Here is a 71,324-nt window from a genome sequence, read left to right on the forward strand (position 1 = left end):
AGATCAATTTAGATTGACCCTAATCGCGGCAGCTTTGCTCCTCGCCTCTTCTCCACCAGTTCGTGTTTACCATAGATGAATGAGTGAGAGCTCCATCTTCTTCTTCCTTTCACTTTGAGTATTAGATCTCTCTCAGTTTCACTTATGATGTTCATCTTCTTCACGCATCTTTTATCCTCTGTTGAATAAGATGACCATCGTTCATCCTTCATTGAAGACGATCACATTGGTTGCATGCATCTTTCATCCTCAAAATTTCTAGATAATTCTGGAACAGAACTTGAATTGACCTTGTCCGCCTTAGCCAACACCCACCCAACCCACAAAGTGAGAAAACCAAGGCACCAAGCAGACAATGGCGGTCTTGGTGGTGTGTTGTTTATCAGTTGACAAAACCAACTCCCTAGGACCGAATCTAACTAAACTATCATGTGGACACCCCTAACCAAAATATAGGTGATTAATATCTAGCACAACATATACATTGGGCTACATTGAACCCAACCTATTAAGAGGTTTATTTGAGAGACGTTAATGACAAGATGATATCATTTGGTGATATATGATAGCATGTATATTTGTTAGAATTAAGTTAGAGCCACATACCACCACAAAACCTCAGGCTTAAGGCAATGGGTGTGTGTGTGCGTGTTCTTTATTATATATACACTTGTACACTAGTTAATCTACACAATGTGAGACTTCTTTGAGTCTCCACTTAGTATTCTCTAATACTTCCCCTTCAAGTGGGACTTCATTTCTCTTATTCTTCTTGCCTCGGCTTGTACTCGTTCGTCCGAGTCTTAGAGGCCTTACGAGTTACGACTTGCTTTCCTTGGGATTGTACTCTAGCGGGAACATCAGTCGTCGTCAAACTTGTGTTCCTTCGTTTGAGCCTCAGAGGCCTTACAAATTTCTTTGTTTGGACTTGTACTCCAGCGTGGAACACCGATGGTCGTTAGACTTGTGTTCCTTCGTCTCAGTTTCAAAGGCTTTACGACTTGCTTGTCTTAGGCTTGAGCTTAGCGGAACATCATTAGCTGTTAGACTTTTGTTCTTGAGTCTTAGAGGTCTTGTATTGTATATACATCTTTCTTTAGTTTTTTGAAATTGCAATTTTTTTTTCAATTTTTTTTCTTTTTTTAGCTAGTGTACAAAGTTTTTATATAATAAAGAACACATCCATTGCCTTAAGCCTAAGGTTTTGTGGTGTGTGTGGTTCTAACTTAATTCTAAAAGCTTATGGCTTCTTCCTTTCTCGGGCTAGCATATTTTTTTTTGCTGCTGACACCTCTTTTTTGGTGCAAAAACGTGAATATGGGCCCTTTTTGCATTGACCCATTATGTTGGCTCCTTTTGTTTGTTGATGGTTATTTTGTTCACACACATATTTTTTTTGTTAACTTAGAATCAATTTGGGTTCAGGGCCACGCGGATCAAAGGACCATGTAGGATAACATGTTGGATTATATGATGAGGTGTTAAAAGTTTATTGGATCTTTGTTTGCTGACTCGGTGTTTTTTTTAGCTTATTTCAACAAATGTTTTTTCATTCACACCACCCGAAGGTTGAACCCCCAACTAAATACTTAATGAATTCAACTATCTATCAGTCATGATACGTGTTGCAGGTGTTTTAGTCCACTCTTTTTTCTTCATATCTTCATCTTCCATTTTTTTTTTCTTAAAAAGATGTCACAATTAATGACAAACTATTAAATTGGCATAAGATGTTAAGAAGTATGAAATTCTGAAATGTGATTGGCCAAGATGCGTGGTGACACATCAAAGTGCCACGTCAACAACCTGGAAACCTCTGGACTCTCTCTCCCGCGAACTTTATTTACCCCACAAAACCGCCGTTTCATTCCGTCACTGTTTCCTTCGCAAAACGAACACTCCGATTCTCCGATTTCGAACTCCCTCTTCCCAAAAGATTCTCACTTTCGGATCCGGGTATGAGAACCCGTTCAACCACCACATGGGTCATCCTCGTGGCCACACTGTATTTCCTCGCCAGCTTCTTTGAATCGGAAGCCAAAACCATAGACCCCTACAAGGTTAGTTAAGCCAAAATCTTGGTGAAAATTTTGAGAAATATTAGGTCAAAATGGTGGAATTGCATTGATTTTGTTAGGGGTTAGGGGTATTGTTGTATGATTTCAAATGGGTAATTGGTGGTTTACTTGTTTGCATACTTGCATTGCATTCTTGGGGAAAGGGGAATTTTTGTGTAATTATTGTAATGTTGAGAGCATAGATTGATTTTCCACTGGTCAATTCTATCAGGTTCTTGGGGTTGATAAAAATGCAGGTCAGCGAGAAATTCAGAAGGCTTTCCACAAGTATGTCTACCTTGTGTTCTTGTTGCTATGTAACATGTCATGATATGATTCAGTCATCATTGAAAGCTGATTTTCTCTGTTAATTTGGCTTGTATTTCGCTTTTCAGGCTCTCTCTTCAGTATCACCCTGACAAGAACAAAAGCAAAGGTGCACAAGAGAAGTTTTCGCAGATCAATAATGGTATAGAGAATTGCTCTCTCTCTCTCTCACACACACACACACACACACCAGCTCATATTAGCTGGAACACAATTTTGATACTATCATAAAGTGTAATGCTGTTTTTTTGATAGCTTACTTTCTACTTATTTATTGTTTGAGGATGTTCATTTTTGTGTCCTTTGTTTCCTCTTTTGATAGCGTATGAGATTTTATCCGATGAAGAGAAGAGGAAGAATTATGACTTGTATGGAGATGAAAAAGGAAATCCTGGATTTGATGCTGGCCATCCTGGAGGTTTCACAGGGGGTGGTCCTGGACAAAACAATTTTAACTTCAGACCAGGGGACTGGCAGGGTGGGCAAGGAGGATCTAACTCATTCTCCTTTTCCTTCGGCGGCTCAGGCAATTCAAATCCTTTTGGGTTCGGGTTAGATGATCTTTTTGGCAGTTTTTTTGGTGGTGGTGGTGGTGGTGGTGCTGGGAGACAGTTCGGCGGCTTTGGCAGTTCATCTAATTCTCAATCTGGCTCCAAGAGTTCCCCCAAAAGTTTTAAAGCCATAAATTCACATATCTACAAGAAAGAAATAGCTGATGAAGGGATGACCTGGCTTTTGTTGTCTTATACACCTTCATTGAAAGGGATCCAATACTTTGAATCCACAGTACAGGAAGTTGCAAGTTCATTGCAAGGAGCTTTGAAGGTTATTATATATTTTAGAACCTTTTCATTTTTTCAGATTGTTTTGGAATTGTCATATGCTTATTTTTCTCCTTTGCTGTGGCAGGTTGGAAGCATCAATTGTGAAAAGGAAGTCTCATTCTGTAAGGAGCTTGGTGTGTATCCGCGCAAAGCTCCTAGGCTTTTTGTTTATTCTTACAAGGAGAAAGAAAAGGGTTCTCTGGTGGAATATGGTGGTGACCTGGCTACTAAGGATCTGAAGGCTTTCTGTCAAGAGAACTTGCCTAGGTTTTCAAAACGGATTGACTTGAATCATCTTGATCAGTTTAGCACTGCAGGGAAGTTGCCTAGGGTAATGCTTCTCTCCACCAAGAAGGACACTCCTGTAATTTGGCGTGTTCTCAGTGGCTTGTATCGCAAACGCATTGCTTTCAGTGATGTAGAGGTATGTATGTGTTGTTCTGGTTGTGAACATAAGTTTTTTCCTCTCTATATATTTGTTTCTTTAGACTTATAGGGAAAGAAAGTATTGTGCTTTGTGTGAAGGTTTAGAGAAGATGGTTAATTCATGTCACATATGTTAATAATCTTTTTATGTACTTGTGAAGTTCTTTTTAGGTTGTTTCTTGGGGGAAATAGCACTTGGTATTTATATTCTGGTATGGACAAAAGATTTAATGTGTATCTTGAATCATTTCTAGGTTCGTGATGTTTCTGATCCAAGAGTGAAAAGGCTAGGAGTTGATGCTCTTCCAGCTATTGTAGGTTGGCTACCTAATGGAGAGAACCGGGTCCTGAAAACAGGAATTTCTGTAAAAGATATAAAATCTGCAGTTCATGATCTTAGTAACATACTTGAAAGTTTTGAAAAAACATGTAAAAAGGAAGCATCAAGTCAGTCCACGAAGGCTCAGACTGATTCAGAAGAGGGGCTCATACAGTTGCTTTCTCGGTCGAACTTTGAGGCTCTATGTGGTGGGAGAACTCCTGTCTGCATAATTGGTGCTTTCAGATCTTCTAAAGCTAGAGAAAAGCTAGAATCAATTCTCTCTGTGGTAAGTGGACATTTCATTTACTTAGTGCATGTTTGGTAACCATTTTACAATTGATTCTGAATTGAGAATTAATTCTGGGAATAAGCTTCTGTGTGAATAGCTTCGTGTGCATGCTCTTATAGAATTTTTCATGTGTAATTTCAGGTCTCTCAGAAGTCATTGTCAAGAAGGCCAAATTTAGGAGCCAGCTCTAGAGACTCCATTTCTTATGCTCTCTTAGATGCTGCAAAGCAACAGGCATTTCTAAATGCATTTGACAAAAAAGGTTATAAATCGTCAGATAAGTTGCTGATTGCATACAAACCTAAGAGAGGGAAGTACACTGTATTTATGGGTGAGATGACAATAGAGGAGGTAGAGAATTTTATCAGCTCTGTTCTCAGTGGAGATATACCGTTCAGGGAAACACGTCAGAAACCTGAACTCAAGTAGAGCATTGGCTATTACAATGAGTTTGCAGTATTTTTGCTATAATCATGTACATAACAAATAGAATCATAGTTTTGGCACTAGCAAGAACACAGATGATTGACCACCGCAGCAAATCTGATTTTGATCCATGGTTGTTCCCTTAGGCTTTGTTTGGATTGGGGGAGGGGATGGAGTGGAGTGGAGTGGTGGGGAAGGAGGGAGTGATCCATTGTTTGTTTTATTTAAAATATGATGGAAAGGAGTGGTAAGTAGTGGTTCAAGATCCATCATGCTCCATTACTTTCCTTCATATTTGCTCCACCCCAAATTGGATGGAAAGGAATGGAAAGAAAAACTAATCACTTAATTAAATTATAAAAATACTATTCTACCCATGATAACCTCCATACATAACTTCCCCTAGTTGGTGGCCCTAATTTTCTACCATCCATTACGTAACAATCTGACTTTCTCCTTTGCTTTGCTTTTGCCATTGATGATTGAATCTTTTGATTCTTCCTGTATCAAATATTTTGTAGGCAATCTTTCTATACACGATTTTTTTTTTGTAAAATCTAAAATTAATAACATTCATTTTCTCCAAAAATTGTAAAATAAGTACAAAATCCTTAGGCCATAGCTTAGAAAGCAGTCAATTTCGACAATATCATGCTAATGCAAGTACAAGCTAACCAGTTTTCATTTAAATAAAAGCACATATGCTGCAGATCTTCTTGGGCACATGAACAACTCTTTTTTCATTTCAAGTTTTTCCTCTGGCTTTAACCAAGGCAGACACCAGATTGTCATAGTTTGTAAAGATGTTGAGTTCTGCATAATGTATTCTGCAAATCGTTTCTCATTTTTTTCTCCACTATAATTTGTAAGTGTGCACTTCCTGAACTATGAACAAAGGCATTAACCAGATCATAAGATATTGAATATTGGCTACCAATTTTCAATTACTTTTTCAGCTTGTCTTTAATTTTAAAATAAGGATAATATAGGAATAAAAAAAATTATAACGCATTCCGCTCCGTCCATTATCCAAACAATGTAGTGGTAACTTTATTCCGCTCCGTCGTAAAATATCCAAACAATGGAATGAAATTTTTATTCCATTCCGCTCCGCTCCATTCCGTTCCATTATATTTCATTCCGCTCCGCTCCATTATGTTCCATCAATCCAAACATAGCCTTAGGAATGCTTATCTAGCTTTCACTGTCAATAGCAATTCAGCAATGAGAAAATTAAATAAATAAGATGACACAGTAGATATATATGCTCATATCTCATTTTAAAATTTATAATTAATTTAAAATCTAATGACTATATAGTTATGTGATTTCTCATAATTATTCATGGAGAGAAAGACAACATCCTAAGACCATCCACAATGGATGGTTGAATTGTTTGTTGAAGTGTGTTGAATTTTGTTGAAAGGGTTTAATGGTTGTTGAATTTGGTTGAAAGGGGAGAGAGAGAGGGAAATTGTTGAAGATATTCAACAAAATTAAAGAGCCTGCGGTGTGCCACGTGGCGCGAGACCAGTGGCCACCGCAGGCGCGTGGACCACACGCGCAGACAAGGCGCGTGACACGTGTCTTGTCCGCAGGAAAGAGAAATTTTTTTTGGCTTCTGCCACGTGGCTCGTTCTGATTGGTTGCTCCAGATTTCGTTTTTCCTTATCTTTTGAACTCAATTATTTCATAAAAAAAAAATTCAGAAAAAAAAATTATACCAAAATTCATGATTTTTTTTTCTCTATAAATAGAGACTTGGTTCGTTTGATTTGGACACAGAAAAAAAACCAAGTTTTTTCACTCTCTTATTATATGTTGTCTTGCATTTTATTTTAAGAAAATAAAATAAATTCTTGTATGCTTAGTTTGTTGTCTTGTATTTTAAGTTAAGAAAAAAAAATTATAGTCTATATTTAAAAAAAAAATTTGTTAAGTGTTTATTGTTTTAATTTAATTTAAATCGATAATTGTAATTTTATGTAATTATAAAAACAAAAATATAAAATTAAATAAAAATGTGAAATAAAAAAGTGGTGGGGTATGGTGAGTGGTGAGTGGTGAGTGGTGGGGTAGAGTGTTGAGAGTTAAGTAAAACCATTGGAGTGGGTAATTGTTGAGAGTTTGTTGAATTGGAGAGAAAAGATGATGTGGAGTGTTGGGAAGAGAAAATGTGGGGTAGAAAAGGGTTAAACAACTATATGATCTAATATAGTTATGTGATTTCTTAAAATAAAAGATTGCAATGAGAACTCAAAAGATAAAATAAAACTAAAATAACAAAGCTTGCGTGAAGCTCCACGTCCCCAGCGAACCATGACCACAGTTCTGTCAGTTCATGTTGGCTATTCCCTTTTTTGCTCTCAATTACTTAGTTGATTTCAATGCTGATCTTTGACATTTTTATCCTTAAAGTCTTCCATCTTGACTTCTTCACCATTTTTCAATACCAAATGACAAGATGTAGAAAATTCATCAAAACTAAAAATAAAATAGAATACAACCTACTTAAATGATGCTAGATTTTCATACATAATCTATGCAAAAATTCATACAAATCACTCTTATGAGTAAACTCAAAAAAATTTCAAACAAAAGATGAAAACTAGATGGGCCCCTATCAAATGGACAAAAATGCATTTAGCTCTTTTCATTTTTATACAATTATATGATATTTTTTTATTAATATTTACAGTAGTTTTCTTTGACAGGTAATATTTACAGTAGTTATAGAATAGAATTGTGGCAGTAAAATTAACGTATCAAAAGAATATATTATCTTGACACATCTCCACCCATACTAATAGAGGAAGAAAGAAAATACATCAAGAGATATAAAAACTAATGCGATAAAAAGAGAGAAAAAAGAAAAACAAAAAGAAAATATGAAATGAAAAAGAAAATAGAATATAAAGATATCATGACTCATAAGCTTTCCTATTAAAAAAGAAAAACATGTCATGACTCATCACAAAACTGTTAGTTTTAATATTATTTTGCTAACTAGAGTACCAAGTGGTCTTTCATCTTTGTTGTTGTTTTAATAGAAAATAAAAAGGAAAACAACAAAACAACGACGTGGCTAAAATATTTTAAGCAATTAAAGGCTTAACTCTATTTCGAGATCTATCAAGTGATGCGACAAGTTGTCACACGTTGTCCATTGAGAATAAAATTAGTCACAAAATTAATATTAATTTATGAAGCTTAAGTTATGTGTCAAACTCATCACACATAATAATAGAATAAATGAAAATTTTAAAATATGTTTTTTTTTTAATTTAATGGGTATACATTGTTAGTGTAAACTTTGTTTACACAGTCGCTCAATTGAATTCCGCCACATCAGTAAATATATTTTTGTTTTAATTAAAATTTAAGATGAAAGATATTATTTTACTTATATGGCATGTTGTGATTGGTGGTTGTTAGTTTTACACTGACAGTGCATTTTTTTTTTATGAGAACATATTAAAATATGTTTAATTAGTACATACAACTTTTGTATGATAATTATTAAAATGAAAATAACTAATCTACTATCATTAGTTGTTCAAGCTTATGTAATTTTTCTTAATACTTTTACATGTTAAATATCGTTACATTTCAGGTTTTAATTTCGTGAATAAAAAAATCTTTATTGAAAGAGTTAGCCCACTATAATATTGTTATTATTTCTAATTCAATCAAAATTATCATTAGTGAAAAATACCTCAAAAAAATAACAATTGAATTGCACTAAACTACTAAATTTGATGCAAAAAGAACTAAAGTGATAAAAATTATCATCAAAAAATTTAACAGAAGCAAATAGTACATGAATACTCCGTCTATGTTAAAAAAATGTAGTTAAAATATTTGACAGTAAAAAATTTATTCTAATTTTATATGAACTTTTCAAAATTATACCAAGCCTTACTTTCCTTAATTTTTATTCATTATTAGTAAGTTAAATATGGAAAGAGAGAATTTTTAAATGAAAGTTTTATTTTTTATTGGTTCTTATAAAAAAATATACACATCTAATATAATTTTTAATTTCTTATAATAAAACAAGAGGAAGTATAAAATACTGCTCCTCCACGCCTTTGACCTTTGACCGTAACACTGGCGAATCGGCGAGGATTTCCTTTCTGGTTATTGTCGTCTTTTTAGTTATTATTATTAGGAGTGGGATCAATCAAACCATTCCAGGCCACAGTAATTAGATACCATGTACTATGCATTGCTATGCAAATTGTAATGAGTAATGATATATATACACCTCATTTTTTAAATACTTCATTTCCACCTTTTTTTTTTGTTTCTATTTCTCTCATCTTTATCACCTATTACATCTCATACTTTCTCTCTCTTACTTTTTCTTTTCTTCTTATCTCTCTTCATTCTACCTCTTTCACCTCAAATGAGAGGTGTGTAAGTAACATTATTGAATTGTAATTTTCATTTTCTCTATATTTGCTTCCTCATAAACGGTAATCAATCAAGAACCTTCTTCTTTAATCCTTCTAGAGGAATAAAAAAAAAGAAGAAAAAGAAAACATAATCAACTTCACCCATAAATTAAGTTACCAAATTCATTTTCTCAAACACCACCTCTAAAAAAACATTTTTATGGAAATCAGTTACAATTGATAGATAATTGAGAATAACACAATTATTAAATAATCGAGATTCTTAAACATCTAGTTTGAAGTATCATTAGGTAGGACATAGGAAAGATTTATTATAAGTGATATCTGAGTCTCGAAAGAATTTGCCTCAGCCGATCGGTTTTGAATACCTTAAAAAAAAAAAAGTGGGAAACACTGAAACAGCAAACCGCCCCTGGTATCTATCTTTCTTTCCCATTTCCAAACACCTCCACTGGGTTTCCATTACCGCTTACCCCTCTTCCAAGGCACAGTTCACACACAGAACTTTCCAGTATATAATAACTCTCCTCATTTCTACACACTTCCCATTCATCAAAATTTTCCTCTCTTCATATTCCCTCTGTTTCACTCTACTATCTCATTTTTTCTTTCCTTCCATTTTCCACTAAACCATGGACGTAAAGTTAGGTTCTCTCGACACAACCAAGCCAGCAAGCAACGACGTCGTTTCATGCGCCACCGCCAACCACACCACGGCGATCCAGTCCTCGATCCCATCAACGGCGGTGTCCACCTGCGACGCCACGCTCGGCCGCCACCTCGCGCGCCGCCTAGCTCAGATCGGCGTCACCGACGTGTTCTCCGTCCCCGGCGACTTCAACCTCACGCTGCTCGACCACCTCATCGCTGAACCGCAGCTCAACCTCGTCGGCTGCTGCAACGAGCTCAACGCTGGGTACGCCGCTGACGGCTACGCTCGAGCACGCGGCGTCGGCGCCTGCGTCGTGACGTTCACCGTCGGTGGACTCAGCGTGCTCAACGCTATTGCTGGAGCTTACAGTGAGAACTTGCCCCTCATTTGCATCGTTGGTGGGCCGAACTCCAACGACTATGGAACCAGCAGGATCCTTCATCATACCATTGGGTTGCCGGATTTCACACAGGAGTTGAGGTGTTTTCAGACTGTTACTTGCTTTCAGGTACCAAATCTCAAACTGGGTCTCTTTCTTTTTTCTGTATTTGGAATGTTGGGTTTGGTTATGAATTTCCTTTTTTGCTAGTTCTTGATGTGAGAATTGATGGTTAATTTGAGGTTTATTCAATGATATAGTTTATATCATGAGGGTTTAACTTTTAAGCATAAGATTATTTATATAAACTCACTTGAGGAACTTATTGAACTAAATAAGCTTATAAGCTTAATCAAATAAGGCCCAATTTGGAACAACTTATTTGAGCTTATCTGATATAGCATAAGCGCTTGTGTAAGTGTTTGAGAGAGCTTATGCAAACCGCTTATGAGCTTATGCAAACAGCTCAGGATAGCTTATGAATAAGCGAAGAACTTAATTAAGTTGTTTTTCCAACGCTTAATTGTAAGATAAAGCACAAATAAGCTCTTGAAAAGCTCTTCTAATAACCCATTTGATGTCACTTTAAGTTTGTTGTAGTGGTGGGTTTGTATTTCTGTGTTGTGAATTTGATGAGATGTTTGTTTAATGGGTTTTGGTAATTTGTTGGTTGGTTTGGTTGTAGGCTGTGGTGAATAATTTGGAGGATGCTCATGAGCAGATTGATACAGCAATCTCAACTGCACTGAAAGAGAGCAAGCCTGTGTATATAAGCATTAGCTGTAACTTGCCTGGGATTCCTCATCCTACTTTCAGCCGCGATCCTGTTCCTTTTTCATTGTCTGCCAAGTATGTCATTTTTTTTTGTCCATTATTAACTGGTTTGTGGAGAATCCAGTTATGGGAAATATTGATTTTTAACTATTTTGGTTTGGGTGGTTTGCAGATTGAGTAACCAGATGGGGTTGGAGGCAGCAGTAGAGGCAACTGCGGAGTTCCTTAACAAGGCTGTGAAACCAGTACTTGTGGGTGGTCCTAAACTGAGGGTTGCAAAAGCATCTGATGCCTTTGTTGAACTAGCTGATGCAAGTGGTTATGCTCTTGCTGTGATGCCATCAGCTAAAGGGCAAGTTCCAGAGCACCATCCCCATTTCATTGGAACTTATTGGGGTGCTGTGAGCACTGCATTCTGTGCTGAGATTGTGGAGTCTGCTGATGCGTATTTGTTTGCTGGTCCCATTTTCAATGACTACAGCTCTGTGGGGTACTCACTTCTTCTCAAGAAAGAGAAGGCAATCATTGTGCAGCCTGATCGCGTTGTGATTGCCAATGGGCCTGCATTTGGGTGTGTGCTGATGAAGGACTTCCTCAAGGCACTTGCGAAGCGTCTCAAACACAACAATGCTGCATATGAAAACTACCACAGGATATTCGTCCCTGAAGGGAAGCCTTTGAAGTCTGCACCGAAAGAACCTTTGAGGGTTAATGTTATGTTCCAGCATATACAAAAGATGCTGTCTGGTGAAACAGCTGTGATTGCTGAGACAGGGGACTCATGGTTTAACTGCCAAAAGCTGAAATTGCCAAGAGGGTGTGGGTAAGTATCTGAGAGAATGTGATTTGTTGTGTTTCTCATGTTTTTCATGATGTTTATAGTATTGATAAAAATAATATTGATAGGTATGAGTTTCAAATGCAATATGGCTCAATTGGATGGTCTGTTGGTGCAACCCTTGGCTATGCACAGGCAGTCCCTGAGAAGCGAGTGATTGCTTGCATTGGTGATGGAAGCTTTCAGGTTTGTCATGCATAACTACTTATAGCATATGTTTGGATCAACTTATTTTTCTCTGAATCAATTCTGATACCCTGAAGCTACTCATAGAAGCTTCTTCTCAGAATTCATTTTGGCTTCAAATCATACACTTAAAGCATGATTTCAATCAAAATGCAATTTATTTTTGTTTCGGTGTTTTAAAGTTTCTCTTAATCTTCACTTCTAGACAATGCTTGAACTGAACATTGTGTTTTTATCTTTCTTTAAACTGCTTTGCAGGTGACTGCTCAGGATGTATCGACAATGCTGCGATGCGGTCAAAACACCATCATCTTCCTGATAAACAATGGTGGATACACCATCGAGGTTGAAATTCATGATGGGCCATACAATGTGATTAAGAACTGGAACTACACTGGGCTGATTGAAGCAATCCACAATGGTGAAGGGAAATGCTGGACTTCCAAGGTGAGTTTCTTGACATGGTTTAATCCTCTCAAACTACGCTTCTGTAACATGGAGAAGAAGTGCTGATCTTGTATCTATTCATGGATTATTCATTTCAGGTCTTCTGTGAAGAGGAGCTAGTTGAAGCAATTGCAACTGCAACAGGACCAAAGAAAGATTGCTTATGCTTCATTGAGGTGATTGTTCACAAGGATGATACCAGCAAAGAGTTGCTTGAATGGGGCTCCAGGGTCTCTGCTGCCAATGGTCGTCCTCCCAATCCTCAGTAAACTTCAGACCCTGCCTGTTACTTACATTGCTGAAATTGCCCTTTTACTCTGAAGAATTGAGAACCCTTCTTCGTTAGAATTGAGAACCCTCAAGATTTGTACTTCCACGGAATTTGCTTTTCTTATTGTCTTGCTCGTTTATGTAACTTTGTCCACCGTTTTGTATAAATGCATTCAATTGAGATCAAAAGCATCCATCACCTTGTTTATCTCGTAATAATGCTTATAGTTACTTCAAGATTCTTATGTTGAGCATCACTTTTTTTTCTTTCTAGGTGCATTATGTTAAAGAATCATTTTACAGACGTTAATTAATGGATTTCACTCAAAATGTTCCCAGCATAAATATGAAAAAACACCTGAATACAAGTAGAAATATTTCCAATCCAAAATTCATCAAGACTTTATGGCCATTGCTTCTGCAAAACCTGCACCCATATACGCATTCTAAGACTAAGTTCCAGCGGCAAGAGCTTCACCATTCTGATCTCTAATGACCGCCGTCGTCCCAAATCAACCTGCTGCATCAGTATTGAGCTTTGCACAAATTGCAGAGTCCATCCCCTTATTGAACCAGCAGAGCCATTTGCAGCAGAAAAATCAACATGTTAAAGAATCATTACTTGGGTTGTGAGGTGTCAATGGAAGACATGCGGCTGAATTTGAACCAAACAACATAGTTGTTTTAAAAAACAAACAATCCCCCTCTAATCAATACTATGTAAAAACTAGGTGTAGACCCGACTTGAAATTTTATGTATAAAATTGGAATTACTTATGATAAATATTATGTATCATTAGTTATATGAAAAATCACTTGAAAAATACAAGTCTTTACATTTTCATACAGGAAAAGTAAAATGGTCATAAAGATGCTAACGAAATTAAACTATCTATCTATTATAATATAGTAATTCTCCGGCTCATCTCTATGCTACCATCTATATTGGCCACGTCAGATTTTAATCCAACGTGTCAAACTTCTCATTCTCACCTTTCTTCTCCTCGCTTGAAACTTGAAAGCCTCTCCTTAGTCGTTCTTTTTCTCCTCATTGCAAGCCACTCCCTACTACTCTTCTCTCTAGCCGTTCTGCACTTGCTTCTTCCTCTTTAGGTAACGTAACGCTCACAATGGAAGCGATGCAGCCCCTTTTTCCTCTGCCCGCGACAAGTTCCCTGCGTTGTTTCATCTCTGCCGGAACCCGCTGCCTTCAATTTCGATGGCCACCATGACAATTCGAATCCGATACCATACCATACCATGTAAACGACACAGATTCCCCCACGGTCTTTGCCTTGGTTGTGTCACTCCCCAATTCATCAAGGGCCTCGATTGTAATGGAGACAAAGGTAAATCTCCCCCCTTCAGTAGTCAACAGCATCATCGCCACGAGGTTAGTATGGAACAAATTATCAAAAAAGACCTTAGATATTCAAAGAAAAGAGTGACAAATCATTTTTAAAAATTATAGTTGCTCTGCATTTTGGAAATAACATTCTGTTTTTACCTTTTTTAACAAGTGATTTGAGAAACCTAAGTTCTTGGATTTATCTTCATTGCGTTTCTACAATTAACTAGACACATGGTGAGTGCTCTCCGACAGTTATAGCCAGTACTCTCAATTCAGTTTCGCTTTTGCACATATTTCTTTTATTGAGAACCATGATGCCAATGTGTTACTTAAACTCGTGGACCCGATTTTGAAGCCATATTCCACAAGGAGGTCTATGAAATTGCCTAGGAAGATTCCTCATACAAGGATTCCAGAGTTTTAATTTTAATCTGGTTATAGGGCGCCCTTGAGGATTACTATATTATAATAGATTCCTCAAGACTTTAACTAATTGATTGTATTATGTTAAATCACATTACTTCTGTGACCGACACTGAAATTCTCGCACCAGACAAATGATTTTGCGGATAAAATTGTCATTAGGTATGAAAGTTTTGTTACTGCCAACAAATCCACACACCTACAGGAATATATGCACACACAAGAAACAAGAAGTAAAATGGGAACATGCATGGGAAACAAATAGAGAGGAACAGAGAGAAGAAAGTGACATGAAACACCCTAGATGTTAGTTAGGATCTGGCCATAAATTCTCTTATGTCATGGTTAATTTTGTTTTCCCCCAAAGGTAAGCAATGTGCTATTTTTTTCCTATGATTATGCTTACAAGGAAGCAAAAAAAATCCAACAGGGCTGCAGGTATATAAGCTCCAGATTAGCATCCATAAAGGTTTTGAACAAATATATGAGAAAGTTATGGAAACTGGTAGAATCAGAACATGAGTGGCTGAGTATCTAATAAAGCTGGCTTCTATATAGCTTCCACAAGCTTAGATATATGTGAGGAAACTACAAGCTGATCTTGATGTCATTATTTTAGTGAAGAATTTTCAATGACTCATTGAAAAAATAACAGCCTTAACGTCAGAAGCTTTAGATGAGAGCAAGCTCTCAGCTAATATGATGTCATTTATTTTTTTGGTCGAAATGATGCCATTGTTAAGGGAAAATAAATACCTTTGATCACAGATACACAAGATAAATGAAGTTATTGAAGCCCTCATTGAATTTTTTCCAACTGTCTATAATCATTTTGTCAATAAGACCCATTTTTTGTGTTCAAAAATCTATAAGGAAACTCACATAATTTTTTGATGAGTATTCATGTTTGCTCTTGGATTTTGATCATTTTGTATGCTTTTGGATTTATTTCATTGTTCTTTCCACAATGGTTAAATTTATGCACGTGAGCACCAAATATTCAGCTCAAAGCCGTAGATGAGTATTGGAATGCCAGCTTACATAATATTGAGCTTGCCATGCAAGCAAATTCTGACCAAAATTTAGAAGCACATATGCTATGTTGAAGTAAATTTTAAAACTTTTGCTTGGAAGATAGAATCAATGGGAATTACGAGACATATTGAAATCAAGAGAAAGATGTAACATGCCAATCATGTGCCCATCCTCAACTTGATGGGATGTCTAGAATCACTAATTTTCTTATTCACCAATGCATAAATAAGTTTTGATATGTTGACCTTACTTTCTCTTTTATCATATTTTCACCAACTTTCTCATCATATCTATTTATTTTCTTTCAATATTATACATTAAAGGGCTAAAGATTTTGATATATTCAAATCACACTTTCTTTTACATCATATTTCCACCGACTTTCTCTTCTTATACATTAATGTGAGCTATGATTCACTGACACCACCACCTCATTTTCACTCTACTTTTTATCCATCTTTTTCTTCTTTCTTAATTATATTATCAGTCACAACTCTTAATTACTTTCTTTCTCTTTTCTTTCTATTTCTCTCTTTTCAACACCTCACCTCCACTTATTGGAGGTGCAAATGAAAGTTAGTTCATTAATGAGCTAAGTCTTCTACATCGTTTCAACATAATACATTAATTTGATTTTAAATAATTACATTCAGTATTCAGTATTCATTAAATATTAAATTATCTATTTTAATTTTAGCATTTGTAATAAAATTAAATTATGAAATATTTTCTTGCACCGCGCATCGCGCGGGTTTGAGTCTAGTTAATTCTTAATTCAGTAGAATCTATTTGTTAAGTTGTAAATAATTTGAACCTATAAATTCAACGAGTAGGGATATACTCACTCCAAGAGTAAGTCATCTCAGACACTCCAAATCTTTAACCGTTAATTATATTAAAGGCTCATATTCATCACTAATTCCCTCACGTGATTTCACAAAACCTGGCACAGGGAAAAACGTCGATAAAATTTTCTCATCCTTGCAGCGCTAAACCAAGCTGTCGAGAGGGTTGATCGATGGCGGAGGTGAATCCTATTTCTCTGCTGCCGCAACCTCCTTCGCCAAGGACTACTATCTCAATCACTCATTCTATGGCTTCAGGTTCCGTTGATGAAACAAAGGTATTCTTATGTAATTTTGGGAAATTGGTATCATTACGTTGATAAATCATCTCTCAAGAATTGTCCTATCATCTTGTTTGATTCTCCTTGGCTGGGCACCATTGTGCAGCGTTACATATCAATATCGTTTTGGGTGTCATGCATTAGGATTTCTCCTTGGCTGGTTTTCGTGTTTTATATCTGTACTGGGAGGGAGATGGTGTTTTGTTGCTAAACATATACTATTTCTAGCCACCACTACTATTTCCAAACTCAAACTAATATTTGTTTTTCTTTTAAATTGGTATTGGTTCATCTAGTAAGGATTTTACAACTAGTATACTGGATACTTCAGATATAGGTGGGGAATTGAATAGCAAACCTGAAATTGGGATGGAATTTGAGTCCATTGAAAAGGTTAGAGAATTTTATAATTCTTTTGCTAAGAAGAATGGTTTTGGAGTACGTGTTCGTTCAAGTAAACCAAAGAGAGCAGTTTTGGTATGTTGCAATGAAGGTCAACATAAAGTGAAGATCTCAAGAACTGAAGAAATTCAAGATAGCACTAATCAAACTAAAAGAAAGTGCTCAACTATCCGAAGTGGTTGTGAGGCTTCACTTATTGTTTCAAGAGGCACAACCAAAAGTAAGTGGATGATAAAGTCTTTTAACAATGATCATAATCATGTCATGGTTAGTCCCAAAAGTGTGTCCTATATGAGGTGCCATAAAAAGATGAGTGTAGCAGCAAAGAGTCTTGTTGAAAAATTTGAAGAAGAAGGCATACCGACTGGAAAGGTTGCTGCAATTTTTAATGATGGTGACTCAACTTTCACTAATAGGGATTGTTGGAATTACATTAGAAATGTTCGGAGAAAGAATTTAGATGTTGGAGATGCTCAAGCTGTTTTCGATTATTGTAAACAGAAACAAGTAGAAAATTCTAACTTTTTCTATGCAATCCAATGTGATGAAGATTCTCGGATGGTGAACTTGTTTTGGGTGGATGCTAGATCACGATTATCTTACCAACTCTTTGGGGATGTCATCACTTTTGATACCACTTATAAAACTAATAAGTATAGTATGCCGTTTGCTCCATTTGTTGGGTTGAATAATCACTCTCAGTCTATTTTATATGGTTGTGCTTTACTACAAGATGAATTAGAGGCTTCTTTTGTGTGGTTGTTTAAAACATGGCTTCAAGCAATGGGTGGAAAAAAACCTATATCTATCATAACTGATCAAGATTTAGCTATGAAAGCTGCTATGGCAAAAGTCTTTCCAGAAAGCCGTCACCGCCTGTGTTTGTGGCATATTATAAAGAAGTTTCCTGAGAAGTTAGCTCACATATATCACAAACAATCTATTTTCAAGCGAGATATGAAAAGATGCATTCGAGGTTCACATAGCATTCAAAGTTTTGAAGAAGAATGGATGCGCATAATGGTCGAGTATAACTTGAAGGAAAATGAATGGCTTCAAGGGTTATATAAGATTAGAGAATCTTGGATACCAATTTATAACAGGAGTACATTCTTTGCTGGAATGAATACTACTCAAAGAAGTGAAAGTATTAATGCTTTCTTTGATTCTTTTGTTGATGCATCAACAACATTACAAGAATTTGTGTTGAAGTTTGAGAAAGCTGTTGAAAGTCGCTTAGAGGCAGAACGAAAGGAAAATTATGAATCAAGGCATAAGTCTCGTATTTTGAGTACCGGGTCAAAACTTGAGGAACATGCGGCATCTATATACACCAGAAATATTTTTGCTAAATTTAAAGGTGAGCTAGAGAAAATCAACCGATTCACTAGACATAAGTTTAGAAGAGATGGGCCTAAATATGTGTATCAGGTGTCCAATTGCTATGATGCTCGAGATACTTTCACTGTTGATATAGACTTAGACTCACAGATTGCTAAATGTGGCTGTGAACTATATGAATTTATGGGGATATTGTGCCGACACATACTAGTAATTTTCCAAGCAAAGGGAGTTGTTCAGATTCCTAGTCATTTTATTATGGAACGATGGACTAAGGATGCTAACAGAGGTCTTGAAGACACTTATAATGATAATGATTTGGGTGAAAAATCTGATACATTAAAGATTTTAAGAAGGGTGCATGTGCAACGAGAAGCAAGTTTTTTAGCTGATCTAGCAGAAGAGTCTGAGGAAGCATACAATTTCATTATTTCAGAAATGAAGCAAACTCATAAGTCAGCTGCTGCAATGAAAACAAGTGAAGGAGTAGCACTTTTGGAGTCAAGCGAGAAGAATGTAAATCAAGTTTGCTCATCTGAGCAAGTGAGTGAACCACCACAACTGACTATTGGAAACCCGCATGTATCACAAACAAAGGGGAGAAAGAAGGATGGAGGAAAAATGACTCAAAATGGCAGATTTAAGAGTGGACTTGAAGTGTCACTTAATAAATCAGTTGTCAAAAGGAAAGCATGTCATGAATGCGGGGAGCACGGTCACAATAGCAGAACTTGCACGAAAAGAAATCAAAATGATTAATGGATACATGTAAGTATTCTCACTTTTAAATATTTTCCCTGAACTTATAGTTAAACTTACAGTTATCATAACAAACTAATATTGCATTTGTGACTATGCAGAACTGTTGGAGGATTTTGGCTATCTGTTTTGTCTTTGACAGACAAGTAAAAACCAACAAGTTTCTTTTTTGGCAAAACCTTGCAACGAGAAGTGCTGCGTGGATCTGTTTAGTTGGCTCTTAGTGAGCATTTGAAGTGTAGTGTGCTGTTTTTTGTGCTCTCTTTCAGAGGGATGGAGGGTTGGATTAGAATTATGTATTAGGCTTCACTCTGTAGCAGTTAATTATGTTACTATGTTAGAATTATGGCAAATTGCAATGAATAATTAGCAGGCTGTGTTCCTTATCTTGTAAACTCTTACTATATCGTGTTTGTCAGTTTGGTACTTTTCTTTTGGCAAGTGGTAATGAACATGCTGTTTTGGCTCTTTTAGTACTAGTAACTTGTACAATTGTTCAATCAAATGACAATTAAAGAAATAGTTGTCGTATAATATTAATAATGTAAAAATCTCTTACAATGCAAAAAATAAAACAGATTCAATTTTTTTATGAACTAATTCTCTAGCTAAATACAAAAATAGTAGCAAAATACAAAAGTGTTGCTGTCATTAGCTTTCACAATGCAGCACTGTTTCACACATCTAAGTACATAAGCATTGAATTTCTTATGGTCTCTTAATGTCAGTTTGTTGTCTTAATGGAAGTTCTACTCTTTCCTTGCTGGTTCTTCAAGTGGGATTTACTTATTTTGTAATTAATAGCAGCAAATCCAGCAACTTTGCTTCTGTGTTTTAAGCTAAGTCGGTCTCAGCTTCTGTGTTTTATCCTGCACATTCAAAACACAAGAATGAGAGTGTGAATAACTTGTGTATAACTTGATTTATCAATATCATGCAGACTGGAATTTGGGTAAAATTTCAGCTTCAACAGTAACTAATATGTGGAGATACAAAGTACAAACCATCCAATTCCTAAAATGCATGATGGAATTAGAGCTGCTTCCAGACTAATCAGTTTTAATTAGTTTTGAAACAGCATCCCTGCAATGATTTTTTTGGTACTAATAACTACAATTTCTCATTATTCCCCTTTAAAGTGAACTCCTCATCCGAGAGGAATCAAGTCCAAAAAGTGCTGCACAGTTAATCTAGAGTAATGCATTCAAGTACTTGATAAGAAAAATGTTGTATTAAACTCTAATGAAGTGTTTTGATACATGTTATCCTGCAAGTAAGATAATGGTCTCAACCAGAGAAATAAACATAGAAAGAAAGATACCCTCCCAACAGATGCCCAAATGACAGCCACTCTCCCAATTTGATTCCAAATATATAAGCTCTTAATGGTACCCTTAAGGAATGTGTCCCACCCAATTCAATGTTGCAGAATCTGTACCAGCACCTGATAAAACCGTGAGGGAAAAAGCCAGACACACAATTCAGCATATTGCCTTGAGTGGGTGAAGAATTGAAACCCTTAAAATGGATCCGGCAGCGAGAAAGCCTGCATAGTCCTTTCTATTTCCAATTCACCAAACAGAAGCAATTAGATCTGGCTCTGATGACACCCATGAGAGAAATTGACCCCAAAGGGATAATCGGAATCGTTGAAGACACAGAAGCAACGAGAGACAGGGAAGCCCTTATGTGGGGGAAAGGAGTAGCTGCAACCGTCGGTGTCGGTGTCGGTGGGGAACCCTTTCACCTCTTCCTCTGTCAGTCTCTCATGCCGGCAAAGGAGAGCACCGCTGCAACGATGAGAAAATTTTATCGTTTCTCCCTTTGCTAGTTTTTTTGAAATCACGTGAGGGAATTAGGGATGAATATGAGCCTTTAGATTGTAATATAATTAACGGTTAAAGATTTGGAGTGACTTGGGTGACTTACTCCTGGAGTGAGTATATCCCTCCTCAAATTCAACATATAATTATGTTTATAGAAAATTTCTGAATTTAATTGTGATGCAAGTAAGTATAAAACAGTTTTACACTGACATATTTTGCACATAGGATGTAGAAGTATGTGTAAACAAAATTTTTAACGATGGTGCATATAACTTTCTTTTACGAAAATTTAAATGATTAATTTATATACATTGACAATATTAAGAGCCTTACAAAAGTATTCAATCACATTTCTTTATTAATTTATTTTCCATTTTTAAATTAAAATTAAAATTTAATTGTGACATGATAAATTAATGAATTCTATGACCGTGTTGGGCGAATTAAACTCAATTTTGAAATAGTTTTCAAAATTATTAACAAAAATTAATTTAAAAGATTTAAAAAAAATCAATTCTCTTTATGTAAAATTACTTGATGCTACCTCTTTATCCAAACCAACACTCACGAGTCTCATTTTAGAAATTAAACTAAGTAAAGAAACGCAACCTCATTCATTCACACTCTAAATTTTTTCCACTCCACCTCCACTTAATTTTTCTCTCTATCTATCTCCTTCCTCCGCCTCTTTTCCACTCATAACAATACAAGGTATGAACAAAACATTATGCAAGCAAAAGTCTTGATTGAGAAAGGGACTGACATGGTCAAATTGTAGAATGCAATAATGATTATCCATGTTTTTTCTTCTGAACTGTTATGGACATTAATGCATAGTGTCGCTTTTCAAAGAAGAGAAGAAAAACAAAAAACTAGCAACTTATGGCATTGTTTTCTTTGACTAATCTTAAGTCTTAACCTGTGAATCTGACTCTGTGACCCTGCCGTGTTCTTTCATTCGGCTAACTAAACGAACCTTCTCCCATTCTACTTTTCCTCTCATACATTTCTACACTTTTGAGCCACCATTTCTTGGCTGCGCCTACCGTGTGTCAGTTTCAAACTAACACACGGTGCTTCAGTTTTCCTATATGAGTGATAAGACAAAATTAACCTTCATTGCTCAAATTTTTCCATCTTTCTCCTTCCACCATCATCAACACTCACTCTTCTAACCTTCAAGTTTTCCAGATCTGCAGATTAATTGGAACTGAATAATGGGTATGAAATTTTTTTTTTGGAAGGAGAAATTTATTAATAAAGAAGGGAACCAAGAGCAGTAGAACCGACTCAAGGACCAGGAACAACAGAAACTAGCCAAGGATCCCCACATAGACAGCATCACGAGGCCAAAAAGAAAAGGAACAAAAACCAGAAGATGAGAAAATGTAGCAGAAAGCAAGAGACAGAAAATTAGAGAATAATGGGTATGACATTTACCAACTCTCACTCTTCTAATCTTCAACTTCAACCTTTCTCTTCCAACCCTATCTTCTTCTTCATCTTCTGTCACAAAGCTCTTCACTTTCTCCATCCCCATTTCCAATTAACCAGATTCATCAAAACTGGGTTTGTGTCTATTCTTCTGGGTTTTGCTGGGTCTCTAACTGCAGTTCATCCAGCCACTGCGTTGTACAGCCACAACCCCAACGCACCGCGCATCCGCCAGCGGTTGTACAGCAACACCAGCGGCGTTCTCAGCACAATCGGTACTCCGACCAATGTAGAACCATGGAGATGGCTTACTTGATGGCTTTGAAGCATTTCTGGGCAGCAAAACACCAAAGATCTCCACCACGGTTCCTAGATCTGGGCAAACTTCCACATACCTGCAGCTGGAGTTTCCAGCCAACTCCGGCGTCGTTTTAAAGCGAGACCACCACCATTAGACTTCTCGTCTTGAGAGCTTTCAGATCCTGTAGTTAGCTCGTTGAAGTGAAGCTTGGGTGCGCGGCGGACAAAGAAGCGACACGGCGGAGATGGTGCGGTGGTGGATGAATCCGACCAATGGGGGTGGGTTGGGGAAGAAGAAGGGTGTTTTTGTAAATTAAGATATAATTAACAAATGAATTGTTTTAATGCTAATTTATCTGAACCGTTAAAATTTAAAAATATCAGATCTAATGGTGCATATGAAACTGAAGCACCGTGTGTCAGTTTAGGTGAAACCCCATTTCTTGCCAAATTCAGGTGATTTCTCAGAACATAAACACTGGAAACCATAGTGTCTATAACCCCTTTATATAATTGTTACCTCTTTCACTTTTTCATCCTTGCTTTCATTGTGTGTCTGTAGACTCCAATGAAAATTCTATATGTTCCATCACCATGGCTTTGCATCATATTCTTATACTGCTTCTGGATATACCTCAGTGTAGACATCACTGTGGCCTCTGGCCAAATGGTTGATGATCAAGATCGACAGTTATTACTCAAACTGAAGAACAGCCTCAAATTCAAGTTTGAAAACTCTACAAAACTTGTGTCTTGGAATCCAAGCACTAGTTGCAGTGAGTGGGGTGGTGTAACCTACGACGAGGAGGGACATGTTACTGGTCTTGATCTGAGTGGAGAATCAATCTATGGAGGACTTGACAATTCAAGTAGTCTTTTCAATCTCAAAAATCTTCAGCGTTTGAATTTGGCTTCAAATAGCTTCAATTCTGCTTTTCCATCCGGATTCAACAATTTGAAGAAATTAACTTATCTGAATCTGTCACAAGCTGGCTTTATGGGGCAGATACCACTAGGGATTTCTCACTTGACAAGGTTGGTTACCCTTGATATCTCTTTATCTTCTCTGTATGATCAACTTCTGAAACTTGAAATCCTAGATATACAAAAGTTTGTCCAAAACTTCACTAGGATTAGGCAACTGTATCTGGATGGTATAAGTATAAGAGCTCAGGGTCATGAATGGTGCAATGCTTTGTTGCTATTGCCTAGCCTGCAAGAACTGAGTATGTCAAACTGCAATCTTTCTGGACCACTTGACCCTTCCCTGGCAAGACTTGAGAATCTCTCTTTCATTCGTCTTGATCAGAACAATTTATCATCTGAAGTGCCAGAAACCCTTGCAAATTTGCCTAATCTGACGACCCTGCAGCTTAGTTCTTGTGGATTGACTGGAGTATTTCCAGAGAAGATTTTTCAGGTAGCAAAATTGTCAGTTATAAACTTATCATTTAATAAGAATCTTTATGGTTCTTTCCCAGATTTCCCATCAGGTGCATCTCTTCATACTTTGATTGTAAGTAATACAGGTTTCTCAGGAGAACTACCAGTTTCAATGAGTAATCTGAGGCAGCTATCCATCTTAGATCTTTCTAGTTGCCAGTTTAACAGCACACTTCCCCGTTCGATTTCAAAACTCGGGGAAATAACTCATCTGCATTTGTCATTTAACAACTTCACTGGTCCAATTCCATCCTTGAATATGTCCAAGAATCTCATCCATTTGGACCTGTCTCACAATGCTTTCACAGGTTCAATTGCATCAGTTCACCTGGAAGGCCTCAGAAAACTGGTCCTAATTGATTTGCAGGACAACTTCCTTACCGGAAGTGTTCCTCCTTCTCTTTTTACGCCCCCGTTGCTACAAAGTGTTCAACTTTCCAACAACAATTTCCAGGGTCGGTTGAGTGAATTTTCAAATAGCTCTTCCTCCATGTTAGAGGTTCTTGATTTAAGCAGTAACAAAATAGGAGGGTCCATTCCTACATCTATTTTTCATCTCAGATCACTTAATGTCCTCCAACTCTATTCAAACAAGTTAAATGGCACACTAAAGCTAGATGTGATTCAGAGACTTGTAAATCTCACCACACTGGATCTTTCACACAACAATTTGTCAATAGAAGCAAATGTTAAGGATGTGAACGTATCCGCCCTCCCCAAGATGAGTAGTGTAAAGTTGGCTTCCTGTAAATTTGAAAGAATTTCCAAGTTTCTTGAGAAACCAATCCAGATTAAACTCTTTAGACCTCTCAGGAAACCATATTGGGGGATCTATACCCACATGGATTTGGCAACTTGGCTCCCTTACTCAATTAAATCTTTCTCACAATTTGCTCCAAGAGTTAGAAGAACCTGTGCAGAATCCTAGTCCAAGTTTGAGTGTCCTTGACCTTCACTCTAACCAGCTACAAGGGGAACTTCAAGTATTTCATGCTCATCTCACTTATTTGGACCTTTCAAGCAATAACTTAAGTTCCACTTTTCCATCAAATATCGGTACTCACTTGTCTTCTATAATTTTCCTGTCTCTTTCCAAAAATAATTTATCTGGGAGTATTCCTCCATCCTTATGCAATAATTCAAATCTGCTAGTTATTGATGTTTCTTCCAATCAGTTTGAAGGGAAAATTCCACAGTGCTTAACACAGAGTGAGACCCTTGTAGTGTTAAATATGCAAAATAACAAGCTGGATGGAGAAATTCCTGATACTTTTCCAGCATCTTGTGCTCTGAAGACTCTAGATCTCAATGGGAATCTGTTGGGGGGCTCAATTCCTAAATCTCTTGCTCAATGCAGTTCATTAGAAGTGTTAGACATCGGAACCAATCAGCTAAGTGATGGATTTCCATGCTTCTTGAAGCCAATATCCACACTCCGTGTCATGGTTTTGCGGGGAAACAAATTCGACGGTCCCATTGGATGTCCTCAGACCAATGACACTTGGCATATGCTTCAAATTGTTGATGTGGCTTTCAACAATTTCAGTGGTCCACTTCCAGTTAAATGCTTAAAAACATGGGAGGCAATGATGCTTGAAGAAAACTACAATGCATCAAAGTTCAATCACATTGGATCACAGATCCTTACATATGGCCATATATATTATCAGGATTCAGTGACACTTACCAGCAAAGGCTTACAGATGGAGTTTGTGAAAATCCTAACAGTCTTCACTTCTGTTGACTTCTCATCCAACAATTTGCAAGGGCCAATACCAGAAGAGCTCATAAATTTCACAGCACTTCGTGTTCTCAACTTGTCACATAATGCTTTGAATGGCACAATCCCATCATCAATAGGGAATTTGAAACTGCTTGAGTCTTTGGACCTGTCAAACAACTATTTTGATGGAGGAATTCCCACACAGCTTGCAAGCTTAACTTTCCTCTCATACTTGAACCTTTCCTTTAATCATCTGGTGGGAAAAATCCCTGCAGGAACACAACTTCAAACATTTGATGCAGCTTCCTTTGCTGATAATGAAAGACTATGTGGAAGTCCTTTGCCTGAAAAGTGTAGCAGTTCAAGCAATCCAACAGAAGAATTACATCAAGATTCAAGAGTTAAATTTAAATGTTCTTCTATATCTATAGGGGTGGGTTTTGGGGTTGGAGCAGGGTTGGTTGTTGCCCCATGTATGTTTTGGCACAGAGGGAGAAAATGGAGCAACAATAACATTGATAAAATTCTTCTTTTCATTCTTCCACTGGTTGGCTTGAGTTATACACCCATTGATGATGATGAGGCAGAGGATGATACAGAAGAAAATAACTCTGATATGGAGGAGGAGGAGGAGGAGGAATGTGATTCCAATGAAGAAGATACTCTGGGTGATCACAGGTTTCAAGGGAAGTTTTGTGTTTTTTGTTCCAAGCTTAATATCAGTAAAAAGAGGGTTATTCATGACCAAGGGTGTACTTGTTACCACTCATCAACTCTTTCAACATCTACATATCCAGAGTCATATTCTTAGTCACATATGTGATAAAGCATGCTACATTTTCTGTTTTGTTCCCCCCTTATTTGTTCAGAATACATAATGTATATTTGCATACAATTACACTCATAAAATCAACCCAAGGGTGGCAAAAAATAATGAAAAGAGGCAACAAAGTCTCTCTTAATTTTGGGATGCTTTTGTTGGCATTCCTTGATTAGAAAATTCATTGAATAATGGAACGCCAGGGTCCAATGCTCTGGTTCAGGACTTTTGTCAAACACTTGATACCCAATGGTTGAGTGACGATATATACACACCTATTTTTTTATACACTTTATTTTCATACATTTTTATTTATATCTCTCTTCTCTTATTATCTATCACATCTTATACTTTCTCACTCTTATTTTTTCTTTTTTTTCCATCTCTCTCTTCCTCCACCTCATTTTGATGTGTGAATAAATAATTATTGGTTGAGTGACTGAATTACTGCAACATTGGATGATGCAAAAGTGGGTCTTCCATGTGCATCAACAATTGCAAGCACTTGTACCAGGTTTGTTTTGGTAAGACTAAGTGCAATGAATGTTGAAATTTTTTGTTGAGAGTTGTTTAGATGGTGCAATGGTTGTTGAAAGATGTTGAGAGTGCTGTGGAGGAGAGAGTGAGGGGAGAAATGTTGAGAATTGTCAACAATGTTGAGGGAGCTGCGGTGTGCCACGTGGCGCGAGGCCAGTGACGTGCCTTGTCTCAGGAGAGAGAAACTGTTTTTTCTCCTCCCTTGCCACGTGTCTGACTCTGGTTGGTGGCTCCGGATTTCGTTTTCCCTTATCTTTTGAACTCAATTATTTCATCAAAAAAATATTTTTTGGAAAAAAATTTTATACCAAAATTCATGATTTTTTTTTCTCTATAAATAGAGACTTGGTTCGTTTGATTTGGACACAGAAAAAAAAACCAAGTTTTTTCACTCTCTTATTATCTCTCTCATCATCTTACTATCTTTCTATTAGCTTTTGTTTTGAAATGGATCACAACAATCACCATTTCAACACCCAGAATTGATCTAACTACCCATATAACAACCAAAATCTCAACAATTATCCAGATCCAAATCATTTTCCCAACCAACGTCATCAAAATCCCAACAATTATCAAGATCCAAATCAATATTGGTCTAACCAACGTCTTCAGCATCCCAACAATTATGAAGATTCAAATCAATTTTCCTACCCACGTCCTCAAAATCGCAACAATTATGAAGATCCAAATCAATTTTTCTACCCGGGTCCTCAAAATCCCAACAATTATCAAGCTTCAAATCAATTTTCCTACCCATGTCCTCAAAATCCCAACAGTTTTGCAGCAAATTCCAACCAGTCATCCTTTCATCCCTCTATGAGATATCCATCTCAAACACCCCCGTCTAGTGGTCATATGCCAATGGTGAATGAAAATTTTCCAAGTGTTGATACACCTGAATTTCCCGAATTTTCAACACAAATGACTCTTGGTGGCATGACAGCTGCTAATCAATTCACTCCAAATCAAGAGGATACAACTCCTAAGAGCAAGAAAACTCAGTCACCAGCATGGAACACTGCACAAAATTTGGTGCTAATTAGTGGGTGGATTAACTGTGGAACAAGTAGTGTTGTGGGGAAAAACCAGAGAGGAGAAACAAAGACAAGATTACGCACAGATAGGGGATTTTTTTGAAGCAAAATTAATGGTGGAATCCCAAACTTAATGCAATGAAAGGGTTTGGGCTTTGTGAATAATAGGCTGACAATTGGAGTTAGTACTTACAAATAAGGTAGACCATACAAACAATGCAATTTTGGACAAAAATAAAACGATTTTACCACCAAACTTGGCATGAAATGCAGTAGTTTTTAACTTGTTTGTGGTTGTCACTTGTCAAACTCAAATGCTATTCTGTATATCGGGTGCAACATATGTTCCCCCAATTATAAACTGCCATCACCGTAGCTACCATTGTCATTTCTGCCGCCACCACCACAACCATTGCTCTGCCACCACCTACCACTACGGTTGCCACTACCACAACCGCCACCACCACCTACCTCCACCACAAGTCCACAACCGCTTTTCATCTCGCTCCTTTCAATCATTATTCATTTTCACCAAAAATGAAAAACAACTTCTTTTGTTTTGATCAAATTTTAGGAAAAACAACATTTTCTAAATACTAACAAAACAAGTTCTCAGTTGTTTTTTATACATAAATGTTAGTTATTATAAATGTTAATAAATTAATCTCTCCCTCGCCCCATCCAATCATTATGTCCTTAGCTCTTACCACTTAAGCTATCTTTCGGGGACATGTTTCTAATTTTTTTTTATGAAAATAAGAAATTGGCAAACCAAAAAAGCCCTAAAGTTAGAGGTGGGAATAGGCTATGGCGAGACGAGTTTTGCATAAATAGGAAGATAAAATGATTTGGAAGTCACATTTTTTAGTAAATGTGTAATTTATGTTATTCTGTTTTGTTAGCGGTATGGTTTATGCACTGCCATTTGGAAATCCATACAAGATGGGGATGGGAAAATGTTTTCTTCACACCTCATTTTGTGGTGGAATGAGGTGGAGGAGGAGAGAGATAGGAAAAAAAAATAAAGGTAAGAGAGAAAAAGTTTTAGATGTGATAGCTGATAAGATGAGAGGGGTAGAAACAAAAATAGGTGAAAATGAAGTGTTTAAAAGATGAGGTGTGTATATATCATTACTCGATGAGACTGAAGATAACATTTGTTGTGGTCAATAGTAAAGGACCAAATGAATCTCTATTACCTATTACCACCTCCAAGTAACCTTCCGAAGTGTGTTGAGTAAAGTACTAATTAGCTTTCTACGCTCAATAGGAAAGACAAACATACAAAGAGACTACAATGATACCTAAGCACAACTTATAAGTCTAAAACACATTAGGAGTGTCAGCATATCATCTATCAAACAATTAAGCACTTATGAAGATTTTTTTTTTACTCAACACCGCGCATTGCCCAGGTTTAAGTCTAGTTCATTGTATTTTCCATCTCATTTGCACCAACCTTTTCTCCATGTCTCTTTTATTTTCCAATCACATTTTCTATCATATTTCTCATTTATCTCTCTTCTATTCTTACCACTCTTGTCAGAACTTATGTGGAATGAGCGTTAAAATCTATCTGTTTGTTAAAATTGAATGAGATTAAGAAGTCCCAAAAGCAACTATTTGTACTTTTGCTAGGGCCCAAAGATTATGCTAATTTTGAATTACACAGAAAGAAAGACATAATAATAGTCCAAAATTAGTCAAGATGAAGGTAAACATTATTTAGTGGTCCTGACCAAAAACTGCTCTTCAAGAACATTAAACATATGTTAAGTCTTTTTCAAAAGCTTTTTACTACATAGACATCAATGCAATTAACCAAGACCACATTTCATCAAGCTACTGATTAAGAATAAGGTAGTGCTTGTGATAGAAAAAGACACAAATATTTTACAATTGCATGAAGGTTCTACACTGATTAAGCTTTTGCTACATTAATATCACACAATTACTCACATAAGACATATTAGCTAACCCATTACAAGTTCAAAGCTAATTTATGTTACCAGCTATGTTAGCACAGAGAGCAAAAAGACACTAATTATAAGCTGGCGAATATTTCATAGTGGCATCTTCTTCACCTTGGAAGAAGAACTGATCAAGGGGTAGCTGTGGCAAACTCTGCATAGAATCCAAATCTACTGAAAGTGAAGGATTTTGCTGAAGGGAAATGTTGTGTTCATTTGGAAAATGCTCCCACCCAGGAAAGGACATTATGGCGGGTGATGATGAGACATGATCATCTACAAAGTTAATCATGGTTTGGTGAAGAAGCCAAATCTGAGTCTTGAGGAACTTGACATAGTGAATGGCTTCCTCCAACATGGAAACTGTGTCCATCTTGCTCCCTCCAGGGACCATGCTCTGCAGGACCTTGAACCTGTCACTTATTCTGTGCCTTCTCTCTCTAGCCGCCACGCTTTGTGGGTCAGTGGAAAGCTTCACTTCCCTTTTGGTTGTTTTCTTCACACCACCCTTCTTCTCCTTGCTCTTGGAAGATGACCCTGCAGAAATAGTAGGTTTACAAGCAGGACTAGTCTCCATGTGCTATGGCTAAGAGAAATGTACTACTGTAAAGAGCCTAATGGAAGTTTTCAAGTAGCTAGCCTTGAATATTTATATAGTAGGGGATGATGATGTAGTTTCTTTGAAGTTGCCACACACTTATATAGCACGAATTTGAGTGACATTGGATATAATTAATGAGTGAATAATGTATGGTACACACCATTTTGGTTAAGCATTCCAAATGAGAGAGAAAGAGAAAAATAAATAAATGATAGATAGGATAAATCATGATGTGATATGAGAAGATGAGAGATAGAGAAAAAAAACAAGTGATCGATGTTTATACGTGTACATATATTTTGTGATCTAATAATGGATATGATTTTTAATACTTTAATAATTCATTTTATTTTTTATCTCATTTTCACTAACTTTTTTTCTCTACTTTATCCACATTTATATTATATCACTTATTTTACTTATCTCTTTCTTATATATTGAGTGTACGTGACTTTGGAGTGTGAAGAAACATTTCTCCAATGAGAATTGTCAATGATTTTGAATGGATTGATGAGAAGAGGTGTAGTCATGTGAATCAGCCAATTTTTTTTTGTCAATAGCCAAATCTTAATTAGCGCAGGATACGGCTGTATTAGGAAGAGACCCGGGAATAAGGCCCAGCTGAGAAAACTGTTTTGGTTCTTTTTTTTTTCTCTTACTTTTTCTCTTTGTGCTCTTTTAGTTGTATGGATTCTGCTAATTAACTAACTGATTTATTAACTTTGAATTATGGGATTCAGTGATTATAAAAGCAAGTTCAGTGTGTTTGAATTATTAGTAGTGTTAGTATTGGTTGTATTATTATCAATGTGAATTAGCTTATTTTCTGTGCAGAATAATAATCTATAATCAAATTTTTATTGAAAGAATATTTCAAATAAAAGGTATAGTAAACATACATTTAGATTATTCAATAATATTCAATGGTTTAATTATTAAATTAGAAAGTTTTAATATTTATAAAGACCATGACCAACTCCAACAAAAAAAAAAGAGCACGACCAACCAACAAGGTGTTGGTCTTTTACATGATACATAAGCTAGATCTCTTATTGAGAAGATAAGTTTTAACACCAAGAAGACAAGTTATAACATTTTTTAATCATTTCTATTTCATTAATTAGAATCAATTTTATACCTCAAATTAGTTATTTTCTTACTGGAGTTACTAAACCAATAATTAAAATGCCAAGATCTTGTCTTCCTATTCACTAACAAGAGTAGGAAGTAAGCCAAGCTCGTTTCTCTTCATAAGATTTTTATCTATTATCTCTCTATCCGTCCCCTTAACTTATTTTTGTGGGGAGGTGATTCGATTAATGCTTCATTAAGGAGACGGGAGCTCTCAAGCTTAGAGAAGTTCTCTATGTCATAAAGAGGTTTACGGAAAATCTCGATAGATGACTTTCTCAAAACTTATTCAATTGAAGTCTTTCTACTGTTACTTTTAAAGTCGAAATTACTTATGAAACATATGTGAGTAAAGAAAAATTTATTTAAACATATATATTATAAGATACATTTCCCCATAATTGATTCTTACTCTGAATCAATTATAGAATGATTTTCATACATGTACTTATAAACTATTTAAGTTCTAACCTTAGATCAATGACAAAGTTGAGACTTAATTTTCAATTAAAGCAAAAGTTGGACAAGTAAAATATGGTGTGATATTATGACCCACCACAGAAGAAGGGCAAAAACACTAGCAGTTTGATTGTGTAGCAAGTGACAGAATGAAAGAGATCAGGCCCTCCATTTTGTCTTTTGGTTACAAAGGTTAGTGCGGTGATCAAATTGAGAAAGTAAGGAATTGTCGGGGGGTCCTTCCCCTGAAATCGAAGCAAATTTGTTTTACAGCTGCAGGTGTGTCTAAACCCAAGGACGAAATAGACCATTTGTTGGTGGCTTTATTGTGTACGGTTTTCAGCTTTTTCATCCTAAGGTTGTAAACTGTTAAATTTAAAGAGAATAACTATTCATTTCTTTTTTGTTTTTATTCATTCCTCTTGGTTATTGCTTGAGGAGAAAAAGAAAGAGCTTAAGGGGGAATCAATCAAACATTCAACTCTTCTATTCAAGAAAATCATTAGACCAATTTACTTGAAGCACTAGAGGATTAAAGTTGGGTCACAATAGGGTGGACCTTTAAGAATGTGATCTAGTCGCGTGTGAACCATTGATGAAAATCCTTAGATGTATGATTTTAAGAATATTCTTTTAATGAATGGTTAAGATTGAATGAATAATAACATGATGTAAATGTAATTAGCTTCTCTCCCAAAATCTAATCTCTCCCTCACTAGCACATCGTTGCTGAAAATGTGAAGATGGTGGCTCCGATACTAATGCTGCTATCACAACCCACTCAGTCATCGGATTCCTTGCTACCTGACCACACTGTGTTCTCAACTTCATGGCTTTCTTTGTCTTCCAAGTTCCCTCAAATTTACATTTTATGGATTAAAAATTTTATGGAAAGATTTGAGATATTTTAGAGCATGGAGGTGAATATTAGGGTTGGCAACTCGATACCCAATTTGCTGCTATTGAAGTATGATTCATTCAAATGGGTCATTGATGATTTAATTCGAGATCGCACATCATAAATTGTAGTTGACATAGAAGAACGACAATTCTCAATGCTACCCAAAATGCTTGAGAAGGACAAATACTATTGCGAACAAGAAATCCAAGCTTGGTATAAATTGATTTCCACAATTAATTGTATCAGTTAGGGTGATTGATGAAGCCACTTAGAGATATAAAGGAGGGGGCACCATCCTTGGGAGTGAAACTAGAGAACGAGGGCAAGATTTTGAGAAAGAGAGAACGTGAGAGACAAAAGAGGGAGATTGATGAGGGAGAAAGAGATGGTATTGAAGGGGCTCTACGGTGTAGTAGTGCTGGTTTGAAATCGTCCAGGGAGGTGGTACGATACGATGGTGGGGGTTTTGATGATCTCACAAGTTGGTTTCAATCAGAGTTCTAATTTAGTGTCTCTCGCATGGGAATGGTGGAAAAAGAGGTGTTAGTAGAGAAGAATGTGTAGGGAGGGAGGAGAGAAAGATGATACAAAATGTCTGTGATCCATCGCTGGACCAAATTTCTAAAGATTCACCTTAGTCTAACACATTAAATTTTTATTTTTATTGAAAGAAGATGTACAAAATTCTATTAACAAAGTTCACTTAATTTTAAATCATTATATAAATCAAAGTTTCAATTTTAATTTTTCCATGGTCTTTGTTGAGGGTATCTTGTCCAAAAAGCAGTATTTATGTCATACATAATATTTTTTGAGACCCTTTTACAATCTCAAAGGGACCCCATGCATGGTAGATTTTGACAAAGTGACAACATCTAAAATTGCTCTTTTTTTCAAATTATTAAACCCTTCACAATTCACACGGGCAATCTAATTAAGAATCTGAATAGTAACTTACTGTAAAGTAGTTTGGTAGTTCCATCCTTGGTATGTGACACTACAATGCTGCAGGATCAGTGTTTCTTCTGCTACACAGAGGAGATGATTGATGACATAAAAATCTCATGGAAACATAAAGTAAGTAAAAGCTGAAAATTGTGCTAGGAAATGAGAAAATTTCTTGAGTGAGAGACAGACAAAGGGAGAGCACAACTGCACAAGCACATGTGACTCCGGCTTTCACGATTTGAGAGTGGTTGGGTAGAACTCTAATTATTCTTACTTGTACATATGAAATTCCCCAGCTTTTTTACTCGTCCACTCAGATTTCTAGCTTATCTCGTCAAACACATCAATCTCTGCACATAAAACAAATAATAAAGTAATAAATAGCACTACTATATAAAATCAATTACCCCACCGTTATCAAAAAAAAAAATCAATTACCCCACCGTTTCTTTTCTTTTTGAATTATTGAAAATAAATAATACATCCACACCTTGATTCCAACCTACATCCGGATAGACAGATTGAAAGATATGATGAGAAAATTAATTAGAAAGATTTGAAAAAATTATAAAGTGGTGCGAATAAAACTGAAGAAAAATGTATGTAAATGTATTAAAATTAAAAATAGTTGGTGAAAGATGATAATACTAAGGTAAACTAATTGGAAAAAAAGAATTACGTGTACCATGTTAATTGTTAAGGGATTCCATCTTCTTTTTTTTTGGTACATAAATAAAAGAAGGGATTCCATCTTCTAACTTAAAGTACATGTTTGGTTTGTGTTGAGAATTAAATCATGATTTTAACAAAAGCAACAAGTTATAACTTTTATAAAAAATCATGATAATTAAAAAGAGGTTTGAACATAAAACTTCTTAAGGTCAGTCCCAATTACCATAAGGCTTATAGAATTTTGGTCGGTGTAAAGTCTTACAACTAAGTTAATATTTAGAGATGATTTAGCTAACAAACATTTTGTCTTAATGTAGGTCGAACGGATCTTATGAATCACTTAATGATATATCGCAAAGTTCCTAAGAGGCAACAATCATCTCATAAGAAAATTTTCAAGATTTCCTAAAGACTTCCACTATGTTTGATTAGAGGGAGAAGAAAGGAAAAAAAAAGAAAACACAAAAATCGAAGAATGAATCTAAATTCTTCTTAGAATTTTCTTAAAATTACTCACTATGATCGATACTCTAAATTCTTCTTAGATTTTATAGACTTTCTTTCACTATCTTGAGTTTCAAAGTATTTTTTACGGACACACTTCCATTGTGCCAATGCAATTCTGTTGTATCTGTTTGAAAAACCTTTCAAGACCGTACATGCACCACACCGAAGACAAAGATACCATAAATCTCAATTATAAAATTTACATAGCTTCTCTTTATTCAAAATCAATTATAATATCCCAAAAAGCCATAAAAACTTCTCCTCAATCAGTTATAAACAATACATCAAGCTTGTAGATGAACTTGTATAATATTGTTTTAACTTAAGTTAATGTCTCAGATTTTACACTCATTAGTGAATGAATCGCTACTCCACATGCATTTTATTTTTTCACATACATCATATGTCTTCTTTTCTTTATTTCAATCTGCATGTCTACCCTTGTCTACCCAAAATTTTACTTTTTAAATACGCACACATTGTGAAGTTCTTTTGGAAAAAGTTCTTAGTATTACTATTATCCAATCACTTGCACTGGATTCTTAGAAAATGTGAGTTAACAAAGTGAAGGCATGATTGCACACAGTGAATCTATTAGCAAGGGTTAGCTAGTGACTAGACCTGATAACCAAATCAAATCAGAAAAAGAGTAAATGAAGTTAGGTGAGGGAGTGTAAAAGTGTGGCTGTCATTTGCTTATATTGTGGTGAAACATGGCTCTAACAAAGTCTGATTCAATTCTGAGGAAGGGGGAAAGGATTCTTGTTTGGGACAGACTAGGATCGTTTTCAACTATTTATGGTGACTGAAGAAGCTTAACAGTTGTGACAGTATTTTGAGTAACAGAAACGTTACCAAAAGGTGCATGGAGCACTCCTAAATGGACAAGATCTGTGTCTAGTAAGAAAACAACCACTTCACACTCCCCCTTTAAGGGCATTGACCTTTTGACATAGCTTGGGTGAAAAAATTTCAAAGAGAAAGAAGGCTGGTTGACTGTTGAGTGTTGACAGATAGGGCATCATGTATTTAGATGAACAATTGATCTATGAACTCTTGTTACCGGGAGGAAATGGGTTAAAGCCATCTTAGTGGGTTTCGCCTACCGTGTGTCAGTTTTGAAATGGGTTAAAGCCATTTTAATGGGTTTCGCCTACCGTGTGTCAGTTTGAAACTGACACACAGTGCTGCAGCTTCATTTTTATCAATGGATATAATATTTTTTAATTCAATGGCCAAGATTAATTAACATTAAAAGAATTTATTTGTTAAATATATATTAATTTACTAAAACACCCCAACCCACCCCCACCACCTTTCCTACTCCTCACCCTCCCCACCCCCCACCACCCTAACTGATCACAGAGCCCACGGCGGAGACGACCTTCATCACGGCGACACCGCCGTCGAAGGCGGAGAAGGTTCACGCTCACCAAGCCCAACCCCACCCCCACCACCCAACCTCTTCTCCTTTCCTAGCCCTCTCCATCCCCACATCCACCCCTTCTCCCTCTTCCTCCCCACCCCCTTTTTCTGCCCCCATCGCTCCTCCTCCACACCCCATCCCCTTCTCGCTCCCACATCCACCTCCGGTCCCAGAGCCACAAAGTTCCACTCCATAAAAAACTGATCTTTCTGTTCATCTCTACCAGATTTGGAGCTTCTCCATCGTGGGTTCCAGATCTGCAATCGTGTGTTGTTTTTTTTGAGAAAATTGATGTTGTGGGTTCCAGATCTGCACATTGTGGGTTCCAGGTCCTGAGCATGGATTAAATCTGTTGAAAAATTGCTGAAGAAGGAGAGTTTGGGAGCGGTGGTTGAGGTTAAAGAGTGGTGGCTTTTGTCGTGGTTGCGGCAGCGACACTAGCGGTGGATGTTGCGGCGGCGGCGGAACTGAGGTGGAGAGGGAGGAATAGCAACAACAGAGCCATGGTTCTGGATCTGGGTATTGGTTCTGGATCTGGGTATCATGGGTGTGCGATCTTGAGTGGTGAAGGCGGAGGAGGGTGGCAGCACTGGCGGGTGGAGGTTGCGGCGGCGGAGGAGCTAGGGTGGAAAGGGAGGAACAACAATAACAGTGTGTTGGTGACGGTGGAAGGAGAAAGATGAAAAAATTTGTGCAAGGAATGTTATTTTTGTCTTATCACTCAAATAGTGAAACTGAAGCACCGTGTGTCAGTTTCAAACTGACACACGGTAGGCGCAGCCATCTTAATGAAGCCAAAACAGTATTGCATATTTGAATATTGAGTACATGTTCATATTTGTGGAGAAGTGATTTTTGAGAAAAGTTGCTAGAAGTACTTTTTGTGAAGGAATAAGAGTGTGTTTGGAAGGCACTTAAACACACATACACCCTGCGTAGGAAAGCCAAATTTAGCTTTCCAATGCCAAAACACAAAAATCTTAATTGGGCTTTGTTTGAAGCCTCGTGAAGCTAACTTAAAGAGCTAGAACCTTCTTCAAGAAATTCTATAAAGATTCGGTCATTACGTGGGTCTCGCGAGTATCTGAAACTGTCTGATGAATTGGGTTAGCTGAATATTGAGCCGCTTACTTCTATTAGGCTTGGACCTGTGAAGTGTTAAAGAAGGGCACAAGAGGCTGGAATTTGCTGCTGGTTTTCCTATAAACACTAGTAGAATAGGTTAGGTCAAGACACTTCATGCTATTTTATGCTTTTTGTTTTCGGCAGATCATTATTTTCCCAATTTCGGTTGCTTTCCTTCCTTTTTATTTTTCTGAGTTTTCACCCAAACCCATGGGTTGCTAAACTCTTGGCCAATCCTAAGATGTAACCTTCTCTGTATGCAAACTTGACATCCTTGCTTAATGAATAATTTATTTCTTTCATTGGAGTTTTATTTATCTTTCTTTTATTGAGATTTTGGATGCTTGTATTCCGATTTTATTGTTTATTTAATTGAGATTAACCAGTGTGAGAAGCAATTTTAATCACATTTCGTTTAAGAAAAATAAATCTCTAACACCGATTGGTGTTAGCTTGGAAATTATGTGACTAAAGATTGTTCTCGTACTATGAAGGGTCCATTGCTCCTTTTTAACTTGAGGCAATTGAATTTTAGACGATTGTCTAGTAGAGAATTTGGAATCCCAACTCACGATTGTGAGTTTAATTCTACTCAAGAATTTAAAAGAAATAAATTTAATATTTTATGATCAATGATTGTCTGATGCAACTTAATGTTACTTTCTTAAGATTAACGCTTTCTCATTGTTAATCCATTATTTACGGCTTTAGTTACTTGCAAAAAAATCAACCAACCCCCCCCCCCACTTGTGTTATGCTTTATTTCAATTGATAATCGAACGAGTCCTTGAGAGAACGATCCTGGTGTCTTGACACTTAATTGAAAATTTACTTTAGTACGCACTTGCGACAGTGCGTTCGTTAGAAACCCATGACTTCTTCATCAATTTCGTCTTAGGCAGTCTATCTGAAGTCGAAGTCGTTACAGAATGATGAAAAGTTGTGATTTTTGGGGTCTGAAACCGGAAAATGAAAATGGGTGGAGAACATGAATATTCATCATATTTATGGGTTTTTGTTTTTCTTTTAATTTGTTATCTTAAAAACTATTAAATGTGGATGGAATGGGAAGGAAAACCAAAAGTCCTAACAAAGGTTAATGTAAGGGACCAAAACGACGCAGGGGTATAAGTGGGGGACCAAAAGTGCAATTAATCCAATAAAGAAAGAACCCTAAGTTCATCATCTTCTTCACCACCACCACTCAAACCCGCCACTGTCATCCCCTCCTAGACCACCACCACTTCTCCTTTTGGCCTTGTTCTGTTCACGAAAGAGGTAGATCTTTTGAAGAGAAACACTTTGATGGTTTTGTTTTTGATAAAAGTTGGGTTTTGATTAATTGTTTTCATGGATATTTTCTTAACTTAACAAAATTGCTGCTTTCATCTGGCTGCGCCTACGGTGGGATATTTTAAATCTGGTCCACCATGGACCAGTTTCAATGATACAATTGAAGTACAAAAATATCCCTGCCTCAAATTTTTTTTCCATCTTTCTCCTTCTCCTTCCATCATCATCATCTCCTTCCATTATCACCAGCCGCGCCGCAACCATCCTCCTCCGCCCAGCCACCACAACAACCACCTTCCCTTCCTCAGCCACCACGCTCCCGCTTCCCCACAATACCACTGCAACCCTTGCATCCAAAACCCCTTAACCACCACCACCCACACCCTCGACTTCCTCCCCCACCACCAACCCACACACACAAATCGTCATCCCCAAAACCAAAAACCAGATGAACTCAGATGAACACAGAAGAAGAAGATAAAAAAAAGGATTCATTATCTCTGCTCCGTTACCATAAGGATTCAAGCTTCTAACAATCGAAAAATACGAAGGCTTCTCAGATCCAGAACCCCAAATCCTCATCTTCCATCATTCTTCTATGGTTCTTCCTCTATCCCTCATCTTCCTTCATTCATCTCCATATTCCTCTGTCAAAACTACCACCAGATCTGAAACGAATTAACCCAAATCTGGTGGCGGTGGTTGTTCCTCTGTCAAAACCATGAAGACATTGAGGGTGTGGTGGACGAGTTCGACGACGACGGAGCCCCAACGGCTGGCGACGAAGGTGGGGGAGCGGAGATGAGATCGGTTTATCTATCCTTGTTTGCATTCACTGGTGGTGGTGCCGTGGTGCTGGGTTTGGGGGTTTCGTGGGTGTTGGTGGGGGTTTGGTGGTGGCGGTGGGTTGGGGGTTTAGTGGTGTTGGGTTTCAGATGGGTTAGGAGAAGAGGATGAAACGTTGGGAGGAGTGAGTGGGGTTGGTTCTGGGTTAAGATGGGTGTGGAGGTGGTGGTGGGGTGGTTGAGTGGTGGTGGTGGTGCGGTAGTGAGAAGAAGAGAGCGGCGCTGCCATGGGAGGGAGAGGGAGGTGGTGGCGGCGCTGCCATGAGAGGGAGAGGGGTGGTGGCGGCTATGGATTTTTTAGAGGTAGGAGAGAAGGCTGCTAGGGTTAGGGTAGAAAAAGTGAAAAGGGTGTTTTAGTAAAGTGATTTATATTTAATAAATAATTTCTTTTATAATTAATTAATCTGAACCGTTAATATTAAAAAAAATACATCTAACGGTTAGAATAAAACTGGTCCATGGTGAACCAGTTTTATAACTGGCTCACCGTAAGTGGAACCCTTTCGTCTTCATCTTCTTGTTTGTGGTTTTGGTTTTGAAAGATTTTGATGTTTGGAACTTAAAGCTTTGAAAATGTAAAGTTTGACTTTGGTCCGTTTACAAATGTGATAGTCATTGTCTTGATCTTCATTTTCATGGTTTTAGTTTTTAATATATGAGTTGATTTTGTGATTTTAGGAAATGTTAAGAACTTGATTTTTTTGGGTTGAACTCTTTATTATAGTTATTCTTATGAGCATGAGCTTTGTTTTTACCTATTTTGTTTAGGGAAAAGTTGAAGTTTTGAGTTTGTGCTTTGAAAACCTAAACTTGGTTTTTAACTTTTATGATGTTTTTTATCACCATCCTTTCCTTGTGTGCTAATTAGCTTTGAAAGAAAAAATTAGGTTGTTAATTATTATGGAGGGGTCGAGAGCATGCTGGGGCCTTTGCGTGAGAAAAATTCCCTTTTTTAAACCTAGTTTATGTGCTTGCTGGATGCAGTGTGAAAATGGGGAAGTTATGGAAATTTTTTTCTAAACAAAACACTTTGTGGATGCTGTTTTACATAATTTTTAAATTTTATAGGTTTAAAGTTTTTAGTGTTGTGATTAACCTCAATGAATATCTCAATAGGGCTTCAAATCCTATGAGAAAATGAGAGGAAAGTTTAGTTTTATGCCTATTTAAGTTTTTACTAAGCTAGGTGATGAAACTTTAAAGTTTGAGTTTATAAAACTAAAAATCTTTTATTAAGGGTTATTTGGTGTTTTAAAGTTCCAAGTAATTTAAGTTGTGACCCCAATCTCTTAGCTCCATAATCCTTACTTAGTTGATAGAAGATCGAATGAATAGTGATTTATCTAAGTGAATAGTAATTTGTAATTGCAACTTTGGTCCCCGACGTTTACCAATGCAACGATTTTGGTCCCCCACCTAATTTAATTACATGGATGATCCCCGACGTTGTAGGCCGTGTGCAACGTTAGTCCTACCGTTTATTTCTTAATGAAGGAGGTTTACGTGGACGTCCAGTTGGAGAGAGAAAGGAGGTATGAGGAGAGAGGGAAGCACGCGAGTATCACGTGACCCTTATCTGAACCCATTATACCCAAACCCCTGACCTCCCTGGAACGAAGAAGGTAACGCGATTTAGATCCCCAGGGTTTCAGATTTGGGTATAATGAGTTCATATAAGGTTCACGTAAGTTCACGTGATACTCACGTGCTTCCCTCTCTCCTCAGATCTCCTTTTTCTCTCCAACTAGACGTCCACGTAAGCCTCCTCCATTAAGAAATAAACGGTAGGACTAACGTTGCACACGACCTACAACGTCGGGGACCATCTATGTAATTAAATTAGGTGGGGGACCAAAATCGTGGCATTGGTAAACGTCGGGGACCAAAGTTGTAATTAAGCCTAGTAATTTTACTTGTTGAAGGAGTTTTTTGAGAAAGTAGCTAAGAAAGTGAATTTTGTTATGTGTAGAGGTTCGTGGGACGAACTTGTGGTAGACAGAGCTATTAGGAAGGAAAGCGCCATAGGTAAGGGCACTTCTAGTTTTAGACTATATGATTGAGACCTGCCAGGAATTGTTCAACACTTAACTTCTCTTTACCCAATTCATATGTCACTAGCTCCTACCACGTGAGTTATCCTATGAGAACTTTGCTATTTGTGCTGATGTGCTTAATTATCTCTTATCACTTGCTAGTACTTACTAAAAATTGTTTTTCTACTGCCATATATTTTTACGCTTTAAATATAGACTATTAAAGAAAAAACAATAATTTTTTTTTAATAGGCAAATGTTAGTGGTTAGTTGTTAGCAATTACAAATGTTCCTCCTTAGGGTTCGAACCCTGGACCTCCATCTCCAACACCTACTTCTACCCTTAGCTCAACCAAGTGAGCTACCCCTCCCACCCAAGAAAAAACAATAATAATATGTTGTAAATTTAATTACTTTTATTATTTATCATTTCCTACTATTAACTCAAAAGTAATTGGTGACCTACGGAGTTTTAATTTAGATAAACTACTTTTAATTTAAAGTAATTTAGATAAACTACTTAATAAAATATAATATAATTTTAAAAAAACATACTTATATATAAAAATCTAAAAATAAATTTAACAGATTGATCAGTTTTTAAAAAAATTAATTAAATTTATTCCATTAAAAATATTATTAGTATCTCATTTATTATATCATATACTGCCATTATCAAGATAGTTATAAGCACGACAAATGTTTCGTTGTATTGGGCGCGAGACATATTATTAGGGCCCGTTCAATACTTGTTTGGGATTGGAATGTTGTACTGAGGAGAAAAACAACGCGGTTAATTGCTTAGCCCGACAGGTGTTCCGAGTTCGTGCTGAGCACAACGTTTGGAGGCTTCCGCCATCCTTTGCCATTGAGGCAATGTGTCTTGATACTTTAGCTTAATTTTATGGCTTGTTAGACTTAGACCTCCTATTTCCTCTTGTAACAAAAAAAAAAAAAATATGCTACCAATATCAAATCTAATTCAAATATACAAGATATGTAAGACTCTATCTATTCTTATTCAAGTCCAAACATCACACCACTTAACAACAACTCATATTTCTTCCCTTTTATCAAAACGCAGCACCTGTTTGCGTTTTGCACTCGCCGGAAGTCCCAATGACGAGCGCGGCGCGTTCCGACGGAGCCTCGCCGCCGAACGAGGAGGTCGAGTGGGAGATGCGTCCCGGCGGCATGTTCGTGCAGAAACGCGAAGCAGGCGACGGACCCATGATCAATATCAGTGTCACTCATGGTTCTTCCCACCACGAGGTTTACCTCCCAGTTCAATCAACTTTCTGTGAGTCTCTCTTCTCTGTTCAATCTAATTTGTTGGTTTTGTAGGTTAATTTGAATGATGGGTTTTGGTTTTTTTTTGCTTATTTTGTTGTTGTTGTTATTGTGGTGTTTTGCTTGGTTGATCGATGGATTCAAGGTGATTTTGTGATGAGAAAATGGAGTTGTTAAAATTTGTGAAGTGAGGAATAATCTGATCAAGGTTTTTGATTGCGGTTAATTGATATTGCAGAAAATAGCAGACAAATACTGCTGATGCTGCCACAATTGCAGCTATGACAGGTTTGCACTATATAGTTGTACTTGTGGTTGCAATCGCGGTGGTGCATTGTGATTTAAAACCTTGAATCTGATGGAATGAATACACCATCAAGGACTTCACTAGTGTCACCATCAAGGACACTCACTATATTTGGGATTAGTTACTCTTCATGATTGAAATTTGGTTTGCTGTTATTGTTTTGGTGAATGCATACACGGTGTAAGTAGTTCGTTTAGTGTGGAATTTATGTTGGTGGGGAATTCCAATGGGTAAGGAATTTTGGGTGCTGAGTTGGTTTATTGGAGGGTGGTGTCATTTTTTTATGATTGAGTTTGCACCAATGCATTTGATTTCCCGGGAGGGAGGAGGATAAATCATAAGGGCCTTATTATGACATTGACAACAAAAAACTGTTGTGAGAAGAAGGGAACAAGCAAAATCTTTTGACTTAGGCATTATAAATTTTGAAAATACACGCCGATTTTGCTCTATCTTTATTAATGATTTATTATATTGGGTTCTAATAAACACAGTTGATATCAACATTGACTGTATGATGTCAGAATATTAGACGATTATGCTGGTAAACTGTAAATTGCACAGACCTTAAGCAAATAACGTGATTTTATTTCACAATATAACCCTGGCGTTGATTGTTTCCTCATCTGGAATGTGTTTGGGGAAACTAATGATTGTCTCAGAAGTTTCAGCTTATTCGTAGGGTATGCTTTAGAAGATATTATGTTGTTATTGGTATGTGTCTCAACCTTAACTTGTTCTTTATTAACAGGGGATATTAAGAAACTGCTTGCACACAAAACTGGTTTAAAGCCTGAAGAGCAGAGGCTCTTCTTTAGAGGGGAAGAAAAGGAAAACGAAGAGCATTTTCCCGTGGAAGGTGTGAAGGACAAGTCAGAACTTTTGCTTTTGGAGGATGGTGCTAGTAAAGAAAGGAAACTTGAGGAACTTAGAAAACACAACAAAATGTTAAAAGCTACTGAAGCTATTGCTGGAGTCAGAGCAGAGGTGGACATGCTCTCTGAGAGGGTCAGTCTTTCTTTCCCATATTATTGTTCCCTATAGAAACACTGGAATTTTGGAACTAGTGAATGAAGATATAACTGATTCTAATTTTGCAGGTTTCTGCATTGGAAGTTGCTGTGGATGGAGGGACCAAGGTTTCTGACAAGGAGTTTGTTGTGTCGACAGAGTTGCTTATGAGGCAATTGCTGACACTGGATGGTATTGAGGCTGAAGGGGAAGCAAAATTGCAGAGAAAAGCCGAGGTAGTTTTTTATGCTGTTAGAATTGCAAACTTAAATCGTCTGTTAATTGTGTTTAATTTCCTACCAATATCCCTAGTTTTGGTAACTCATGGACAAAACGACTTCTCCCAGTTTTATTTTGCAAATTGTAAAGCAGCACCTGGGATTATGGGTTAGGAGTTTCGTTCAATGTTTCTCTTTAGGTCAGTTTTCATTGATGCAATATGGCTCAATATTGATGTGCCCGCCGCATAGGTATCGGAACTTTGTTTTCTAAAATCAGATTGGGTCCATGCATGTGAGATATTTTATCTCGGGCAATTGATACGCTAGATTAGAGAGCTAGGACTGAATGATGATGACATATCACATATCAAATAATTTTTATGTCAGCTTAGAAAATAATGCATGTCCTTAAAAGATTCTTCCCTGTGCATTTTTTAAATGAAGCTTTTTGAACTTCTGATGCAATTTCGATTTTCCACCCCTTGTGAGTAAAATTTCTCAGATAGCATATCTTTTAATAAAATCTTTACCAGAATACTGTGTTAGTATGATTTAGTAGTTGTTCCTTCTGTGGTTCTGAAAGTTTATTTTTGAAAATTGGAAGGGCTGTTGCTGTTCCAGTAACTAGACTTTTGTCCTCAGGGATTGAGGTATTTGAAGTGGCTTGGGGAAGAGCATAATATTTGGCGATGTTAATGGGTTGTTTTAGGAATGATTATGCCTTGTTGAACTCATGCTTTCAACCCTTTAAGTTCATTGCATGTTGGGTTTCACAATTCGCACAGAAGCCAAGTCACGTATAGCTTAATAGCTACTCTCTATAGATTTTCCCCACAAGTGATTATTACTTTTTAGGCTTCCTTCCGCGGAGCTGAACACACTAAGATTCATTATCAAGAATCTGATTTTGAAAGAGATATAGTGGCGTTTGTTCAACCTTGTCTACCTTTTCCTCCAAGCTTATCACTATGGGTTGCTGTAATGTCTATTACCATGTTAAATTGGAGCTGTTCATCATAATATTACTGCTTTTGTTCCTTGTCACATTTTCAGATCACTTACCATTGTTTTTTTCTGTAAACTAGACCCCACTATACATTTTCAATATCACCATGAATTATGTCTAGTTCGTGTCTTTATGTATGTTAGAGTCTTGGAAAAAAAATCTATTTCTTTGTAGAAAATTTTGTCAACATTCCTTTTACTATTTTCCATATTATAGTTGTGGACTTCGTAATTTAGTAATCATCAATTGTTGCACTATCTTAGAAGGCCTGAACTTCATCTTTTTCACCTGCCAACAGGTGCGTCGTGTGCAGAACTTAGTGGATACGTTAGATTCTCTGAAGGCAAGGAACTCCAATCCATTTAGCAACATTGGTAAAGCTGTCTCAGTAACAACCCAATGGGAGACCTTTGATTCTGGAATGGGAAGTTTGAATGCCCCCACCTCAAATTCATCTTCTAAAATGTAACTCAAGATTAGGAGCGGTTTGATTAGCTCAGAAATTGCTGTGTGACGTTCAATTGTAAAGCATGTTCAACACCATATTTTTGGTCCTTGATTCTTTATTCAAGGTTCATTTTTATATTTTGCTTTCGAGAACGTATCTGTAAGCTATTTGACTGCCACAGGAGACACACTTTAAAGTCTGAATTAGGGACAGGAAAATGGAGGTGCATAATCTAGATATTCCTATACACAAATATTTTCAAGGAATCACGAATCCATTTATTCTCAGTACTGATCTTGCATGATAGTATCCCAAATTTTTACATGTAGTCACACTTTTTTTAATTAACTGTGGGCAGCCTCAATAAAATCGTATGAATAATTTTAGTTAGTGTTAAGATATTTTGGCACCCAAAACACAAGTTGCATATATAAGATTTTTAATGACATTTTGAATTGTAAAAGGAAAAAGCTTCTAGAGGCCTCTTATGTTTTATGTCTTGCATAAATAAATACTAAGAGTTTGTTGGTATGCTGTATAATATAAATTATGAGGCTCCTTTGATATGTTGTATTAGATTAAAAAGATTTTTTCTATACTAACTTTATAATAAAATGTGATTCTACAAATTTTTTGATAGTGAAATGTATTTATACAACACTTTTGTCATATAAGAGGTTAACAACATAACTAACATATAACAAATAGCATTGACCAAAAAAAAAAAAAAAAAAAAAAAAAAAACATATAACAAATAGTAAAATAACTCTCATCAGACTCCACAAACATGACTCGGGTTTCAAATTATGATCCGCAACTGCAATTGTGGCCGCAACGTAACCAGTTTAGGAGTCCTTACATCGGCGCCAAGACCACAATTTTGGATGCATCATCTCGCATTAGTTGGCAATTTCGCAATGCACCAACAACTGTGGCTGTGATCGCAATTTAAAGTTCTGGTATGACTAGAGGAACAAAAGCATTACCTTACTGATCTTAAATGAAACTTTCCTTCATGAAAATTAAAAATCTTCCTTGACTAGAGGAACCAAAAATTTGAAACTTTCCTTAATGAATATTACAAATCTTCCTAAAGCAATGACATAATCATCAAATTTGCTAATCACATCATGTATAGATCAACTTTACACATATGTGTGAGCATAGCAGCAGCTCACTCACAAAACAAGCACAGTCTCTCTTTGACTCATAAATTTATAGTCACACCTCTTGCACCGTTAACATAAGGTGACACTCCATGGCCAGTGGTTATGGAACCATGTCTTGTTGGGTCAAATTTTTCCCCATCACCCCAAAGGGCATAAGCTTCCTCGCCGTGGACAGCGTCATCTCCGATTTCAAGCTGCTCGTCTGGCATCCTCAATGGTATGAACAATTGTATGACAAGGAGAATGATAGTGGTGGAGACCAAGTTCCATCCAATGACAAACAAGGCTGCAACCAGTTGCTTCACGAACTGCACACCACCATCTCCACCATAGAATGCGCCTCTTGAGTTTGTCACTGGCAATAATAGTCTGCAAAGTGCTGGTTCTGCTAAGAGTCCTGTGAGGAGGCCACCCAAAAGGCCAGCCACAGCATGTGTGTGGAATACACCAAGGGTGTCATCTACCTGAATATAACGAAAATCAAAACATCGCCAGGACAAATATTGCTAAGCAAATTAAATTAGACACTACCATAATAATTCTACATAATGAACGGTTCAATATTTGTTCAACTTTTACCGCATGTGATCTATTATATATTCGAGTCAACACTATTACATCTGAAAATACTAAATCGTTTTATAACTATATATAGAAAGTCTTAGGCTGCTTCAACATACAAGATTGTAAGGCAATCCTTACTCATCACCTCCTCCCCCAAAATCAGGAGGATGAATATTCATCTCTAATATCATACCCCACCTTAAAAATAAGAAAACAAATCAAAGTGGGCAAAAAGAGACAAAAGAGTTTGGGACCAGTCAATCAACGGATGACCTAGTGGGGTTTTGGTCAGTTTTGCTTTGATTTTATTTATCAAATTCTATGATTAGATGAGAGAATTCACAATCATGTACATATGTACCTAAACGTTATGCTTATCATGGACAAATTGAACCAGTGATGTGAAAGAGAAATTCCAACCTTTTGTAGCAGGCTTGACTTTTTATGCAGGATCATCATGGTAAACCATGGAATGCTACCAGCTGCTATTCCCATCACTATAGCTGCCCACGATTGCACAAGCCCTGCAAGTTGCAGCCCCACCTTTCATATTAATTGTCAACAAAGACGGCAACTATGGTCATTAATTATAATGAAATCATTATTACAAACAAAGAAATCATTAATTATAAATATAGTGTTTGCTTTTTCAGGAGAATTGTTACTATCTGTTATCCAACTATGAACTATCAGAATCCAGAAACCGGAATTAATTAATGCTCTTATATGCTTTGCTTATTAAATTATTTTTACTTAAAATGAAATTGATCGATTTATGTGTACATATTTTTTTTGAAAGATATGTGCACATTTTTAAATTAGTTCAATATTCAGTTCTAGTTTCCTGAATGTATAAAATCAAAATTTAGAATATGCTATAATTTGCATCAATGTTTTTGAAGATTTATTTTCCGATGTAAAAAAATGTTTTTAAAGATTTTTGTCGATTTCTGTTACAGTTAATTTTGGAATTTCTTAAGAGACACTTTTTAGAGAGATTTATATCTTTTACCACACCGAGTAAAATATGCTTGTAGCACAACCTTATCATATAGTGGCATCAAATTTAAGCTTTAGTGCTTTTTTGTTGTTGAAACCTAGTACTAATACTAAGGTATCTTTTATCTATTTAAAGTATGAAATATTATAATTGATACTTGATCAGTGACATAAGTTTGCATTTATCTATATCTATGGTTAAATCTTATAATCTACTTATCAGTCTGAGTAGCTTTTTTGTTTTTTCCATAACTACTTCACTTGAAAATGTGAAAATGGATCATGTTTCCATATGAAAAACGAAATCAGTATTACTTTTTCAAAACCATTTTCCCATAAATGTCTCTTTGTGATGAATTAAACAAGTCAGTAACACAAGAATTTTTTTTATCATTTAAATAGACATAAAATGTGATTAAGGACTAAGATCAATCAATTTTTGTATACATACCTGCCCCTGGGGTGATGCATACAAGTCCGGTCATCATGCCCTGAACTGCTCCGATCACCGACGGTCTCCCGAAGAAGATGACATCCAGACAAGTCCACACAAGGAGGCTCGTGGCGGCAGAAACGTTCGTGTTCAACACCGCAAGTGAAGCTGCACGGTTTGCTGCGTATGGTGCTCCGCCATTGAACCCTGACCACCCCATCCACAGCAACCCTGCACCTGCAAGCATCAGCAGAATATTGTTTGGTGGGAACCTCTCCCTATCACTCTTCACTCTTGGCCCAACCTGCACAGTTTGTTGCCACCACAATCAGATCAAATAAAGTTATCATACCATATATGAGAGTTCGTTAAGATCAGCTTCTCTTTTGTCAAAATCAATTCTCACGCAAAAACTACTCACATTTTTCTCAGAATTGATTCTTGAGTTAGAATCAATTAAACAAGAATTTCTAAACATGTACTGAATGAATTAGCAAGAGCGAGTAGTTTTGGTACAAAGAGTACTCGCTTTTCTAATTTATGGAGTACATTTTAGAACTTTTGAACAGATTGATCAGTAAACACCAATTGGTTGTGATTGAACTTTTGAATTGTGATCAACAAATTGCAACCATATTATTTCTATATTGAAGAGTTTTGCAAATGAATTGCAAATTTGCAACCATAATTTCAATTACTGTTATTAGTATCTTTCTTAAGCATTTGTTCTGAAAATCAATAAACAATTACAATATATCAGGCTGCAGGTACAACTGGGAAAAAATGAGCAATGTTTGAAAACTCTTTCAAAGTTGATTCTAAAATCAGAATCAATTATTGGAAGGAACTTGGGTGTAAAGTTTCTGAGTTAATTCTAATGTAAGAAAAACTAATCCAAAGATTCTTGTACAGACATGAACAATAGGGTTGTGAAGGAAATGGAAGTTTAGAATCTTGCTGAAGTATTTCTTATGAAAATCAACAATATCAGGGGTCCAGGTACTCAAAAGAAAGAAGAAAAAAAAACAGAACATTTAGATCCTATGGCAACCCCATGAGCAAAAGAAGGGTACCTTTAAGTGCATATTTGGAAAATTATTCTAAATCTAAAATCAATTTTCAATAGAATTTCTATGAGTAACTTCTGAATGACAGAATTGATTTTGAAGAACCAAAATCTGATCCAAAAATCTTCTATATCAAAATTTGACAAAGGGATTTAATTTGAAAGAATTAATAGAAGTTCTGCATACCCAATAAGCAGCAGTGAAGCCAGCAATCCCAGAAGAGAGGTGAATAACATAGCCACCAGAGTAATCAATAACACCCCAGTGGTAAAGAAACCCACCACCCCACAAACTAAAAGCACCCACAGTGTATGAAAAAATAAGCCAGAGAGGCACAAAAGCCATCCAAGCCTTAATATTCATCCTCCCAAGCACAGACCCAGCAAGCAAAATCATAGTAATAGCAGCAAAGGTAAACTGAAAGTACACTAGAGACGCCATCGGAAAAAACGGTTCTTCCGTTGATGTCTCTAGTGTACCATTCTTATAAAAGTGTGTGCTCTCAGGAACTTTGGCCTGTCTTATCAGAAACTTCTGGCCTAGTGCAGGTGCACCTTTACCCCAGAAAGGTAGAAGTTCTTCTCCAAAGGCCATGCGGTAACCGACAAGGACCCAGCAAATGAGAACTGCGGCGAAGGCGTAGAGAGCCATGAAAGCTGAGTTCACTGCCCATTTCTTCTTCACTATGCTTGCATAGAGGATCACAAGGCCTGGCATGCTTTGGAGGCCTACGAGGGTAGATGCTGTCATCTGCCATGCGTTGTCTCCTTTGTTTAGCCAGTATGGGGCGGCTGGAAGGTGCTCTTGGTATGCTGTGGGAAGAGACATGGCTGATGGCTTCCTTAACCAAGTTTGGTTCAGGTTTTGGTCTTTACAGTTGTGAAAATTTGGGTGTGAATTGAAGAGTTATGTATGTGCTAGTTGTTTGTCCTCAATTCTCCAATCACTTTGTGCTAGTGTGGGTTGGTAATCATAGCATATATATATCTTCATGAAATCATCTGTAGACATCATCCATCCGTACAGAGTAGATATTTAACAAATACTTAGATAAGCAGTCAGTCAGTCAGATGAGATGAGATGAGAAAGAAAGCGAAGCGCGGGTAAAAATTATATGCTACATGTAATAATTATGAAAAGAGTAAGTTTTACGCGTGCCCTATTTGTATGTTCAAGTAACATTACTCGTATCTTTAAGAGTGAATTGTCAAATCGGTTATTTAAAAAATTTGTCATTACAAGGTTAGTTCATGTGAGAAGGAAATGAGTATGAAAATTCCTAAATATATAATATATCCCTTAAGTTAGTTTCTAGATTAGATTTTGTACACTAGCTCGTCTGATGTTTTACTAACCAATAGCTTTTTAAAACGTATTTGATTCTTTAGAGACTAGTATATCAATGAAAAAAAAATTATTTTCAGGAGCAAGTTGTTCATGCAGTAGTCAGCAAACATGAGATTTTTTTCATCTCCCAAATGTGTCTTTACTCTTACTCTTTTAGAGGGCAGGAGTAATTCTGCCCAAGAAATTGTTTAAGTAAAAACTCATGTTATATTATATATATGTATATAACATTTTCACGATTAGAACTTGTATAATCACGTTTGACTAACTAATTTACCTACCAACATCTTGTTGGCTCTTGAACACGAGTTTGAACACAGGGATACTCGGTTTGTTTGAATCTTTCGAAGCTTCGTGTAAACTGTCGTGTTGGATTCTTAGAAGTTGAAGAAATATTTTAACTCAAGATAAAGGCAGAGTCTCTTTGAAAAACTTTTGACTTTTTGGTTGAAGAGGACAGGGTTGGTTATAGTATGCACAAGAGGGTTGGGATTGCTGACGAAAACAGGGGTGTGAAAGCGTGACGAAGTTGCTGTAATTGGTGGGTCTAAGACAGAGTGGAATAAATCTGAATCTAGAAACTGAATCATATAATATTTTTTAGTTGAGTGTATCAACCACTAACCGCAGTTTATTAATCATCACCTCATCCCATTCTCAGCAAAGTGATAAATGACTAGTCCTAAGATCATTTATATTTCCATAAACGAGATCGAACCGAGCTAATCACCATGTTACACCCAATAATTCAAATAATATCTATGCTTAGAAAATTAACACACATTGGGGGCACTATAATTATTTCCCAGAACGACATTAATTAATATTACTAAAAAGGGTGGGGCACCCTACAAATATAAAAAGATATAGTATAGTCCTATTTTGTGGTGTACATTGATTGCTCATAATAAGTAGATGAAAAGATTTTTTGATACTATAATTCTAACACCTACTACTATGGTGACATGTCCGATCCGTGAATACGGATAGTTAGGACTCATAAATGTTGCGGAGAGGTCGTAAGCTTGGGACGGTAGGTAGCCATAGTCAATGTACAAGGGTAGAATTGTGGTCTAAGCATGTGACAAATTTACAATTGCAACTAGCAAGAACCTATACAGAGGACATCCGTCAAATATTAAGAAATCAAAGATGTTTATTGATTATGAATATGAAAGTTTAGGATAAAAAGGATGAGTTCAAAAATAGATGGTTAATAAAAAGCCAAAGGATGAATTAATATCTGGCAGTAGCATGATGTGACTTAAGTTGGATATGTCAAAAATGTATGAAGAGTTGAGTGATCCTTCTTGAAAAGTTTGCTTGTACACATGGAGTTATGATGCATTGTGTTACTCTTATTCTAAATTGTATTTTGGCGGTTAATTTTTCTGTGATACATCATGGGAATCATCACAAAGTTCCCTGTTCTCCCTTAGAGCATCTTCAATTTGAGAGGGCAGTGACGGATCTAGGATCCGGGGTCAGGAGTTTTAAATTTTTCAAATGAACATATCAATATCTACTAACTTAAAATGCAAGGTGCAATTTCACTGTTCATGGTGCCACAATTTTTTTTTTGTTGCAGTTGTTAGATAGTTGGGCCTATTTCTTATTTGGGCTTCTTTGGTTGAATCATAGGTTCTGTTATTCTAAGAGCTCTGTGAAGGAAAATTTTACACCATCTGTTATTTCTCAGTTTTGAGCTTTTTTTGTTTTTAATTTTCCGCTACAATCCTTGGTTTTCATCTTCTTATGTATTGGATTTTGGTCTAATTTTCTATAATGAAGTGGGTACCGTTAAAGCACATATATTTCAAACAGTTTATCTCTTGGAGGCTGGCAAGAGATTTTATTAGACTTTAGTATTGTTGAAGTTGAGCAAATTAGATATTAGTATTGATTGGACTTCATCTTTATAATCATATCTTTCTTTTGGTTTCTTTTTGCCTGATTCTTCTTTTCTCTCTGTAAAGCTTTAGTTTTCTATCTCATTGAATATATTTGCTCAAGCTTATACGCTTACTTTCATGGATGCATCTAAGGAAAGTATGATTGTAGCATGGTGTTAGTTTTGCTTATGTTGTGTGCAGTAAAGGATTTAATTTGATTTTTCCTACTATTCCTCTGTTGCTCTTCTTCCTGTGTTGTTGTTCTTCATTTGAAAGCCAAAAGGGTTATTTATTTCTTGGTTGACTCATCAATTTCTCTATTTTGCGCAACAGAACTGAATCCCTGGGTTGTCAGGATGAAAGATGATCAGCCGTGGTTTTACAAACAAAATCCCTCAACTCTAAGGTTAGTTCATTCTCAAGATAGAAGCTGCATTTGCTCTTTAACATGTTTTGACTACTCATGCTAATAATGTACAGTTTTACAATTTGTTTCAGCTGTAGCGTTTCAATTACTCATGCTAATAACTGCAATGATGACATATTACTATCATGTGCTGTGATTGTCAACATTAAATTTAAATCATGGTCTAAATTTTGATTATTTTTCATGATTTATTGTAATTTATAGATTTATTATCCTCCAATGTTAAGTTTACTATCATGTGCTATTTTGTTTGTGTTTTTAACACCATACTAAGCCTCTTTATACTATGTATTTTGTGTACCTTTCTTTATTACTAATTTGATCTTTAGAAAAACTCGTCTTTATACTCTATTGAAATCTCAATATTTCATTCTACCCATACTATTATACCAATCTGATCTACTGTTGATTTTTAGTTGAAGTTGGAAACTACCAGCATACTTTAGCTTTTCCAAAACCGAAAGTTCTTGAAAAATCAAATTGAGTTACTTCTTTAGATATGTCCAATGTTTACATAGTATCATTTTGGGTTACTTCTTCAAACATGCTATGTATATATATAATGACTAGGTTTCTTATTTTTTTTTTTCAATTTCTTCTTGGTTTAAGATTGTCTCTGGCATGCTTTTCATGTGTTTTGTTTTTTGTTTTCTCATGTGTTTGGAATGGGTTTCAGGATATTCTCAGACATGAGACAACAGTAGAAGCTAAGGTTAAGAAGAATGTGTTGAAACATATGAGAGGCAGAAGACAGGGTTCTGAGAAAACAACAAGTGTGAGTAAATGGCTTGTCATGATGATGAAAATGGATGGCATCAATGTTTCTTTGTGCCACCTAAATAGCCTTTCTTTTCTTCATTTTTCTTTGGCAGAATCAAGTCCAATTCCATTTGAATCATGTTGTTGGCCAATTCATGCTAAGGAGTGATCAAAATGTTAATCATATATATCACCCTTAACTAGGCCATAAAGTGAAAGTTTGGGTTTTAATTTCGCTATTTAACTTCATGGTTTGCATAACAGGTGAATATGAATTTATTGAAGTCATAACTGAAGACAAGAATTATGCTGGTCGGTCTTGTGAGGCTCATAGTAGATATAGACTTCAGGTCCCAATTTGAGCTTGCAAGGCCTACATAGCACTACAAAGAATTGACAGACTCTCTCCAGTTATCTTTGTGGGGACTGAGAATAAACTCTGCAAGGTCATTTATTTTTGGAGTTTTTTTTTTACTGTTGAGCTCCATCATGAGTGATTGATCATCACAAATATTTTTCTTTTTGTCAAATGTACGCTTAGTGCAATCAAACAATCAGTACCTATTGTAGGTACTTATTTAGAATTTTAAGTATTCTGTGAACAAACAGAAACAGTGGCTGTTATCATCTGCATGATTGTAAATATGAATATTCTTCTCCAACTTGTGTTTCATTATATATCAGAGGATATGAAGTAGTTCCTTTAATAATTTAGCTTTGTCATCTTTTTACTATTTTGCTAGCTTGCCTTTTATGTCTGTTGTTCTTTATACAATTGCAAAAACTTTATTCTGTCTCTTGAAATTGCGATTTTATTTGTTAAGCCCCTCTATGTTGTTCATCTTATCGATTTATAAGTAAGCTAGGTCGTACTCATATTGTTGAAAGCATGTAAGAGTATATATTAAGTTGTTTTTGTTACATGATAAGTCTTTAGAAGTTGATATTCAACGGATGCTCCAACATTTTTAATGTTTCATATCGTAGTCACAGATGTATCTTTTATAATAGTCTATTTACATACATTTATGGTATGTCAAAGAACAACCATTTAAACGCATAAAATGAGCAGTGGTGATATGTGTATACACTAGAAGGATAAAAATGCGAACAAAGGAGTATAAACAGGTTCCGTGCATCGCACGGGTAAAATCCTAGTAGATATAATTAAAAACAACTTTAATATTTTAATACATAAAAAATTATACAAGTCATAGTTTGTGCAAATAGGTGGATCTTCAGTGCGAAACTTGGTCTACTAGCGTAATTTAAAATTTTCATATGGTTAAAAAAAAATTATATAGGGGAATAAGTGCAATTTTTTTTTTGAGGGGGTTCATCTGAACCAACCCCCTCAACATGAACTAGATCCGTCACTGGGAGGGGGTGACGTGGAGTTCTTAGTTCTTAAAAATAAGAACTAGTTTTTATATTTCTTATATAAGAAATTTTACTTTTTGAGGTCTTACTTCTTAACATAAAAAAATTAATTTATTTCTCTCATTCATCAACTCATTTAAATATAAATCAAAATTATAGTGAAATAAAAATATTAATATAATGGTTTTGTGGGACCAAATGAATAGTGTTAAGAACTAAAACTAAAAACACATGGTTAGAGTAAAATCTGCAAAAAGTTGCTTAAGCACATGTGACAGTATGGACCCACATAAATAGTGCTAAGAAAAAAGTCATCGATAATCTCAAAATTTGAAATTTTCGTATACCAATAACTTGGCGGACTTAAAAAGATTTAAATTTATTACCAACGGAAAAAACGTAAGTAATTTCAAATTTTGAAATTATCGTCTACCTATAATTTGGCAAACTATAAAAAATTTGAAAATTTATTACCGATGAAAAAAGCCATTTTTTAAATTTCAAAACTTGAAATTGTTCCCTTTGCATAACTTTGGCAGACTTTAAAAAGTTAGAAAATTTATTATCGACAGGAAAAATCGTCGGTAATTTCAAAATTTGAAATTGCCGCCTACTAATAACTTGGTCGTCTTAAAAAATTTGAAAATTTATTACCAACAGAAAAACTAATGGTAATTTCAATATTTGAAATGACCGCCTCCCAAAAACTTGGAAGACTTTAAGAAATTCAAAAAATAGTTATCGACGGCCAAAACTGTTAATAAAGTTTGAATATCCCAAAATTACCGTTGTTAAGCTACCAACAAATAAAACAGTTGATAACCTATAAAAACGAATTTGCATATCATAGTACTTTAATAATTTAAATTAAGTTTTTTTTTCTAATGTAAAATTTTATTGAAAGATAAAGCGACAATAAATAAATCTAGTCGAAAAAATACAAAAGAGACAAAAAAGATCTCCATTTAGGAATACCTAAAACAAAAACCAAAAGAGACACCATTGCCTCCACCAAAGCAAAATCCAACCCAAACAACAAAAATGAAAAGAAACCTCGAAGAAAAGAACCAAATTAGCAGATACCTTACACCCCACTATACGCGATGGGATGACACCCCTATAGATGCTTCACACATTCCTCAATTTCCTGCTCATAGTTCCGTTCCACATTATACCCAGTTCTTTGCTTTGAACCCACATCTGACTAGCTCTCGTCAAGACGTAATCAAGTGAATGCTCTTGAAGCCAAGTCATTAGGCTCTTCTTAGTACGTTAGCATCTGACAATTCTGGCACTGTTAAATTATTTGATATAGCAGCTTGAATCTCTTTTCTCCTTCTTCCTTGCATTACCTTTTTAGGACGTCTACATTTTCTTGCAGCACGAACCTTTACAGATCTAGGAATCTCTGCCAGAATTGAAGCGCGACGACCAACCTCCTCATGAAATAGCTGGACCTCTTGTTTTTTTGAAAGGCGCATATTATCACTAGTTTCAAACTCTGGCACACACACAGAGGCAGACCAAGCGAAAAAGAGTTTAAATGAGTAAAAACCACCCCAAGATGCTCTGCAAAAGGAACATTTGAAAGGACTAAAGCGACAACACTCCCGCTACCACCCTTATCGATAGCCGACATGATCTCAAATGAGAACCATCCATAAGACATGGAACAAGATCAATTCCCAACTCCAAGAAGCTTGAACTGTCACTCTGCCAATGATTCATGCCACCAAGCACAAGCGACATGAGAGCGAGACCCCCACCCATCGAATATGCACGAGCCTCCTCCAAACTCATATTGCTCATATTACATTTTTTGAATATTTTATTAACACTAATTTGTAATTTATAAGTTAGTTTCTCTATAAAATGGTATTTTTCCTGTATTTAAAGCTAGGGTGTTACAATAAATATTACCAATTAAACATGCCTCATTTAACCAATTAATTTTCACTAGTACAAGAATGAGCCTGAATTTTTAATGATATCCAGAACCTCCATGGAGCTCACCTTTTGCATGCATAGTAAGCCACAAGTTGTGTCATCGGCCTCTAACGCAACAAATCTCATGTTTGTCTCTTTTCCCCAACTTACCAAGAGCCTCATATGGTTGTTGTTTAATGGTTACTTGAATGATAACCAACTCTGGTTTCAATTTTTCAATCATTTTCTTCAAGATTCTTCTCTTTAATGAGCCCCTAATCCTCTAGCATTCCATGACCACCAGCTTCTGGCCATGGTCGTAGGAAGTTTTGCACGAGAGTGAGATAGGAAGCTGATCAGACAGCTCATTTATTGCGTCTTCTTCGGATCCTTTGAAAGAAGTTCTGCACTCCCCAAAGCTCAAACTTTGACTTACCCTATCTTCAATTGATTCGGAATGGGTAAACGACTTAGATTATTGAAGCTTGCACGCCCTAATCACTTTATCCACATCCCTAACATCTTCGTCGACATGACATTGAGATTGGGGCGAAGGGGGGAAACTCGTCTCAGGTTCCATTTCCTTTGACCTTTCACAATCTTTCTTTTCAAAGGCTTCCTTTTACATTTCTTACCCCTTAATTGGCCTTTGTATTATTATTGTCGCATCAAAATAATCATACACACACCTAAGCTTTTTAGGTTTGAAAGCTTTATTTCACAAGCCTATTAACAAGCAATCTTCCACTTCCTGTTCAGCCCCATTATCATTATGTTCCAATATTGGGCTTCTGCTTCTCTATAATAGAAGAAGCCCAATATCAAGATCCCCACTCCAAACCACACGATTCTCGTTATTATCATTTTTCTTGGGTGATGATAGTTTTCATCACAGTTTCTTGTTGTGGAACGACTTAATTAACGCCTTTGCTAGGGTTTCCAAAGCTGGTTGTGTCGTCACCCCCTTGGGGAATTCTCCTCCTCCACTAGGGTGGTTTTCCTCCTACTTGTTTAGGTGTTTCCCCTACATTAGGTGGGTTTCTACCACATTAGGTGGTTTATTACCCAAATAAGTGGGATTGTTTATTATTTCTCCTTTCTTTTGGTTACCACACCATCCTCCCTCTGACATTTGGCCACCTCCGTCCACCTTTTTTCCCCCTCATCACCAGATTGCGTTCATCACCGGTTTTGTAGTTAGCTACCAGGTCAGCAAATATCATCCAATTCACAACTCGACCCTCGACCTCCATACAACCAGGTGTGGCCATCAACCACCATCCATCACCCGAATTCACCATTACTCTCCTTTGGTCCTATGCTGCTATGCACTCCATCTCACTCCAGCATGCTTGCCCTCTTCTCTTCTTGGTTCATGCTTTGGTTGTGCTTCATGCGCACCATTTGTATGATGGTCTTGTTGCAGGTGAACTTATGCGGTTTGATAGAGCTGACTAGGAGTTTGCGTTCTAGTTGTGGTTATGTTTGATTTTACGTTCCTATTTAGAGGATGCTAATTTGTTATGTAATATGTATTAGTTGTGCTATGTTATATGTACTCACTCTCTCTCTCTAAGATTTGATAAGTGCTGTTTGACATAGCTTTTGGCTTAATCTTACCTATTGTTAAAATAAACATTTTTCTTCATTTGATTCCTCTAACAATTGAACCCTTGGGCTGTCCAAAAACAAATTCTTCAGCTCACCATTACGGCCCAGCCCACTTTATGTCCCCTGTCTACATATTGGACTAGTACAATATCCATTGCCAACGTCCCTTGTGAAAGGATCCATGGATTAAATCCACCATAATTTCCCTGGGTTGGAAAAATGTAGAGAAATAGTGCAAGTGAACCTTGCTACCATTCGAACAAAAAACAAAAAATCTAAGTCCTACCATTGAAGTCTGATATCGAGACCTTCAAAACTCAGTTGAGCTGTTGCCACTTGCCAGTGGGTAATTATTGGAGAGTTGCTGCACAGCACACCTTAAACTGGTCCACGTAGACACCAACCTTCATACAAGGACGTTCCACCTCATCCTATCTTTCGTCTAGGGACCCCATATACGTACATGTACTATAAAACAATAATTTATATATTTTGGGACACCATTTTTTCTTTCAATTCTTTTGATCTGTGTCCATTTTTAATCATATCACATTACATATATCACATCTATAACTAATCTTTGAATTTTTTTTTTGTCTCTCTCAAGTGATTTACCCCCATTGGGTGTAGAACTGTAGATGCACCAATCCCTTTCAACTCAATGGACCAAAAAACCTTGAAACTAAGCAATTAAGTCAACACTAAAATGCTCTTATTTAATTGATAAATAACTTGCACAGTGTGACAGTCACACAGAAACAGTTTTGTTTCATGAAAAAAGAATTATATGAACTCAAACCCAATGATCTATAGGAGGTGCACAAAAGCAACTTTGTTTTTGCTATTTAGTTTTTTAGTCACTGAACTTTCTCTGGTAGCTTTTTCATGGCTGAAGAAAACTAATAATATTGAGATCATGATTCTTAGCACCTAGCTAGTGCCAGTCTTTGATACACCAATTGTCATTCACTGTCCATATATGTAGAAAGAGACAAGGATAAAATATTATTGTGTCAGATAAGTGTAATAATTTGGTTACAATATATGCATGATTGACACACTAGTAACCAGTGTTCTCTATTTGATGTCTCATTCTCTGTCCTACGTCAATAGACCGCTCTTTTAAGTTTATAAGAGTCGTGCTAATGTCTATTTGACATAATTTTATTGATAGGACAAAGAAGGAAACAACAAATGGGGACAAAGGAATCGACTTTGGTACATCGTTGACAGGTACCTCAGGATCTCACTTAGAATATGTCTCATTCATCAAATACTCAGATCCAGAGCATTACTGGCGCGTTTTTTCCTTTGCTCCGTAGAAAAATCTGGTGTTTCTTTCAGCCTTCTGCTAAGATAAGAGGAGGTAGAGGATTGAGAAAACAAAGAGAGTGATAGGTTGCTATCAACTTTATGGTCCTCTATGCTTTCTTGGTTCCTTGAACTTAATTTAAGTGACAGATCTAAGTCAAGATCAATATCCGAAACCTTCCTTTTCAGGGTCTTTTCCACTGAATTTGCAGGCTTAGTAATAGGCATGAGCTCTTGTGCACTTGGCTTCACTTGGGGTGATGGATGGAGATCAATCTGACTCAAGCTTACTTGTGATCCATAGCTACCAAATGAGAGAAATTTATCTTGTAGTTCATGAACTTTAGTTGTTGATGGTTCACTGAAGTTGGAAGGATGCACTTGAAAAAGAGTACTATTAGTCCAATTGATGTTACTATTTATCCCATGGATACTCTCAATCATTCTTCCATGAAATTCAGCCATGGATTTATCTGCTGAACCTCGACCCATGAAAGGCCTATGTAGCATGTTCTCATACATGGCAAAAGAAGCATCCCCATATCCACACCTGTATAAATAAGAAAGAATAAATTCAATTGTGAAACTGAAAATGTTCAAGTATATGAATGACTTTCATAACAACCCATTACAGACATCCGTTTATCTTTTTTCTCGAAGGAAGTGTAACATTTGCTTGCACTTGTGCGAACAACAGATATCCAAAGATCAAATTGATGTATACCTATATGATGAACTTTGGCTTGGATTATAGCCTTGAAGCATGGGAAGTTGGCTAAGATTATAAACATTTCTGTCTCCACTTTCTACAAAAAAGCCTATGATCAGCCATTACTGTCATACATATAAACACAAATGTTCATTGTTCATCAAGAACCCATGAGCACAAACCCTAATCCCTAAATATTGATGGTAAGCTTTTTTTTTTTTTTTCTAACAAACTCTTCATATATTGATATCATAATTTCATTGATGGTAAGCTTATGAAACAAAGAAAACCTTGTTGTACCTTGACTAGTATCAGAAATCTTCTTGCTCCTGTACATCTGAAAAGGAAAAAAAAATGGGGAAAAAGAACTTAACCAAACTGATAAAGAAATTAGACAAACTTACTTGCTAAAACAAAAGAAAAGAAAATACAAATTTAGTTTGCAACTGTCCATATGATTTACCTGTAAATGACTCTTGACATGAGCAATGCTTAAACCCTTGATATTCATCAACTGAAGAACCAACTTTGGTGTTGCTCCTACACCCAAGAAAACAATTTAATCAATAAATAAATATAGCAAAAATTTCAAGGAAGGATATATCATTAATGTTCCCCATATAAAATTGAAATTTAGAAAAGCACAAACAAAATATGTGCATGTTTGGAAACTCATTTGAATACTACACTTAAATTGAAATCAGCGTGTGAAACTCACTCTCTTGTCCTCCAAGTCTTTGAACGGCATGGAGAAAGCGAAGATGAAGATCAGGGGTCCAACGTAGCCTCGGCAACTTGGATCTAACATAAGGCCTCACTGATCCCTTCTTGTCATTCTCTTCCACAGTGCTGTTGCTTGAGCTCCCTCCATTGTTGTTGGTGTTTTGCTTACTTTCATCTTCTTCACTCATTTCACAACCATCTTCCTTAGAAGGGCTTGTCTTGGAACATTCAGAATCATCTCTTTCTTCCACCCTCAAATCCATATCTACCTTCTTCCACTTTAATTTGGAGCTTCTACACTTGCCTTTGAAGACCAGAATTTGAAGAAAGACAAAAAAAACTGTGTACTCTATTTCCCTAGCTATATGTAAATCATTGGTGGAATCAAACCACTAATTCATAAAATGGAATAGTTTAGGAAACTCCTTGTTTCATTTACTTTCTCTTCTACTGTTCATCTTCTTCCATGAAAATCCTCGATTTCAGCAAATATTTCTACAGAGAGAGATGAGAAGTTCAAACCGTAGATTGATCTTCACAAATAATTTTGAAAAGCTAATCGTCTAGCTTTCTCTTTCTTCTCTCTGGCTTTCTCTCTCCTTTCAGCACTGTGCCTCTTTGAGATGGGTAAACGAATAATTTGGTTCTCATATCGTAAGCATGTTGGTGTATATTTTTAATATGCATGGACATCATGGAATGGAAGGAAAATACTTGATTATTTCATGTGAGGCCAAATTTTATGTACCAATTTGAATATCAAAACCTTTTTCTTTGTACCCAAAAAATTCTAATTAATAAGGTCTTTTTTATTACATAATTCATAATAAGTTAAAAGAATTTCTCTTGAATGAATTAGTTTTAGTGAATAAAAAGTATATTTTAAATAATATACTAAAAATTAGTAGTAAAATAGATTAATTTTTAACATGATCCAACATAAAATTACCAATCATATAAGTAAAGTGTGTGTGTATATATATATATATAGTCAGTGATAATATCCAATTGTTTATTTAAAAGAAAAATATCCAATTGTTTAGTTGGGATAGGAGAGCCGTACGTATATAATATACAATGGACAAAATAAAATAAAAAAACACGAGTTTGATTCTTCTCAATGATAAGAACACAAAGTTTTACCAAAATTAGAAAACTCAAAAATAAGCAACGAAACATTGCAATTTATACAAATAATGTTTTCTCCACACTACTATATATGACACTCATATCAAATCAAATCAAATCAAGTGAGAGATAGTTAGGAAGAAAAAAGAGAAATGAGAGATATAATAGTCCATAGATAATATGATAAGAAGAGAAAAATAAATAAAAAAGAAAAAATGTGTGAAAATGAGATAAAAAATGGTGTGCCGTGTGAATTTTTTTTATAGCAAAACTAACTCAGGAATGAATCAAAACTCAATTTATACGTCTCACTCTGAAAAATTCCAATGCTATCTGCGTGTGAAATATAAAAAATTAATTAAGCTCTTCTTCCTCTATTTCTAGTCTTCCGTGTGAATTTATCTACTAGTATTTTTTAATTAATTAACTTTCAAAGTCTATGTCTTTTATATAAAGTATTTTAATTCGAATAAGAAAAAAATATCAAAATATTATCATTAAAATTTAAGAAATTCTTTTATGATAAATATACATGAATAGATAATTTTATGAACAATGCTTTAGAAAAAAAAAGGATAATTTTATGAACAATTTCAATTTTTTTTTGCTCATCAATGGCTTCCCTATATTAGTTGAATAAAATATAATAATATGAAAAATGCCTTCTTTAATTTAGATTATACCTTTAAAAAAATTAAATTATAAATTCATTTGCCTTGAACTGTATTTTTGTTCTATTTGCTCTCAATTATTCGAATGAAAAATTGAAATTTTACCTATCATAGATGACTTTAATTCAAGTTGTTTTTTAGGCCTCCACGGGTGATCCCTTCATTGCCAGGACCACCATAAAAATTACTGTGATCATAGTTCCTTACAATGAAAATGAATATTTGATTTATTAAATAATATGTTATCATAGTGTTCTTATTCAAAATGATATGTTTATAATCATTTTTAATTTGTTCCACGTACCAAACCTAATAGAATTATCAATGTGTTATATTCCAATCATTTTGTAATTTATAACAATTTTATGGTACACACCAAACACTTGCTTATATGTCCCTGGACATACAAATAAATAGACAGTAAATCATATATGTAACTTGAACTTTAACATTAGTAACAACTCAATCACAATTTGTATTTCACTTTCAAGCTATTCGCATGGAATATTAAAATTAACTACAATCGTTTTCATAAATTAATGAGAATTTGGAATAACCAAAAAAATATTCAGGTGGGTACCACATATTCCATTGTAAATATTAATTACTAGCTGTATATGAAAAATGACAGTAAGAAATGCATGAATAATAGACAGCAGTGGTTATAAGTTATAACAGAGGAAGGGTTTTCAATAGATCACTGTGTATGAAATGTGATGCTGTGCTGTCACTGATGCAGACCCAAGCCTCTCAAAAAAGATAATATGAAATATTTATATATGCTCTTTCGTCGGGAATCACGGGCTTTGTTCCACTCCTTATATTATTTTGTTAAACTCTGTTTTCTTTCAATATTTTAGGTTCATTTTCATATTATTTCAGTTTTGTTTTGATTTGGTTTTTCAATGGGATGAAGGCAGAGATACCAACGTTTATTATTTGGCATAAAAATATGGTATGTCATCGGATTTCACTTGAAAATATTAAAAAAACCTACCCATATCCACCTTCTACGTACAATTACAATAATTTCAATTTCTTTTAATTATTTTGATTATTCATTTATGTTGTGAACTTTAAACTATAAAACCTAATAATTCATCTACAACGTGTACTTGCAATTTCTATGCGACAATTTTTGTCCACTAACTTTTATGAAATACCTGCGATACCTATATTTTGTGAATTGTGTCAATTTTTCAGTTTGTAATTGTTAAAAGTCACTTCAAATTACAAGTGTATGGTGTTCTAACGGTTCACAAAACTTTAGCATATACTTTTAATTTTTAATTTATTGTCAATGAAAAATCTATATATGAATAAAAATTCAAAGTAATGTCCCCCCCCCCCCCCTAAAAAGGGCAATGGATGAAAACAATATTTAACAACAAAAGTTTCCCTTTATAGACTACCTCATAAGTTCATGCCATATATACTTTCACATTGTTCTTTGGTTGAAACTTGAAAGAGAGAATGCATTTTAAGTGGTGATTGAGAGTACCTTTTTCATTCCCTCACTCGTGTGTAACCGTGTGGGCATCTTTGCATGCATGGATCGGGCATGACACATTTCAACAAAGGCCAACTTTACATCTCCTATCAATCACGAGTTTCATGATAATGGTAGGTTCTGCAACTCAACCAGCATATGCCAACTTAATTTATCATCGTGCATGGTAGCATGGGAGTTTATTCTCGTGGCCAACTACTAACAGATGGAATTCTAATATGATGACAATTTAATCCTGAAAATTTACAATTTGATGGAGGATCCATTTATTAATTCAATTCTCACTGTTATATATATCATTAATTAAGGTCATCTATGACCGGCCTATTTGAAATGTTTGGTTTCTTTCTTTCTGACAATATATTTCTCTCAGATAAAATGTAAATAACAATTCTCACATTAGTGGGTTGAAGAGAAGAACAATGATTTATAAGTGTTAGCGTTGGAGTCGAATTATGTTAAGGGTCACCACTCTCCTAGCTACCTGGGCCACTAACCCCATTTTGGGTCCAAATTAAATTAGGAATGGTAATTCTCTTTAGGTTAATGTTTAGCAAATGATAGTAAAATGAAAGATTTGAGAAAGAAATGATTTTTGATTGAGTATCATCCAATCGGAACAATAAAAATAATGTTTTAAAATCTGGAATGCATGTTGAACCGGTGAAGTCACCCATTCACGGTTCAATGACTTAGTCGTAGTCGAACCGTGCTAGAAGTGGTAATAATTAATTTACCACACCCACATTAAGTGTTTGACCTGCATTTGGGCCCAAAACCAAGAATGGTTTCTCTTGTCTTAACTAACCAAACTAGTCGATTCCTCACACATAAAAAGGTGAGTTGGGCTCCTGAGGATCATGACAGTGTGAAGGAGATATTTTCACAACGATGTGCACATCGTTTGACAAATATACGACAAAAAAGGCTTGGGTGAAAGGCAATATGCCTTCTTAGATTGTGAAGGATGTTAGGCAGGGACTTCAGGAGTATATATTGGGCTACAGACAAACACTTTTTAAAAATACTTGCGCAAAATAAAATGAATAGAGGATCGAAGAAGGGTAGAATGGTGCATACCTTAAGCAGCAAGTTACACATGTCGCTATGGATCTAGTAAGTTTATTTCCAATATAAATTTCGCAAGTGTAGTGTTGGAATATGAACTAAAGTGTAGTGTAAGATGAAAAATCGTACTGTTTTTTGTTTCCAAGAGAGGACCCTCCCCATTCTGACGAGCTCTTCTTGCAGAAGTGCAGGAAGAAATCTAGAGAGTCGATGGAGCCTAGAGTTGAGACTACAATGTAAGTATATATTTATAATGCGTCATATATTTTTCTCTGTCATTTTGTGCATATATGTTTATTTCCTAACTAACTTGTTTATGTATGCATAATATCAGAGTAACTACCATGATGAGCTAAAGAAGAAAAGACCCATACTAGTGATGATACCTACACCATCTCATCCACCCTGGAAGAGGCTACAAGGCTTCTTACATGGAGGTGCACTAAGGGGGGGGGGGGGGGGGCTGGCTGTATATACAGCACGTCAAACTTTTCTGCCAACCTCGGGTCTGGTTCGACCTCTCTTAAGAGTCTTGGGCTAAAACCCACATCACTGCTTCAGCCAACTAGAGGGATGTAGTTGTAGAGGCTGATGCTGCAGCTGCACGAGCTAATGCTGCTGCAGCTTCTGAGAGGGCAATGGTTGCATCAATTGAAGACAAAGAAGAAGCTATAGTGATGGTCTGAATCTTAATGTGGTTCACGGAGAGGGTCATTATGACTTGTATTTTATTTTCGCGCGTTAATATACATAATTATATGTTTCAATTATTGTTGAATATTGGTGTTTGTTAATATTGTTGAATGTTTTTTGCACTTAATTATTAAGTGTTTTATTTCGGTATTTTAGAAACATTTAGAATTTGTGGCCCAAGTCGAAGGTTATTGATAATTGTTGAATGTGTATAAAATAGGGGTAGGTTCATCTAAAAGAGCATGCAAAAAATATACTCAAAAAATCCTATGGTTTGGTACGTAGGTAGCGTCGACCAAAGACTAACAGTAACTATTAGCATCGGCTAAAGATTTGCAACAAGGTGTTAGCTTAGACGCCGACGCTAAAACATTTGTAGAGTCGGTTTTTAGGTCATTAGCATCGATTTTTTACCGATGTTAATTAGAGTAATTTTTTTACAGTGAAGTCAACGCTAATTTTGAATGCTAAGTTCAGCTTTTTTTAGTGGAATAAAATTTCATTCAATTAAAAATATACCAAGATTATTAACCATTAGACAATAATAAATTACTATTCTCTTCGAGGGTTAGCTCAAGTGGTAAATATTATGTGACAAAGAGTTGTGTGAGATAAAGAGTGAAGAGTCCAGAATTCGAACCCTGAGAATGACTAATTTACTAATATTACTAATTAACAACTATGATTGTCGTACCCGTACTTACAAATTTCAGACATGTTGCCGTTAATAAATTTGGTTTACACTTTACAGATGATTTTAAGCGATTATACCGACAACTTCTAACCCTACGTTTATCTTCAGTATCCATCGTTTATATTAAAATAATCGAAGCTAAAAGTATATCCGAAATCCTAATTAACAAAAAAAAAATCCAAATCCTGATTACATATTTTATACTACTCAATTTGTACGTGAAAAAAAGATTCACTTCACTCCAAATTGGACACTTATGCCTCTGGAAAGGTCAACGCTGAACAGTATTATTGCGCCATACTTCTTTATTTATATAATTTTTAATTCTAATACGTCAAGCTACCTTCGAGTGCGTGAGCCTATAAATTCGGATCAATCCTCTTTTTTTTTTTTTTATTTACTCCAGAACGAGCATGTCTGTCGATTTATACCAGTGTTCACTAAATTATGAAGCAATGGAATTATTAAAGTGATATAAATCTATCTTCAAAAGTAAAAATATTAAAAATCACACACTACCGAGATCCTCACCTACACAAGTACACATGCATCTCTCATTCCATGTTTCCAAATCAATATGCATTATTCATATGAATAAGATTTGTTAAAATGTATCTTTTTTTTGTGTGTGAAAACATACTTAATAAAAGTGAAAAGTACTAAAATTAACATACATAGTAGTATACATGTAATATTAAAATTAACTTAAGGAAACATTTAAAAAATTAATCCTAAGTTAAGTTTAAAACAATTACTTAATGAATTTATATTTTAAAAATTACTAATTTAAATGTTTAAATTAATTTGATTTTTACAAGAAAATGGAATTAATATACGTCAACTATTGCTATGAAGCATTATAAATAAATCAACATATTTGTTGAGACTTGAGAGTTTGGATATTGGTCTTTGCTGTTTTTCTTTGGAGAGAGTTTTTGCCATGACGACGTCTTTCTTTTTTGGTTTTTTTTCTTTGCTTAGTTGTATAACTAGTGTGTCCATTGTTGAGATAATTTATATTTCGAGCAAATTATTATTCAATAAAAAAAATTCTTTGGAAAGAAATATCTTAACATATGCATATGTCAATCTGTAAGCTTGTTCTTAATATGTGATATTGCTCATTTCTGTTTCGAGAAAAAAAAAGCAGTCATCATGAGTCATGTATATCCGATTATCTCATTTTGACTAATGGAGAAGTTTTCTTTTTCTAGCAGTAGGAGTAAGGATTGGAGGAATGGAAGGGGTTGTTAAATTTTACATATTGCAGAATTTGAAGCCTACATTATGTATGAGCTTGTATGGCCCATACATCTCTTTTGCTTGAGTTTTGTGAGGAAAAGACACACACAACTTCACCTTTTTAGACTAGGCCGCACTCTGAAAAATCAAGGTCCACTAATGAAACCTTATTGGGTTATATATAATGGACAAATAACGCTATAGGGAAGTTTAAAATTCGAGGCCCATGATAAAAAATGCAAGGGAAGTTGTTGCATTGTCTCCTTTGAGTACATCTTGTACTCACTCCCTGCGGAGTGTAAGGAACTATAGAGTGGGTTTCCTGTTAGAAAATGAACAGGCTTGATCGTGATGGAAATCACTTTCCTTAAAGTATTTCAAGCACTCTTTGAATTTGTCTTAAAGTTTGGATGCAAGAATACTCAGGATAATCAACCTTTAACTTCGAGTTTGCACAAGACTAATGAAAACTCGAAATGAGGTGAAGTGGTTTTCTGGAAAAAACAGAGGATATGATTGTATATGAATTCTGAACATGCACTCTATTTATAAGCAAAACAGAACAATATATAAGGTTGCGACCCTTCATAAATTGTATCTGTTACCAAAAGTCGCAAAATTCAAATTCAAAAACGAGCAAAACAAACGGACGTTACGGCAACCGCATTGCCGTCGTTGCGTCGTGCTCAAGTGCTCAAGTGCCGCCACTAGCGCCTCTACGCCCACGCCCACGCCCATGCCGGTGTTGACACCGGCGAGGGGTGGTGTGAGTGGAACATGTGACATAAAGTTTGGGACCACCAAACCATGCACATGTGGCACTATATCCTCTCATTGTCTCTTTGTTGAATGGTTGACATTTAATGATATATAAATGCTTTGAAAAGTTGCTCCCCTTTCTATGGGGGACTTGTTTCAAATCCATTTAATGCAAAATCAACACACTTGTCATTTTGGAACACTATGTAATTATTACTACTAGAGTAATTATTACAACATTTCCTATAAGCGATCTCATAGATTATTTGCGACATGCTCCCATCCGATGGTTCTAAGTAGCTGGTAGAAAAGATAGTGTAAGGGAAGCTCGTGCAAAACGTTCATCTCTAGACGTTTAGCTGAGTTCCTCTCAAATTAAAGGTCATCAGTGTCAGGTATCTCTCTCTAACTAGTCTCTACTACTATTGCATCAACTGAGCATTCTATGAAAACTGTTTTCCTAACCTATGAGGGCCTTGGCCCTCTTATGTGATTCTGGAGCAGGATGTTGGCGGTCCATATATGCAGGAACCTGAAATAAAATAAGTGTAAATCATAAGCTTTGTTAGGGGAAAAAACTCATTTTGTTGTAAATAAAAATGTCAAGGTGACATTCTTCTATGCACCAAAATGAGCATTTTGCGGTCTTTAAAATTATCATTATTTCTAATTTAAACGAGAGTGAGAAGGAGGAGGAGAACATCAAAATTTTAAGACGGCGCGCTATCAGGCCATCAATAATTATCTGTATTCTTGTTGTGGATCGACATGGTCGTGGACGTTAATCACAACTAGCACGACCGTGGTAGAATCTTCATGGTAGTGCTTATTAAGGAAGAAGAGCACGCCCATCACA

The 71,324-nt window shown here is 36.0% G+C and overlaps 7 protein-coding genes, 1 long non-coding RNA gene and 1 pseudogene across 9 annotated transcripts; 6 read left to right on the forward strand and 3 right to left on the reverse strand.

Moving 5' to 3' along the window:
• Positions 1–1,861: 1,861 nt before the first annotated feature.
• Positions 1,862–4,802, forward strand: LOC130727969 (dnaJ protein ERDJ3A). The gene is made up of 7 exons (XM_057579283.1): positions 1,862–2,060; positions 2,290–2,345; positions 2,453–2,526; positions 2,707–3,209; positions 3,294–3,632; positions 3,889–4,242; positions 4,387–4,802. Exons 1-7 carry the CDS (start codon positions 1,959–1,961, stop codon positions 4,672–4,674), a joined length of 1,716 nt encoding a protein of 571 aa, XP_057435266.1. The 5' UTR covers positions 1,862–1,958; the 3' UTR covers positions 4,675–4,802.
• A 4,697-nt stretch (positions 4,803–9,499) lies between these two features.
• LOC130727971 (pyruvate decarboxylase 2) lies at positions 9,500–12,872 on the forward strand. The gene is made up of 6 exons (XM_057579286.1): positions 9,500–10,249; positions 10,806–10,969; positions 11,067–11,717; positions 11,801–11,918; positions 12,177–12,365; positions 12,464–12,872. Exons 1-6 carry the CDS (start codon positions 9,722–9,724, stop codon positions 12,632–12,634), a joined length of 1,821 nt encoding a protein of 606 aa, XP_057435269.1. The 5' UTR covers positions 9,500–9,721; the 3' UTR covers positions 12,635–12,872.
• A 130-nt stretch (positions 12,873–13,002) lies between these two features.
• LOC130727970 (protein FAR1-RELATED SEQUENCE 5-like) lies at positions 13,003–20,069 on the forward strand. 2 transcript variants are annotated; one of them, XM_057579285.1, is made up of 3 exons: positions 13,003–13,984; positions 16,432–19,081; positions 19,174–20,069. In XM_057579285.1, the coding sequence occupies exon 2, from the start codon at positions 16,940–16,942 to the stop codon at positions 19,070–19,072; it is 2,133 nt and encodes a 710-aa protein (XP_057435268.1). In that variant the 5' UTR covers positions 13,003–13,984; positions 16,432–16,939; the 3' UTR covers positions 19,073–19,081; positions 19,174–20,069. The 2 variants fall into 2 exon arrangements, with proteins under 2 accessions (XP_057435268.1, XP_057435267.1); XM_057579284.1 differs by having other exon boundaries at positions 13,003–19,081.
• Positions 20,070–21,957: 1,888 nt separating this feature from the next.
• On the forward strand, positions 21,958–26,908 carry LOC130727972 (receptor-like protein 40). Its single transcript, XM_057579288.1, is given in 2 exon segments — positions 21,958–24,823; positions 24,825–26,908. Coding segments are annotated over 2 exon segments (3,408 nt in total). The 5' UTR covers positions 21,958–23,200; the 3' UTR covers positions 26,610–26,908.
• Positions 26,909–30,018: 3,110 nt separating this feature from the next.
• Positions 30,019–30,881, reverse strand: LOC130732249 (transcription factor bHLH140). The gene has a single exon (XM_057584341.1). It carries the CDS (start codon positions 30,737–30,739, stop codon positions 30,233–30,235), a length of 507 nt encoding a protein of 168 aa, XP_057440324.1. The 5' UTR covers positions 30,740–30,881; the 3' UTR covers positions 30,019–30,232.
• Positions 30,882–43,105: 12,224 nt separating this feature from the next.
• On the forward strand, positions 43,106–46,673 carry LOC130727974 (BAG family molecular chaperone regulator 4-like). The gene is made up of 4 exons (XM_057579289.1): positions 43,106–43,403; positions 44,452–44,708; positions 44,801–44,947; positions 46,237–46,673. The coding sequence occupies exons 1-4, from the start codon at positions 43,223–43,225 to the stop codon at positions 46,405–46,407; spliced, it is 756 nt and encodes a 251-aa protein (XP_057435272.1). The 5' UTR covers positions 43,106–43,222; the 3' UTR covers positions 46,408–46,673.
• Positions 46,674–47,377: 704 nt separating this feature from the next.
• LOC130727973 (ammonium transporter 2-like) lies at positions 47,378–51,591 on the reverse strand (annotated as a pseudogene).
• A 2,040-nt stretch (positions 51,592–53,631) lies between these two features.
• LOC130732250 (uncharacterized) lies at positions 53,632–55,700 on the forward strand. Its single transcript, XR_009016983.1, has 3 exons — positions 53,632–54,263; positions 54,961–55,059; positions 55,308–55,700. It is a non-coding gene; the product is annotated as an uncharacterized LOC130732250 (long non-coding RNA).
• A 5,256-nt stretch (positions 55,701–60,956) lies between these two features.
• LOC130727975 (myb family transcription factor MPH1) lies at positions 60,957–63,352 on the reverse strand. The gene is made up of 5 exons (XM_057579290.1): positions 62,699–63,352; positions 62,444–62,520; positions 62,281–62,317; positions 61,996–62,077; positions 60,957–61,821 (listed from the first exon to the last, which is right to left on the reverse strand). Exons 1-5 carry the CDS (start codon positions 62,964–62,966, stop codon positions 61,230–61,232), a joined length of 1,056 nt encoding a protein of 351 aa, XP_057435273.1. The 5' UTR covers positions 62,967–63,352; the 3' UTR covers positions 60,957–61,229.
• Between the last annotated feature and the right edge of the window lie 7,972 nt (positions 63,353–71,324).

This window comes from Lotus japonicus, chromosome 1 (genome assembly GCF_012489685.1).
Source record: "Lotus japonicus ecotype B-129 chromosome 1, LjGifu_v1.2".
NCBI lineage: Eukaryota > Viridiplantae > Streptophyta > Magnoliopsida > Fabales > Fabaceae > Lotus > Lotus japonicus.

Coding starts and splice junctions, on each gene's coding strand:
- LOC130727971 (XM_057579286.1), top strand. CDS start 9,722: ATGGACGTAAAGTTAGGTTCTCTCGACACAACCAAGCCAGCAAGCAAC. Junction 10,250..10,805: donor AGACTGTTACTTGCTTTCAG/GTACCAAATCTC, acceptor GTTTGGTTGTAG/GCTGTGGTGAATAATTTGGA. Junction 11,919..12,176: donor TTGGTGATGGAAGCTTTCAG/GTTTGTCATGCA, acceptor ACTGCTTTGCAG/GTGACTGCTCAGGATGTATC.
- LOC130727970 (XM_057579284.1), top strand. CDS start 16,940: ATGGAATTTGAGTCCATTGAAAAGGTTAGAGAATTTTATAATTCTTTT.
- LOC130727974 (XM_057579289.1), top strand. CDS start 43,223: ATGACGAGCGCGGCGCGTTCCGACGGAGCCTCGCCGCCGAACGAGGAG. Junction 43,404..44,451: donor CCCAGTTCAATCAACTTTCT/GTGAGTCTCTCT, acceptor CTTTATTAACAG/GGGATATTAAGAAACTGCTT. Junction 44,948..46,236: donor AATTGCAGAGAAAAGCCGAG/GTAGTTTTTTAT, acceptor ACCTGCCAACAG/GTGCGTCGTGTGCAGAACTT.
- LOC130727969 (XM_057579283.1), top strand. CDS start 1,959: ATGAGAACCCGTTCAACCACCACATGGGTCATCCTCGTGGCCACACTG. Junction 2,346..2,452: donor ATTCAGAAGGCTTTCCACAA/GTATGTCTACCT, acceptor TTCGCTTTTCAG/GCTCTCTCTTCAGTATCACC. Junction 4,243..4,386: donor TAGAATCAATTCTCTCTGTG/GTAAGTGGACAT, acceptor GTGTAATTTCAG/GTCTCTCAGAAGTCATTGTC.
- LOC130732249 (XM_057584341.1), bottom strand. CDS start 30,739: ATGGAGACTAGTCCTGCTTGTAAACCTACTATTTCTGCAGGGTCATCT.
- LOC130727975 (XM_057579290.1), bottom strand. CDS start 62,966: ATGGATTTGAGGGTGGAAGAAAGAGATGATTCTGAATGTTCCAAGACA. Junction 62,318..62,443: donor ATGTCAAGAGTCATTTACAG/GTAAATCATATG, acceptor TTTCCTTTTCAG/ATGTACAGGAGCAAGAAGAT. Junction 61,822..61,995: donor AGCCAAAGTTCATCATATAG/GTATACATCAAT, acceptor TTATTTATACAG/GTGTGGATATGGGGATGCTT.